The following is a 70,785-nucleotide window of genomic DNA, read 5'->3' on the forward strand; positions in this document are numbered from 1 at the left end:
AGCCAGCAGGCCGGTCCAGATACACTCCTACTCTGGTGGAGCCAGCGGGGGGGGGGAGGGAGGGCTGTCTCTATACCGTTGTACCAGGCAGAGTAACGACATCATAACAATAAAGAACCCAGGACTTGTTGTTCTCTCCAAGCCTGCTGTCACCACCCCGTCCTCTCCTTGTGATTCCTCTGTATGTCACTCCTATATAGAACCCATCCTCCCCACTCTACCTCCAGTACAGCGGCCAGGCAGAGCCTCTCTACCCACACCTGGTCCCAGGAGTCAAATCTGTCTGGGTGATCCGGATACGACTGGTCCTCTCCAACCAGCGTCACCTTCCTGTTGTCCTCAGACAGAGAGAGGTGGACTGTAGGCCGTGTTGGGGTCCAGTGTGAGGTCACAGGCATCTGAGGGAGAACCAGACATGATGAGCTGCTGAACCGCCTCTTCATCCTCATCATCATCATCATCACTAGTACTGTTCTCCTGCGCTCTCTGTACGTATACATAGATATGAACACATACATACATATACATATGTACACATGCATAAATACACACACCTCAACAATAACGTTATGAAAACATCAACAACAATATTATGAATGTAGTAACCACAATATTATGAATGTATTAACAACATGCTATGAATGTATCAACGACAATGTTTTGAACAACATTGTGGTAACCCGGCCCGAACCAGCGGCCCTGAAGCCCAGGGGACCGGTGGTGCAGGGGGTCTACCACCCTTCTCCCCCAGAGGGCGCCGGGGACCGCATTGGCGCATTGGCTCAGAGGAAACACCCGCGAGGGAGGCCGATCAGACGCAGGTGAGCGGTACATAAAGGGAGGCGGAGACGGGCTAATGAGACACGTGTGGGTCCAGTGTAGGACAGAGGACCGGACCCGAGGACCGGACCGAGATACGCTCCCAGGACGGACCGCTGCAGCCGAGTCCCGTTTCCCGAGGAGGGCCGACGGGCCATATGGATGTGAGTGTCCAAGCATGCTATGGGTTTTTTTGGATTACATTTTTTAGTGTAAGGTTATCTTCTCAACCTTATTTTACACAGTGGCACTCATATCTTAAGGGAAAAACATCTGACATGTTAATTTAGTTTGAATGTAAAATATTTCTTTATATTTGAAGAATATTGAATGTACATTTGACAGCCCTAAATCAAACCAAACAGACACTTACACTTGTGTGGAACTGATCTCAGGTCAGGCACCTTCTTCATCTCCATCTTCAGTGTCTCCTCCAGCTGATCCAGGGCTCTCCTCAAGGTCCCAACGTATGATGGAGGACGGACCTCCACCGTCGTCCAGTCCCTGGTGGTGGAGGATCCTTCAGGGATCTGAAGGTCTGGAGGAGGTGGAGGTGGTCTTCAGTTTGGGTGAACTGCTTCACCTCTGAGCTTCTATTGGTCAGATCTTTTATTTCCTGCTCCAGCTCTTTGATGAGGCCTTCAGCTTCTTTCTCTGTGGATTTCAGTTTCTCTTGAACCGTTTGTTGTGATCATCCAGACACTTTTCAACAGAGCGCCTCAGAGCAGTGAGGACCTGCACACCATCGGCTATCTCTCTGTCTGCGTCTGCTTGCTGTGGTCCACCCTGTCTATGATGTCTTTAATCTTTCGTTGTCTCTCCTTGATCATCTGCTGAACTTCAGCCTCTATCTTCCCCAGCTGGGCCATCTTCACTTCATATTCCTCCTTTAAAGGGACAAGAGGGTGGGACTTGTGTTCTGTCTCTGTGCAGAACTGACACACATACACCTGTTCATTCTGGCAGAAGAGTTCCAGGAGTCGGTTGTGTTTCTTACACATCCTGTCTTCCAGACTGTCCAAAGGGTCGACCAGCTGATGTGTCTTCAGACGGGAGACTCTCTGATGTGGCTCCAGGTGGGTCTGGCAGTAAGAGGTATAACACCACCAGGCAGGACTTCACTGCCTTCAGCTGGGTCCCAGTACAGACGTCACAAGGAACTCTCTGGGTTCAACGCAAGGCTGCTCTTTGACTCGTACAGAACTTCTAAACTGATCAACCATCCCTGATATGAAGGTTTAACCCGTAAACAGGTCTTGTGTGGAACAGCTCGTTGCAGACAGGACATTTGTACTGGACTATGTCATCCCAGAACACTGTAATATAGGTTCTGCAGAAGTTGTGTCCACATGGTGTGGTAACTGGGCTGTTGAACACATCCAGACAGATGGAACAGGAGAAGTCCTCCTCAGACCACAATGTCGCAGAGACCATTCCTAGAAAACCATTGTTAAATAAAGGTAAATCATTTATAATGTACAACAATGGTAAAATGGAGGTAGTAGCCAATCAGTAGTTTTGTTTGAGTAACAGCAGTGAACAGTGACAGGTGAGAGTACTCAACATATTCACTAACGATTTCAACCCATACCTGATGATAGTAAAATAGTACCTTTCCTATTGATATGATCAATAAGTTACAGAAATGTATGATGAATCCCGGATCAGAGTGGAGTAAATTACCTTGGTCTTCTCACTGCTGTAATGAAGTGAGCATTACCAAACCGTCCGACTCGGTAACAAGGAAATGATCCTGTGAACCAACCAGTTGGACCAGTTTACCCTCCTCTCAGACTAACCTCCTATTGGCTGCTGTTCCATGACATCACTGTACAGGTGTCCTGCTGCTCGAGGCGGAACAATGTCACTTCAATGAGTCATCTTGTTGGGCTGGATTGGATTGGGTTCATGTTGGAACAAACTTTACAGGCAGGTATTTAGAAAGGGCCAAGGTACACACACACACACACACAATTCAATTCAATTTAATTCAATTCAATTCAATTCAATTTTATTTGTATAGCCCTTAATCACCATTACAGTCTCAAAGGGCTTAACAGGCCAAATATTTGTGACACCCCCCTTTACCCATGCCCCCACACGGGCAAGAAAAAACTCCCTTGAATCAGAGTAGTTAATACTTACCACCACTTGGGTAGGTTTTTGAAAACAGCAACTTCCGGTTGGGGGGAGGGGGGTGGGGTGGTGTTAATGACGGCACTTCCGGTTGGTGTTCTGGGTGTGTACCTCAAATAGTTTAAAAAGGGGTGAGACGCCTGCTGTAGGGCCATAGCATTCAACAGATTGTCGTCAGTGTTCTTTTCGTTCAAACATGGACTGCTCATCAGAAGATACCCAAGGATCAAACAGCGCTAACTGGATGTATAGGGACCCTCGCACCCTGTCGCCCCGGTCTTCGCCCACCAAGGACTACTCTGCATCGAGCATTGTGGATGGTGAAAGCCAGTTGTCTGAGGGTATGTCCGGCTTTAGTACACCTGTGTCTAACTATGTCAATAGGTGTGGTGATGAGGCACTGCTAAATGCTCCGCTCAAAAAGACGAGGCCTGTTCCAGGATTGAGAGACCGGACTGCTGGGGATTCATTCACACACGTTGGCGAATACGGCTTGGAGTACGTAATATCGCGGGTCGATGGATGGATCATTTTGAAAGTTAAAGATTGTGCTACAGAGTGGTGGTTGAACGTTCATGAGTGGAATTTTTTCTTTGAGATTTTATGCCCCATGCTAGACGGTGTCAGGGGCACCTGGCATGTAGGAACCCATGTATTACAATGGACTTTTCAGCATGAATCGAGGCTTCATCGCATGGATGCAAACCATCATACAAAGAGACCCCAGGAGTTCCTTTTTTTCAGACGCGGTGTTGATACAGACGAGCTACCACAGTGCTATGATATGCATTGCATTGGTAGCTCTCCTCTACGCAACAGTGGTTTAAAAGCTGCTGATTATTTTGATAATGTCTTTTTCATACAGTGGGCTGATTTGTCATCACTACGTGGAATTTTTGCAGAGATTGATTCATTGGTTAAGACGAATGAAGAGCCAGGGCGCACATCTGATGAATACAGAATGCGCCTGTTTGAGCCGACTGGTGATGATGAGGGGGTATATGGTGTGTTTGAGTATGTTTAGGGCTATGTTAGCACTAGAAAATGTCTTAGAGGTATAAGAAAGTGGGCTACATGCTAGTATTACTAAGTGTGTTTTTGATAGGTTGTTTATAATATGCGCATTGTGTGTTTTTGTTTTTGTTCATATTCTAATGGTATATTCTGATACGCTATGCAGCACAGGACAATGATGAACATGTACAAAGTGGGGGCGTGGCTATGGAGACTGGTGATTTAAAGGCCGTACAATCCGTACAACCCGTACAACACTGGCTTCAGGAGTATGCCGTCTATCTGGCCGGATTGAAGCTGTCCTTCCTACACATCGGAGAGGACAGTGAGCTGGAGGTGGACACTGCTATGAGAGATGACGGATGGCCTGTATCAATGCAGATCCGTTTAAACCCTGCGGTGCTGGGTGTTCTGCGATTTACCACTGGTATCTGCGTGGTAGCCATCATCAGACATCAGAAGCAAGCGGACTGCTGGGGGTGCCAAGTGATTGCCCAAGTCAACGACGCCATTACTGCATGCATGGATCGACACATCATCACTACGAATCCCATTACGATACCATACGTGATATATTGGAGAGACCCCCATTCCTGCTACTTTTAGAAACTGTTTTAAAGAAGACTATAGGGTTGACTGTGTCCCAGGAAAAATCTATGGTGTGGTCGATTCTTTTCTATGTGATTTATTGGGCAACACCTATGATACCGAAAAACTGGACGAAATAACCAGCGAAGGTGTGTCCGATGCACATCTGTATTTGATATATGAAGCCACACGAATGTGGCGTGATACATTGTCATTCGGTAATACAAGGACTGGTGTCAAGCGTTGTTTATAATGGGGGTGTTGTTTTCTTATGCATATGATGTGGATAGCAAGTATGTATCAGATAGACTAGCCGTTTTGATGTATGCTGCCATAGAAAATGATACGTATGTCCAGCATAATGCTTATATCAAATGTATGTATAAGGGTTGGAATGATTTGGTCATGAAATTCTTGTATGATAAACCTACTGATCAAATGTTAGCTGAAATATTTACCCATTTCCCCGATGGGGACTGTTTTACCGTCGGACATGTCATGTGTATATGTGCTTTTGTATCGGATGTCTTGAAGTTGAATAATCCCTCAAACGCAGAGGGTATTAGAACTGCTCGCATGATGTCTTGTAAAATGGTGCAGAGAAATAAAACTGCCTGTAAACTTTATCTGCGCATTGTATCGCGTGGCCAGACATTTTAAATAAAAGGATGGATAACTCTGATCAGTGTTTCAGTATTCGTTTTTGTTGCAGTCATAAGACATGGATAAACGGCTGCATAAGACTTATTATGACCCCGCTGGACCAGGGGGTTACGGAGGTATCCATAAGCTACAAACAGCCCTCGCGCATAGTGAGGGTGTAGTACCTCCTCTAAAATATATCAAGAAATGGCTGCTGAAACAGGATCCCTACACTCTGCATGTACCTGCACCGATACATTTCCGCAGAAATAGAGTATTGGTTAGTGGGGTAGATAGACAGTTCCAGGCTGATTTAGTGGATATGTCAGAGTACGCACCCGAAAATGATGGTGTGCATTTTCTGTTGACGTGCATCGATGTATTCTCAAAACATGCATGGGTTCGTCCATTACCGTCCAAGAGGGCTATCGACGTCGCTAAAGCTTTTGATGATATTCTCAGCGAAGGGCGTACCCCCGATAAATTGCAGACTGACGCTGGCAAAGAATTTTATAACAAGATCTTTCAGCGTTTGATGGAGCGGTACAATGTCAACCATTTCTCTACATCTAACGAGACCAAGGCCAGCATAGTGGAGCGCTTCAACAGGACTCTGAAAACCCGCATGTGGAGATATTTAACAGCTGCCAACTCCAAACGATATGTGGATAAACTACAGGATATGGTCCATGCTTATAACCATTCATACCATAGATCGATAAAAATGACCCCGGTCAGTGTTGATAAAAATAATGAGAAAACTGTGTTTAATACGCTATACAAAACCACTCAAGAGCCGATGGTGGTGTTTAGATATGATGTTGGTGACACGGTTAGAATTTCAAAAGCCAGAGCTACATTTTGAAAGGGGTATGAGCAGACATTTACAGATGAATATTTTGTAATATCGCAGCGCATAGCGAGGTGTCCTCCAGTCTATAAGCTGCAAGACTATGCAGGTGCCCCTGTCCATGGAACATTTTATGAGAAAGAGCTACAAAAAGTTATAGTGTCTAAAAACAAAGTGTATAAAATAGAAAAGATTATAGATAGAAAAAGGGCGGGGTCTAAGAATCTATTATATGTCAAATGGCTGGGATGGCCGGATGCCTTCAATTCATGGGTAGCTGAAAAGACACTAGTCGACGCGTAAGAGACATACAACCCAGTATATCCAGAGTGTACTATGGATAAGGAGGTGTCTGGGGGTTTCTATGTGACTCTGGCGAGTAATGCATCGGCAGGGATCTACCCACAAAATAAGATATGGAATTTTAGAACTAAATTAGCAAAATCTATACACACCAAGCAGCCCTATGAAGTAGGCCTAATTGAAGCTCAGTACCCATGCAGCTGGCATAGTTTTCCTACCGAGGACGCTACGATGACCGTTCACAATGGTAAAACGGGTCATAGGACATCATGTCTATTAGTTGGTGGGCTTTATGAGAGTATCGGATCGTTATTACTACAAATCAACAAGACTTGGGCCAAATATGATCCTGGCAGTAGCGTTATACTACATCATGAAGGTATTAGAAACCGCATTTATGTAGAAGGAGACGATCACCTATCTATCGTCTTTAGAGGAAAACTGGCTGCTCTGTTGGGTTTCGATGCAGGGGTCAAGCTACCAGCCCATAAAACGTATGCAACATACGCCCCCCATCCCACCGATATACACGGGGGGTGTTACAACATGTTCATATATAGCGACATTGTCGACCATCAGTTGGTCGGAGATAGTTATGTCCCCCTGCTAAGGAGTATTAATATAACCGACACCAGCAGGAGACACTGCATTCACATGTTCGACAAGCCGCATTACGTACACGTAGCCCGAGACCCTCTTGGAGATATTGAAATCGATCTAAAGTCTGACCAGAATACAAATATAAAATTCACATATGGTAAAGTGATACTCAAGCTGCATTTTAGACCTGTAAAACAGTAGAATTCATAGCTCTATCTAGGGATGAGGGGGTATAGACCGCCTTACGACGAGAACAAATATGTTCAGTATTATTTAAACCAAGCAGGGAGTGGGCTACCTGGCTATGAGGGTAGCAGCACACAATATGGAGCCGGCATCGGAGGGATGTTCCGCAGCCTCTTTAGAATGGCTATTCCGTTACTTAGGCGAGGAGTTAGCATAGCAAAGCCTCATCTGAAGACTGCTGCTAAACATATTATAGGCGACGTTATGACCAACATAGCCCATGCTGCATCTACGCCCAAACAGCAGGGGTCAGGCATGAGGGTATATGCCAGAAGAGCAACAAAGTATCCTCCTATAGGGGCTGGGCGTACCCGTGCACCGGCACGACGTCGTAAACAGAATAAAAGATCGGCACCTATCAAAAAGAGAGCCAAACCTAAAAGGATCAGGAAGGTGTCAAACCGTCGTTTTAGAGGGGCGGCTAACGATATATTCATCTAGTATAGCAGGGGCTGAATAACAATGGCGTTGCTACATAACATGTCAGACGAATGCATTAAGAGCGAACTGGATGTCTTCTCCCTGCCGATGACGCAGACTTCGATAGAAAAAAGTACATATATTGAAATACCCCCGCTATCGGCGCTAACAGATGGTGGACCCATAGAGTTCTTTGTATCGGCCAGTAGCGAAGACTATATAGACCTAAACAATACATATTTACACCTGAGGATCAAGATTACTAATCCTGATGGAACAGACTTGGCTCCGGCGGCACCCGTGGGACTGATTAACTATCCAGGATGCACGTTATTCTCCCAAGTAGATATTACTCTGGGTGATAGGCTTATCACCCAGTCGTCAAACACCTATCCGTACAGAGGCATTATAGAATGCTTGCTAAACTATGGAAACGGGACATTAGACACCCAATTTGGATGTGGTCTATTCCAGAAAGACACCCACGGTCATATGGACGATATTCTTCCTGGAGGCCTCAATCTAGGCTTAACGACTAGGAGCGAATATACGGGTCGAAGTCGTATAGTCGAACTAATAGCCCCTATACACGTCGATATGTTTTTTCAGGAGAAACTGTTGATTAACGGAGTTGATCTACGCATGAGATTCATTAGAGCAAAAAATAATTTCTGTCTGATGTCCGATGGTGCTGCGGACTACCGTGTATCTATAGTGTCTGCAAATGTTTTCATTAAAAAGGTAGCGATAGCACCAGGCATCAAGCTGGCCCATGCCCGGGCGTTAAACCAAGCTAATGTCAAATACCCCGTTGATAGGGTGTGTCTAAAGAATGTATCCATCGCTGCAGGCAGCAGAATATGCACACAGGATAATCTATTTCTAGGACAAATACCCAAGATGGTTATTATAGGTTTTGTGAATAACGAAGCATTCACAGGGAGTTACGCTAGGAATCCTTTCAGATTCCAGCATTTCGGCATTGAGTTTTTATCCCTATACTGCGACGGTCAGGCCTATCCTGCTAAACCCTTCCAGCCTGACTTTAGAAACGGACTGTACACCCGAGAATATTTTCAGCTCATTCAGGCTACAGGTCGTCAGCTCAAAGATAGAGAAATAGCAATTAATCATAAGGAATTTGGAGATGGGTATGCATTATTTTGTTTCAACCTTGAGGCGGACGAGGGTTGTGGACAACATGTATCGCTAGTCCGAACAGGCGCTGGCTACAACGGTCAATTTGATATGTTATGCAGTTTATGATTCTGTTATAGAGATATCAAATAGACGGCAGGTGTTGTTGGACTATTACTGAAAAGACGTTGCGATATGAATACTATAGAGCTGACAGCAGTGTGTCAGAAAATGGCCCACAAGGCTTATTTTCTTGGTGCGTTGCCGTGTAATCATCTACCCCGGGAAATTCGTCAGAGGCCTGCAATGCTGGTGATCAACACCGAACCTTCACACATGGCCGGGGCCCATTGGCTAGCTATATATATTACGGCTGAGAGCCAGGGATACTTTTTCGACTCCTACGGCAACCCTCCCTCATACTCTGAGTTTCCTGAGACCATACAGCGTTTTCTCGATCAGCACTGTAGAGATGTAGTTCATTCTACACAACAGGTCCAAGATCCATCAAGTACCGCATGTGGGCAACATTGTGTTTTTTTCTTGTTTAATATGCAAAAAGGTGTATCCTATCAAAAGTTTTTGAAAATGTACGGAGATAATCTACCCCGTAATGATGAAAAGGTTTATGACTTTGTTGGCCATGTACAACCTAGTGTCTGTGATGAACATGATATGTTATGTGTGCAGTCATGTATATGCGGATGTAGCATGTAACATGTGTTGTGTTTGGTATGATAATAAAAAATAAAACAATGATTTGATTACATTTCCAGTCGTACTGTTTTTTCTTTTATTTTTACGGCTATAACATATACATAAAGATACTGTGGCATTCCCCCGGTGCCACGCCCCCTGTTCGGGAGAGTCGAGGCCGGGATATACCGCCGGTGGCCAACAGCCGGCGACAAACCCCGACGTCCCGAGAGCCGCAATCGGGGAAACGAGGAGCACCTGGGCAGGAGGCACCCAGGGGTTAAAAGGAGGCCACCAAACGACAGGTCGGGAGAAGTCGAGTGGAAGAGAGGACGACGCAGAGGACCGAGAGCGGAGAGTGAGCCGCACGGCGGACACGGGAACGACGACTCGAGCAACCCCCCCCGACTTCAATGTACAGCGTGTGTGAATCTAACCAACCGCGTGTAATAAACCGCCGTTTGAGGCTTTGGACCCTCACACCCTGCCTGATCCTTACTTGGAGCCCTCCCACCAAACCGAGTTACCACATATGGTGGGGAATGCAGGCAACTCGGTCCACGTGCGGCCCCCGGTAAGGACCCCTCCCCGCGTACTGGCAGTGGCTCTTCGTTTTTGATTTTTTTTTTTGTTTTTTTTTTCTTTCTTCCGGTGCGGTTCCTCCGTTCGCGGAGGTGAATGCCCGCGGACGTAGATGCAGAACCCCGGGACAGCCGCAGGACCAGCCGGCCCGAGAGAATCGGACCCCAGCCTGGCCCTGCTGACGGAGGCGGTGCTCCGCCTGACCCAGCAGGCCATCCGTGACCCGCCGACCACCGCCCCGACGAGTCGGCTCACAAAGCTAGGACCCGACGACGATGTCGAGGCCTTCCTGGAAACATTTGAGCAGGTGGCAACCCGGGAGGGGTGGCCAGAGGCCCAGTGGGCCTATATAGTGGCCCCGTTCCTAACCGGACCCGCCCAGCAGGCGAGTCAGGACCTCAACCCCGGGGACGCGGGCCGGTATGCCGCGCTCAAGGCGGCCGTGTTGGCCTACTATGGACACAGCCTTGCGGCGAAGGCCCTCAATTTCCACGAGGCGGCGTTCGACGTCCGAGGACCCGTGCGGACCCAGGTGGCCCACCAATGTCGGCTAGCCCGGAGGTGGCTGGTAGAGGGAGCGGGACCCAGCCCCGTGGATCGGGTCGTGGTGGACAACACCGTGCGACAGCTGCCCCCCGACGCCCGGAGGGTGCTGGCCCACCACCACCCTGAGACCGTGGACGACCTCGTGCGCCAGCTGGAAAACTGGCAGGTGGCCCAGCGGCTGGCGGCGGCCCCGAGACCCACCCCCCGGGCCACCCGGAGAGAGGCCCCAACACCGCCGCCGAGGACCCGGCCGTCCACCCCGCCCCGAGAACGAGGGGAGCCCGAGACCCGGCGCTGCTACCACTGCGGACAACGGGGACACCTGGTCCGCGACTGTCCCGACCGACAGGACGTCCCCATGCCCTCCGCGTGCACCGCCCCGAGAGACCGCCCCACCTGTATGCTGGCGACCTGCTGGACACAGAGCCTCAAGGACTCCCCCACCGTCCCCATCAGGGTGATGCACCAGGACACCCATGCCCTGGTGGACACGGGGAGTGCAGTGACCCTGGTGAGGGCCGACCTAGCCGGGGGCAGGCCGGGGACCCCGATGCAGGTCTCCTGCGTACACGGCGACACCCGGACGTACGAAACCTGCCACGTGGTAGTACGCACACCACAGGGGGTCTTCGTCGCCCGGGCTGGGATAGTACCGACCCTCCCGGTGCCGTTCCTGATAGGCCGGGACTGCCCCATCTTCACCCGCTTCTGGAGCCCCAGGAGGGGGAACCAGGGGGGACGAGAGCTGCACCGCCCGGCCGGCCGAAGCGGACGCCCGGCCCGGCGAGGGGCAAGGCGCCCGCCGACGCGAGAGTCCGGGTCGGAATCCGGACCCGCCCCGACGACCGCCGCCGACCACGGACCAGCCCTGGGAGCGACCCGCCGACCGACCGCCGCGCAGACCGAGACCGACGACGAGCCGGGGTCCGGAGGAGAGGGACCGTCGGCGCCGGGGAGCCCGCCCCGATCTACCGGGGACCAGGCGCGACCGGGACCGGGAGACGGAGCGGGGCCCAGCACCGACACCGTTACCGCCTCCGAGAGGGGGAACACCCCCGAGGAGCCCGAGAGCTCCCCCCTAACTGAGCTATCGGACTTCGCCCAGGCGGGGGGGGAGAACTCGGCCCGACCGGGACAGTTCGCTACGGCCCAGCATCGGGACGATGCCTTGCGGCACGCGTGGGGGCAGGTGGTCGCCCACGACGGACAGGTGAGGGACTCAGTGAGCCACCTGACCCACCCCCACTTCTGCACTCAGCGGGGGTTGCTGTACAGGGTCGACGTGCGCGAGGGGGAGGTAGTACAGCAACTGGTGGTACCGCGACCGTACGTGTCGAAGGTTTTGTTCATGGCCCACACCCATTTGCTCGGCGCACATCTGGGCATGGACAAAACGCGAGAGCGGGTGGTGGCGCGGTTCTATTGGCCCGGGGTACGCAGAGATGTAGCGCGTTACTGCCAGGAGTGTCCCGACTGCCAGCGCGTAGCCCCGCGGGCAGTAGAGCGGAGTCCGCTCATACCGATGCCCATTATTGAGACTCCCTTCGAGAGAATAGCGCTGGATATCGTAGGACCCCTCCCCAGGACGAGCCGGGGACACCGATATCTCCTGGTCATATTAGATTATGCGACCCGATACCCCGAGGCCCTCCCACTGCGTGCGGCGACTAGCAAGGCGGTAGCTCGAGAGCTAGTACTACTCTTTAGCCGGGTGGGGCTCCCAAAGGAGATCCTCACCGACCAAGGCTCATGTTTCATGTCCCGCGTAGTCAAGGAGCTACTAAAACTGTTACAGGTCTCCCAGCTCCGGACCTCGGTATACCACCCGCAGACGGACGGGCTAGTCGAGCGGTTTAACCAGACCATCAAACGGATGCTCAAGAAGAGCATCGAGGCGGACGGGAAGAACTGGGACCAGTTGCTCCCCCCCGTCCTCTTCGCCATTCGTGAGGTGCCCCAGGCTTCCACGGGGTTCTCCCCCTTTGAACTCCTTTATGGGAGGAGACCCCGTGGAATACTGGACCTGGCGAAGGAGGCGTGGGAGAGTCATCCCTCTCCACACAGGACCACCATCGAGCATGTGGAGCTCGTCAGGGACCGAATGGCCAAGGTCTGGCCCATAGTCCGAGACCACCTCGCCCGTGCTCAGCAGGCCCAGGCGCGCGTGTATAACAGGGGGGCGCGCGTGCGGAACTTCCAACCCGGCGACCGGGTCTTAGTGCTGGTTCCCACCAGCGAGTGCAAGTTTCTCGCGAAATGGCAGGGCCCGTATGAGGTAGTAGAGGCCGTGGGGCCCGTTAACTACAGGGTGAGGCAACCCGGGAGACGTAAGCCCACCCAGGTTTATCACGTGAATCTGTTAAAGCAGTGGCGGGGTGAGGACGACCCTCCCCTACGGGGCCCCATGGCCTTAATGGCTCGGCCCGCGATCCCTGACGTCCCGATGGGGGCCGACCTCAGCCCCGCACAGAGGCAAGAACTAGAGGAGCTGGTGCTGCAGAATCGGGACGTGTTTTCGGACGTGCCGGGGCGAACCTCGGTGATCTCCCATGAGATCCGGACCGCTCCGGGGGTGACGGTTCGGATCCCGCCCTACCGGGTGCCCGAGTCCCGGCGCAACGCCATCCGCGCCGAGGTGGAGCGGATGCTAAAGCTGGGGGTAATTGAGGAATCCCGGAGCGCCTGGGCTAGCCCCATCGTGCTGGTGCCCAAACCGGACGGGACCCACCGGTTCTGTAATGACTTCCGCCGGTTGAATGAAGTGTCTGACTTTGACTCCTACCCCATGCCTAGAGTGGACGAGCTGATCGAGCGGCTGGGACCGGCCCGGTACCTGTCCACGCTGGATCTAACCAAGGGGTACTGGCAGGTCCCCCTGGCCCCGTCGTCCCGGGAAAAGACGGCCTTCGCGACGCCGGGGGGCCTGTTTCAGTACACCGTCCTGCCCTTTGGTGTCCACGGGGCCCCCGCTACGTTCCAGCGGATGATGGACCAGGTCCTAAGGCCGCACAGCAGTTACGCTGCGGCATATATAGATGATATAATCATCCACAGCGCCAGTTGGGACGAGCACGTCAAGCACGTGCGGGCCGTGCTCAACGGCCTACGAGCGGCCGGGCTTACCGCCAACCCTGCAAAGTGCAGGTTGGGGCGGGAGGAGACGGCCTATTTGGGGTACCGGGTGGGGAGGGGGAATGTGCGACCCCAGGAGGACAAAGTGGCGGCTATCCGGGAGTGGCCGCAACCCCAGACCAAGAAGCAGGTGAGATCGTTCCTGGGGCTGGTGGGGTATTATCAACGTTTTATCCCGGGGTATGCCACCCTAGCCTGCCCCCTGAACGATCTCACCCGGAAGGCCCTCCCGGATAGGGTCCACTGGACTGAGGCAGCGACGAGGGCCTTCGAGGACCTGCGGGGAGCCCTGTGTAAGGAGCCGCTGCTGGTAACCCCTGATTTTAACCTCCCTTTCACCCTACAAACAGATGCGTCCGAGGTGGGACTAGGGGGGGTCCTGTCCCAGGTCCGGAACGGAGAGGAGCATCCGGTGACCTATCTCAGCCGGAAGCTCCTCCCCCACGAGCGGAACTATAGCACGGTGGAAAAGGAGGCGCTGGCCATTAAGTGGGCCGTCACCAAACTGACATATTACCTCCTAGGACACCAGTTCGTCCTGGTGACGGACCACGCCCCCCTGAAATGGATGGCCACCGCCAAGGACACAAATGCTCGGATCACGAGGTGGTTCCTGTCCCTCCAGCCCTTCTCCTTTACCGTGGAGCATAGGCCGGGACGGGAACACACCAACGCCGACGCTCTTTCCCGCCGAGATGCGTGCGGGGGCTGGGCCCCGCGCACGGAGGGGCCTAGGCAAAGGGGGGGAGTGTGTGGCATTCCCCCGGTGCCACGCCCCCTGTTCGGGAGAGTCGAGGCCGGGATATACCGCCGGTGGCCAACAGCCGGCGACAAACCCCGACGTCCCGAGAGCCGCAATCGGGGAAACGAGGAGCACCTGGGCAGGAGGCACCCAGGGGTTAAAAGGAGGCCACCAAACGACAGGTCGGGAGAAGTCGAGTGGAAGAGAGGACGACGCAGAGGACCGAGAGCGGAGAGTGAGCCGCACGGCGGACACGGGAACGACGACTCGAGCAACCCCCCCCGACTTCAATGTACAGCGTACACTTGTGTGAATCTAACCAACCGCGTGTAATAAACCGCCGTTTGAGGCTTTGGACCCTCACACCCTGCCTGATCCTTACTTGGAGCCCTCCCACCAAACCGAGTTACCACAATACATAAGAAAATCAAAATGGTATCCACTCGGCCATAGGCATTCCAGGGGAGGTAATAGATGGCAATGTCTGATTACGTTTCCTCCTTTTACCAGATGAGACAGGCATAGCTGCCGCCGCAGAGTCACCCATAGTTGAGGGTGTATACTTATACATGTCTACAGTTTGTCTGAGCTGTTTATTAGGGATAGCCGATAGCGGTATATTATTACTGGCTAAAATTTTCAGAAATACATTCCATCCCTGTGGTCTGACAGATTCGACAACATGGTATGGGGCGGCAACATTCTTTAACAGATCAAACATATGGGACCCCTTAATAGTTTCGCCTTGTAAAACGAGTTCCCCCTTGTCCGTCCATGAGACATTTTTAGATTTCTTTAAAGTCTAGGATATGTCTGGTGTTGCTCTTGCTTCTGACGGGTATATGTTTCATTATATCCTTATAAATATGATCGCCGATGCCATCATCGTCATCAACACCATGCTGTGCCGCCACAGGTGTATGAACTGGGCCCCCATCCGCAAGTGACAGAGTTAATTCTCCATGCTCACGCTGTCCTTGTTTCACCATGGATAGATAACGCTGCAGGACCGCTCCGTACCTGGCAGCTTTTTCATATAGGTCTGTATCGGGAGTGTTCAACACCATCGCAATGGCCTTATCCAGCTCATTTTCAGCAGTCTGTCTAACAGAATCCCTGGGTTGGGTATGCTTTAAGGCATCGAGTTGATGTTGAGGAACTAGATACATCTTGTGCGTATGATCCATTATAATCAGCCTCCTCTTGAGAACAGGCTTGTAAACAACGGTACGGCCACAGACAGCAGGGGTAGAAGAAATCCACCAGTCTGATTGATTAGTCTTTTCTTTTGTTGGGAAAAATAACCTGCTGAGTACATCACATGTACATTATAAATATAGCTAACTCCTACCCTAGCCTGATGAGCACATCACATGGACACATTATAATATAGTCAACTCTTGCTCTAACCCAACAACACAAACATGATAATATATAGTCAGGTCAAGGCCGGAGCTGAAGGCCCCATCTCCCAGGCAGGCAGATGGTGGACACTCAGACAATGCACCAGTATCATCTCCAGAACGGGAGAGCCACATTAATTTATCACACAGGAGACATTTTGAGAGCTCTTCCCCGTTAGGAGGAACCAAGAGATACCTCTGCCCACACCAGGGGCCTGAGAGCCACATTAAATTATCACACACGAGACATTTCAGGGGGGCACTCCCCGTTTTAATTTATCACACCGGAGACACGAGGAACTCTCCCCAGTTACGAAGCTCTCTCAGGGCCTGGGAGCCAAAACACACAGAACCACACACACCTCAAACGCACACACCTCATCGAGAGGAGGATACAGCATAAAAACTGTACCACACAGGGACTCTTGTTCCCTCTTCTTCTGAAGCAGACCTTCCACGGAGGCGAAGCTCTGGACGAACCATCAGCGCTGATTAGGGACTTAGACATATTCGATTTCTCACGCTTTATGACTCTGTATAACCGTTGCCACTTTACTTAATAAATCCAAGGTCCTCGTGCCGACAGACTTTATTACCTCTCCGTCTCATTTTATCTGATCCAGTAACTAGACAGACCGTTTTTCCCTTCACTTTCTAGATATTAGTACATTTTTATTGGCGAGTATTCTGAGATCCTTCTTTCGCCTACGCAATTTCGTATGCTGACGGGGGGGTCAGCGGTATTTTGCCTTGTAAAATGTTCAAGGCTATTTCACACAGCGAGTTGATAAAGTCGGTGTTGGCTGTCCTGAGGATAGCTTTACGCTGTGCTGGAGGTGCTTTATATAGTTGCTTAAGACGTTCACGATTTCTGCTTATACGTGAGGACATGGTCTTTTGGGGCTAATCACTTTGCTCTCTGAGTGTATACAACATGCCGGTCCGACAATATATCTGTTCTAAGTCTCATGTTGTCTGGGGTCATGGCTTTAAAGTCTACAAGCAGATACCCATAAGGCATGTCTGTAGCATCGTTAAAGGCTTCTAGAAAATATTTTGTCTTACACGGAAACATCTGTTTGGCTATCAGCATAATCTGATATTTGTAACGTGGGTTCTTAAACAAAACCATGTAATTGGTATTTAGACTAATTGTACGGCTGGTTTTACCCTGCATGAATAAATTCTGGACCAGATACATACAACTGAGATTACGATGGTGTACATATTTGGAAAAAACGTACTGAACCTCTAAATTATTGCATGCGTCGTTCATCAAGTCGTCAATAATGAGCAGATTTCTAGTATGGACTGGTAAGACTGTATCATTGCATAAAGATTTGGGGATCCCTTCTATAAAGTGAATGTTCCTTATTTTAAGCAGATCATCATATATGGGCTGCCAGCATGAATAAATATATACTATATTTTCAATCTTTTCTGAGAATAACCGATCCATATTTTCAATGACTGTTTTGACAAAGTAGGTTTTGCCGCTGTTTGACGGTCCCGATACTACCATGCTGAACGGGTGCTGTAGCCTAGGATCAAACGTAGCGTGTGCAACAGCCATCTCTGCGGTCTGTGTGCATCCCCTCTGACGGACGGCTGCCTTGTGACCATAGAACCGTGAAACATGTGACAGTTAACATTCTTTATTAACACATGCATGATTATTAACACAGTCATTCATCATTAATGCATGACGCATATAAAAGTATATACAGATACATTATGATACATATACATTTAACATGTGATTTGAATTTCTTTTATCACATTATGAATACCCCTAAAATACAGAATGATTCAAATAAAAAGATTAAAAGGAGAAGAACACATGGATCAATTTGAAAACAATAAATCAAAACAAAATAGTTAATAACCTGCCGGAAAGTGTGGTATATTTCCGTATGAAATGATTTTCTTAACACAATATGCATACCACCTCAAAAAATACAAAATGAATAATATAAAAAGATATAAAAAAAAAAAATATGTGGAAGAAAAAGAAGAAGAAAAACAGGGATCATATGGACGCTATAAAACAAAATGGTTAATAGCCGTAAGGAAGCGTAGTGTAGTCGGGAAAAACCCTGCGTTTGTTGTAAACCACCCTAAGTCGTTTAACCACAGTAGCGTTTTTAAGCAGAAGCTTATTCTTATTACTTTGAATGGTATCTACCGTGGTGGTGATGTCGCGGGTTTGCGGTCGATTGTTGACAAAATCATCTATTAGACATTTCAGTGTCTGCTGGGTAACCACTTTAGCATTTGCTGCATTTAAAGTCACCCCTTTGCATTTGACTACAGACTTGTGCTGACGTGTGTGGTAGGCATAGCTTTTAGGAACTGTTGAGACATATTCGCTAATGTAATCCTCCTGCTCGGTACCATACCGATCGGCATCATTTATCGTTGGTCAAGTCGCCCAGATAAGGACCTAAAGGGGGTACCCAATCACCCTCCTTAGAAACAAAAATGATGCTGTCTGTGTCACAATAGAGGATACGCTCCTGTAATTTGTCTAGAAGGTCATAGAGCATGAGCCTGGCATGGGCCGTAGTCACAGCCCCCACAATCACGTTAACATCCCGAGCCCTTTCGAGACGGGCATCTTTGTGTTTCCATTGTACAAGGGCCACCTCATCAGAAACAAAACAAAAGTGGCTAATGTGATAGCTGTCGCTGAACATGAGCTGGGTGAACCTTTCAGGTGCAGCAATTAGCTCACAAGTGGGTAGGTCTGGGCGTAGCGAAAAGCGACCCCACAGGCTGTTGAGAATCAACTTGTTGCAATTACGCATGGCTTTGTTAACGCTCATGTTGTCGTGATCCAGCTGTATGCCTTCCTTAACCAGATAGTTTTGCACATACGCCTGCTGTTTCTCCTCAGTATCCACTGTGCTGGGGTATCCTGAAGCCTCCTGTTTACGCTTGAGAAACGTTTTGACATACCCTTTAAACAGAGACTTTGACCACCTGGGGTAGTGCCATACTTCATGCATCTGTATTATCACGTACCCCTTTTTTACAGCCTTTTCTACCTCTAAAGTCACCCATGTACCTGTCAGAGCCCTTTCATCGTCGCCGTGATGACATGCGTCTGTCTGATTGAGCTCAGTGGCACATGTACCACAGAGGGGAAACATCAGCTTCCCATGACATCTGTAAGGGAGCACAGGATGGTAAAGACCTCTGGGGGGCAACACAGTGAATTTGACGATGCCGAAATACCCATCCAAAGGACCAAAATTCCTAAAAATTATCTTGGGGTGTCCTATAGGGTATGGACAGCGGGCCTGTACTGTGGGGTAGAGAGAGGTAAAGTCATAGTAGCGTATTTTCTCACCGGGCTCGGCCTTGTGGTACATTTTGATGGCATTGGTGCGACCCCCATAGAGAGAGTCGCGAGGATCAATCCTGGGTTGTATCTTCAGAGTAGCCAAGAATGCCTGCACTGCAGCATCTGTCTTTTTCAGTCTGTGCCACTCACACTCCCACATGACCACCACTCTTAAACCATGATCTCTTTTGAGGGCCGTGACTTTGAGGTGAAACTGCAACCATAATTCACCATAGGTCTTTTTGACGACAGGATTCTTATGACCAGCGTTGTAGCACCGTTCACACCCATGATAAAAGCATCCTGCAAATTCATAGGCTGTGTTTATAGCCGGTGCATATCCATCTAGGAAGAATGGACCATATTCAGCCTCCCCGTGCTTGAGAGCGTGCTGAATCTCCAGGTTATTGGAGTGGGATAGATATTCAAGCCACTGGATGGATGCACATGAGAACGACTTTTGCTTTTTCCGATAGACCCCCTCGTAGGTCAATGCCAAGACGTTTTTTTTCAAGAACGACTTTTTGAAGGTGGCCATGCACGCCGAAGCCAGAGTGGCATATGCAAAGGGGTCTATAGTTGCACACTCTATGAAATTTTCACTGTAGATCCCACACGCCGTGTGCAGGATCCTCACATCGTTGACACAGTAGTGACGCAGCTGTTTCTGAATGTCAATTTTTTTATGCCTTACAGATCTGTACCATATAGCGAAATCTGTCTTTTGATCGCTAGTCATGGAATCATAACCATAATATGAGATCTCAGGGTAGGCACCGACATAAGACTCGTTGGCCCGTGTGTTAAATTTATGAGGAAAATGACCTTTCGCCATATCTTCAAAATCCAACGCCTCCGGTGCTTTAGCCAACCGCATGGGCAAAAAGCTAAATGAGTCGACCCATCTCTGACTGTAGGCATCATCGCGCATCATAACGACTCTGCTACCCTTCATGACTATAAAGGGTATAATACCCTGCTTGGTCATGCATTCCAGAACAAGATAGCTGTCGAAGCCCGATGCGTTGTGTGCAATGAATGTAAACAACCTATAAGCCCCTGTTCTGTAGCGTCTCACAAACTCTCCCACACAATCTGTACCGTTAGCATACCATTCCTCGCCTACAGAAGTCTTAGCAGCAACAAAGTTTGCTTCGTGTCGACCCTCATGCACGCGCGTTTCGAAATCATAATATATGTAATCATTAGATAAACGGCTATTATCATCATCGTCATCTACAGGTGCAGCCGTCGTATAACGGTTCCCCCGACCTTTGCGTCGACCCTTGCGCTTGCGTTTCTTAAGGCGGTCGTACGGCTGAATAAAACATTCATGTACAGTGTCGCTGAGTATCGGTTCACCGCAGTGATGACACTTTGACACGCTGCATACATGCCCTTTATAGGCCTCCTCCTCCACCTCCTCCTCCTCCACCTCCTCCTCCTCCCCCCTCTTCTTTTTCTTCTTCGGTATGATATACTGTCTACAACACTGATTACAGTATTTGATCTTTTCACATGGTATCATTTTATGTACGGCAGAACGTTGCTTATGTATGGCGTAGCAGACCTGCGAGCGGCATATACGACTACAGTCCGTGCACTTTATAGTACGACCTGCCAGGCTATCGCACACTGTCAGACACACATTGCAATGGACCGGGCATTTGTGGAATAGAATTCCCTCATGGGCCTTGTAGCAATATTCACACACATGTCGCGTACCAAAGAAAGCCGTGCGGTTCACTATACGATGATAATGGTTATCATGTAGGTACAACCATATTGTTTTAGGATGTTGGCCCGTATGCGTCTGGAACATCTCCAGCTTCTTGAATGCATCATTATGATGAAATATCAAGATTTTAACATCTAGATGTCTCTCAAATTTGAAAACATCCGCGAAACCCACAGAGTGATCTGGACCGTACCCCAGCTCCCTATGTAATTTGCGAGCCGCCTCCAAATTAGTCTCGTCGGGCACTGTGCTGCCTCCGGTTACCCCCTCCTGCAGAAAATGTGTCATGCATAGTGAGAAACACAAATTGTCATGTGTGTTACTAGGTGTGTAGAGATTTAATTTCTTCTTGTTTATGATCTCATCATAGGGAATTGTTTTTAACTTCAAACGCCCACCACCCCGTTTGTTATGGACCCCTGTGACCACCAGCTCTAACACATCATCCGTCAGACCTGTGTCGTTGCTCTGTATGACTTGGCTAATATGATCCATAAACAAATCTGCATTGTAATCATCACCTGCCACGAGCACAGCCTGCACATCAGCTGCCAATGAAGGCCCTCTCAAAACAACGTTTAAGACACTACCGTCGGCTGTACTTTGTGAACAGTTTGTTATAACCCCCGACAGCCTCTCCCTGATCAAATCAGGGACCTCTTGTACATTTTCAAGGGATATACTTCTCAGATCAATGGTCTGTCTAACCTCAAAACCGTTAAAGCGGGAAAATAATCTAGTATGCAACTCGACATCATCATCACCCGCCGCCATAGGCGCAGGTGTACCATCATCACCACCATCATCATCATCACCACAGCCAACAACATCAGCACCACCATCGTCACCATCAACGTCAACAACACCGCCACCACCACCGCCACCACCACCACCACCACCACCGCCACCGTCCTGTATATTTGACTCTATAGAGTCACCAGTCCTACCCCCTGCAGCCGCCAGGGGTTCCTGAAAACCCTCACCATCCCCTTCGTCACGTTGCGACACATGCAATACATCTATCGGTGATGTTATGTCTATCTGCTTGGCTATGTCTAGCCTCTCTTGTACACTAGCCAGCCACCCATCGACAGTGTTAAGTACATCTCTGGTGTATGCCGCCGCATACAACACATCCCGTGTGTCTATATCCCCGGGGACATCTAACCCCACACACACCTCCCCGCCATCTGCACATGGATCGTTCGAAACATTTATCATAGCAGCCCTGTCTAGGGCCTCTGTCATTCTATTACCCCCTACATCAGCATCAATTAACACACGTCTAGTTCTAGCTATGTCAGCACGTATTTCCCGCATGTCTAAACCACCTTCAGCACTCATGCCCCCACCCCCCACATGGCCTACAGACGTATCGCCGGGTGTATCATACCTCATAGCCATCTCTTCAAGATCTACATCCATAATGCTACCCCCGCTATCAGATCTACGCCGTCTCTTGAGATTACCGTCTACAGATTTGAATTTCCTTTTTCTGGGGCTAATAGCTTTATGCATTGTGTTCAGCTATAGTTTTTAAGCCAATAGATAAAAAAAAAAGAAGTTATTTAGTCAGATATTAAAAGAAAAAAGTTTTTATTACGTTCAGTTTAAAACAAAAATATCCTCTCCACAGAATAAACGAAAAAGATAACAAACAAAAAAAATAATAAAAAGAACACCCCAAAACCACAAATCAAATACTAACGATTCATCGTAAGCATATCCAGAGCATCATTCATGATAGTCATCCGGGCAGACATGGCCTTGTAGGCCCTGATGTTATCCTGCGCCGTAGTTTCAATTAGCCAAATTTTCCGCGCCATATTAGATATCAGAAGCCCCCTATCCAAGGCCAGAGTGTTAACACGCACTGCTGCCTCGACAACCAAAATCTGCTGCTGTATTGATTCTATAGCCAGACCGTAACGCACTAGCTCGTCCTTGATTTCCCCGATGATCTCGAGTGACTGCGCCGTTTGCTCTTCGATAGTCTGAAATCTGCTGTCAATACTTTTCACAGACAATGCACCCAGTTTACACTGACGACCAATGGTTAAGGAGTTTACATAAACTGCTGTAGTTACCAAGGTTAATTTACCAACACAATCCTTACAACAGTTGGTACATGGACCACCCGCAATGTATTCATCAGCAGCCGCTGAGCCGTCGGGTAGCAGCGTAGCCACTGCTCCGATGGCGGTGGGACGACTCACAGTGCCTGGTGGATTGTGGATAGAGGCCTGGATGAGGATGGGTCGTGATCCAGAGGCGGGGGCTGCAGGCTGATGGTTTACAGGCTCTGCCCTGGCGGTACCCACTACGGTAGTAGCTGGAGGGTCTATCCAATGAGCGGGAGTGAAGTCGAGCTGTTCCAACAGCTGTGAGGGCCACAACGGAACGTCGGTAAGACCCTCGAGATCCTCATCGGTCAGTTCTGGTAGTGGTGCATCCTGAGGGTCTCCAAGGACTGTTTGTAATAGAAAAAAGAAATCGACATAATCAATATCACACCCCATCATGTTCAACCCCCCCCCCCCCTCTATAGCATATACATTTTTCTTTAATTTCCTACCAGGCTGAATGCCTCCATCCGGCTGTACAGTAACGGTCTCTGCAGGCGGCTCAGACACAGGTACAACCGATGTCTCAATCAACGGCTGTTTGGACTCAGACCATCCACCCCCGTGGTGGGCGATTTTAGGGTTTATGACAGCATGGAGAACCACGTTAAAATTCTCTGGAGTTAAAACACTATGTGCGGTGTCCTTGCGCCCCTTTTTATACGGGATCTGCTGTTGCACCACTGTTAGCGGCGAGCAGGGTAGAGGTAGAGCCGGTCCTAGATGGGGTCTTTTGTTATTTTTCTTGGTTAGACGGTTTGATCCAGGGGTCCACTGTTTCACACCATCCACGATAGGTACTATACGTAAACCAATAAAAAACAGAAAATACAAAAGTATACAGGGGTTAGGGTTGGCTGGTCTTTATTATTATTTTTTTTTATTCATTATTAAATGCACAATAAAATAGATGTAATACATGTATGATAATAGCGTGTGTACTAATAACTCACCATAACTGCCGCTGGCCCCCACATTGGTCCGATCACAGAGTATCGATCTTTGATTATTCAACCGAATATCAGCACCTGCTACACGACAGAAACATACGATTTAGCGGTTATTCTATGTGCATATATTATAGCCGATAATAATAATAATGATAGAGAGTGAGAGGGATCTATATATTATACGTTGCTATAAAATCATCTTACGTGCGCGTGGAACCTGATGCCTTTTCACGCTCTCATAGCCGACGTCAGAAATCACTACGGAAAAACTATGTATCAATCAGATATGGGCCGCGCATACACATGGTCATAGTCATGATATAATAATAATAATAATAATAACATATTACACTCATATGAATACTTACAGTCAGTAGGCATAGTTGAGCAGGTTGTAGTAGCTGTTTTTCTGTCTTCTCCTTTCTTCTGCAGCCGCTATGACGAGTCTACTAGCTTAGCCTAGCGCTCAGACGTTTGGAGGATCAGGGTGTTTGGAGGATCAGGGTGTTTGGAGGATCAGGGTTATCTTCATTCTGCACTGGTTCGATATATATCCCCTATAGGTGATCCACAGAATACCCGACACACCTACCCCCAGTGTTATGACCTCCTGACCAATAGACACGCCGTTAGTGCGCATGCCTAGATACCATTGGCCTACGCCTACACATTCACACAATAGACTATCTACTAATGATACGTAGGTTAATACATATATCTTATAATAAACGCAAATAATAGAATATATATAGGTATGTATTAAGAGGTTACATATAATAATATTCAACACTTTATTATATCAAAACACACATACACACACACACACACACACACCCACACACCCACACACACACACATACCCACACACACACACACACACACACACACACACACACACACACACACACACACACACACACACACACACACACACACACCCTTTCACCTAGGATGGCTTATGGAGGATGTGGTTGTCTACCGGATGGTAAACATGTAACCCTCCTGCTATTGGCGACGTTAACCAGAGGGGGCATAGAACAACACCAAACACCATAGCATTGCTTGAAAGCTGTGCCTTAAGTGCCTTAAGTGCCTTAAGGCCTCCACACACCGGCGCCGCAGCGTCGCGTCAAAAAGTCTGCCCCCATTATTCCGGGTGTACTAGCACACACCGGCGCCGACTAGCCGCGCGGCAGCGTTCCGCGCCGCGCCGCCCAACTACTCTTCGAGACAATGTTCTATTCCCGAGCGTCGCCGCCCCTGAAAAAGCGCTTTGTAAAAGCTGGTTTGTACATCGCGGGTCCCGTAGGCACCTCCATATCTACCCCTCACCACTGGATGTCGCCCTCTTTCGTTTGTGATAAACAATTACGAGAATGGACGATGAGAGACTGGTCGTCGAGGTGGAAAAATATGTTGAATTGTATGACCAAAGTTCCCGTCATTACAAAGACAACTCCAAAAAGGTCATTGCCTGGCGAGCCATAGCTCTGGAGATTGGATCTTCAGGTGAGAAATCAACAATGGTGGACTAAGTACCCAAACCATTAACCATAATGGAAAATAGACGAAATCAAGTCACATATAATCACACCATGTAGGTAGAAACCAGATTACTTGTAATATATATATATTTTTTTAAGGCAAGGCAACTTCATTCATATAGCACTTTTAATACATGAAGCAGACTCAAAGTGCTTCACATAGAAACATTCTCATACAATAAAATAGATAAGTAAAAGGAAACACAGGCAAAGCTCAAAAATGCATTGTCATGTATTAACTGTCTCTCTGGTATCAGATCATGTATTAACTGTCTCTCTGGATTTAGGGAAAAATAACATTAAGTGTCTCGAGCACTCAAATAAAATACACTGGCTACTGAATCCAGCACAGCAATAACAACACTGTATTTATCCCGAGGGATAAAAAAAAGTATATATATGCAAAAGAGTATACCAGAGAGGGATAATAACTAGATTATAGGTCATCATATAGGCTGCACCATATGGTTCTGCCATTGCACACTTAGTAGCGAATTGAAATATTGGCGTGCCTCTCAGGATCTGCACGGAGCTCCTGGACCAGATTGTGGCATACCCCCTGTTCTTGTCTCCGTTCATTGATGGGGTGCACCCAAACCCTTCGTCTTCTCCTTGCTCCTTGCAGGAGAAGAAGGGCAGCCCCCCTCTGTCTGGCAACAGTTATTTGTTCTGTTGAAATAAAAAAACTCAATAAAATGTAAAAGAGCTTGCTCAATTTAAATGGATAACTACTGGCTGCATACATGTAAATGTGTGGCTATGTTAAGGATAGATAGATGGATAGATAGATAGATACTGTATTGGTCCCAACGGGGATCAATAAAGCCATCCAGGAGCTCAATACAATAAATACACACAATAACAATTGGCCTTAAAAGGTGACTGCACTATATACTAAAAAGGCTTAATAGAAGGTCCTGCAGTTATTGAGATTGTTGATGCAGTAGATGAATAATTGCAAAATATAAAATAAATAAGAAATGACAGTAAATAAAACAATAAAGTGCCCTACAAACTAAGTTGATCTGATGCTTGAAAACATACTTTCACTGCGCAGATTAGCCTACATTTTTCAATTATTCAGCCAAAAAGATGGAAAATAAATAAACTAGGCTACAATAGGCTACTCACCCATTGCGTTTCGTGTCTTTGCTGCGGTTGATTGACAGGTGACTTCCTGATTTTATACTGCAGCGCGGCCGTCGCGCCGCCTCCTGTTGGTGCTAGGGGCGTGCTTTTGACGCGCGTAAAATACGCGACGCTGCGCTGCGGCACCGGTGTGTGGAGGCCTTTATGGTGAACACCTCACACACACACACACACACACACACACACACACACACACACACACACACACACACACACACAAATATACTTAGGATGGCTTATGGTGGATGTGGATGTCTACCAGATGGTAAACATGTAACTCTCTGGCTATTGGAGACGTTAACCAGAGGGACGAGGAACAACACCAAACACCAAAACAATGCATTGAAAGCTGTGCCTTAAGTGCCTTAAGACAACACACGCAAAGAGAGGAAGAGACATGGCCATAAAACGCTTCACACGACACATAGCAGGCTCGCACTCTAGCTGACCCATAAGGAGAGGAGAACGTAGACCCCTATATTGAAATACACAGCATAGCCAAAAGTCTTTGACATAACAACACCAACCGGAAGTGCCGTCATTAACACCACCCCACCCCCTCCCCCCAACCGGAAGTTGGTATTTTCATAAACCTACCCAAGTAGTGGCGAGTATTAACTACTAATATGGTTCAAATATGTATTATATAACCACTTACATTCACACCTGACCACTCTGTCCCTGGTTCCATTAAATGTTGTGAACTAGACTGGACGGTTGATGACGGGATTCTGATGGGTTGCCAGATTTACCGTGTATGTGTTTCTGTAGTGTAGTGGTTATCACGTTCGCCTCACACGCGAAAGGTCCCCGGTTCGAAACCGGGCGGAAACAGCATTACTATTTCGAGATCAACAAAGTTAATGTTTAAATTCTCCTGCTTTACTATCAAGCAGCTATTCGGGAAAAGTCTATCTGGAACAGAACCTTCAGCAGCGTCTACTTGGCACCACGCCACCTCTTCAACCTATAGCCTCGTCATATTATTAAGTGTTTAAACCTGCGCTGAAAACCTGTTCATGCGGGAGCTTCTGCTGACAAAATTTTCTAGGGTTTTGCTCAGTCTAACAGGTTTCTGTAAGGTAGTGGTTATCACGTTCGCCTAACACGCGAAAGGTCCCCGGTTCGAGACCGGGCGGAAACATGGAGAAAGTATTAGTATTTAGCGCTCGCAGTCGAGAGCATAGACTGTATGAAAGTTAAACTCTATCTCTAGTTGTGAGAAGTTTTTAGGAGTGTCTGGGTGTCAACCTCCTTTCCTGATTTGCCTACCGTTACTGAGTCTTCTACGTGCACCTCTCTAGCATGGACTTCTGGGACTTTACAATTGAGGCCGAGCGTGCTAGCATTGTTCCCCGCTGTAGCAGATAGGATAATATGTTTCAAACATGTATGATATAACCACTTACATTCACACCTGACCACTCTGACCCTGGTTCCATTAAATGTTGTGAACGAGACTGGACGGTTGATGACGGGATTCTGATGGGTTGCCAGATTTACCGTGTATGTGTTTCCGTAGTGTAGTGGTTATCACGTTCGCCTCACACGCGAAAGGTCCCCGGTTCGAAATCGGGCGGAAACAGCATAACAGTTTTGAGGTATACAAAGTTAATGTTTAAATTCTCCTGCTTTACTATCAAGTAGCTATTCGTGAAGAGTCTATCTTGAACAGAACCTTCAGCAGCGTCTACTTGGCACCACGCCACCTCTTGAACCGATAGCCTCGTCATATTATTAAGTATTTAAACCAACGCGGAAAAGCTGTTCATGCGGGAGCTTCTGATGACAACATTTTCTAGTTTTTTTTTTAAATCTCACAGGTTTCCTTAATATAGTGGTTATCACATTCGCCTGACATGCAAAAGGTCCCCGGTTCGAAACCGAGCGGAAACAGAAAATTGTTTTGAGATATACAAAGTTAATGTTTAAATTCTCCTGCTTTACTATCAAGCAGCTATTCGAGCAAAGTCTTTCTGCAACACAACCTTCAGCAGTGTCTACAGGGCACCACGCCACCTGTTCAACCGATAGCCTCGTCATATTATCAAGTATTTAAACCTGCGCGGAAAACCTGTTCATGCGGGTGCTTCTGATGACAATATTTTCTAGTTTTTTTTTCAATCTCACAGGTTTCAGTAGTGTAGTGGTTATCACGTTTGACTATCACGCGAAAGGTCCCAGGTTTGAGACCGGGCAGAAACATGGTCGAAGTATTTGTATTTAGGGCTCGCAGTTGAGAGCATAGACTGAATGAAAGTTAAACTCTAACTCTAGTTGTGAGAAGTTCATAGGAGTGTCTGGGTGTCAACCTCCTTTCCTGTTTTGCCTAACGTTACTGAGTCTTCTACGTGCACCTCTCCAGCATGGACTGCTGGGGTAAACGTCTCATCCTGGATCGTCTAGCGTGCTAGCATTGTTCCCCGCGGTAGCAGATGGGCGAATGGATGTTTAGGATAATATGATTCAAATATGTATGATATAACCACTTACATTCACACCTGACCACTCTGACCCTGGTTCCATTAAATGTTGTGAACTAGACTGGACGGTTGATGACGGGATTCTGATGGGTTGCCAGATTTTCCTTAAATGTGTTTCCGTAGTGTAGTGGTTATCACGTTTGCCTCACACGCGAAAGGTCCCTGGTTCGAAACCGGGTGGAAACAGCATTACTTTTTTGAGATCAACAAAGTTAATGTTTAAATTCTCCAGCTTTACTATCAAGCAGCTATTCAGGAAAAGTCTATCTGGAACAGAACCTTCAGCAGCGTCTACTTGGCACCACGCCACCTCTTCAACCGATAGCCTCGTCATATTATTAAGTGTTTAAACCTGCGCTGAAAACCTGTTCATGCGGGAGCTTCTGCTGACAAAATTTTCTAGGGTTTTGCTCAGTCTAACAGGTTTCCGTAGTGTAGTGGTTATCACGTTCGCCTAACACGCGAAAGGTCCCCGGTTCGAGACCGGGCGGAAACATGGTGAAAGTATTTGTATTTAGCGCTCGCAGTTGAGAGCATAGATTGTATGAAAGTTAAACTCTATCTCTAGTTGTGAGAAGTTCTTAGGAGTGTCTGGGTGTCAACCTCCTTTCCTGATTTGCCTAGCGTTACTGAGTCTTCTACGTGCACCTCTCTAGCATGGACTTCTGGGACTTTACAATTGAGGCCGAGCGTGCTAGCATTGTTCCCCGCTGTAGCAGATAGGATAATATGTTTCAAACATGTATGATATAACCACTTACATTCACACCTGACCACTCTGACCCTGGTTCCATTAAATGTTGTGAACGAGACTGGACGGTTGATGACGGGATTCTGATGGGTTGCCAGATTTACCGTGTATGTGTTTCCGTAGTGTAGTGGTTATCACGTTCGCCTCACACGCGAAAGGTCCCTGGTTTGAAATCGGGCGGAAACAGCATAACGGTTTTGAGGTATACAAAGTTAATGTTTATATTCTCCTGCTTTACTATCAAGTAGCTATTCGTAAAGAGTCTATCTTGAACAGAACCTTCAGCAGCGTCTACTTGGCACCACGCCACCTCTTGAACCGATAGCCTCGTCATATTATTAAGTATTTAAACCAACGCGGAAAAGCTGTTCATGCGGGAGCTTCTGATGACAACATTTTCTAGGGTTTTTTTAAATCTCACAGGTTTCCTTAATATAGTGGTTATCACGTTCGCCTGACATGCAAAAGGTCCCCGGTTCGAAACCGAGCGGAAACAGAAAATTGTTTTGAGATATACAAAGTTAATGTTTAAATTCTCCTGCTTTACTATCAAGCAGCTATTCGAGCAAAGTCTTTCTGCAACACAACCTTCAGCAGTGTCTACTGGGCACCACGCCACCTCTTCAACCGATAGCCTCGTCATATTATTAAGTATTTAAACCTGCGCGGAAAACCTGTTCATGCGGGTGCTTCTGATGACAATATTTTCTAGTTTTTTTTTAAATCTCACAGGTTTCAGTAGTGTAGTGGTTATCACGTTTGACTATCACGCGAAAGGTCCCAGGTTCGAGACCGGGTGGAAACATGGTCAAAGTATTTGTATTTAGGGCTCGCAGTTGAGAGAATAGACTGTATGAAAGTTAAACTCTAACTCTAGTTGTGAGAAGTTCATAGGAGTGTCTGGGTGTCAACCTCCTTTCCTGTTTTGCCTAGCGTTACTGAGTCTTCTACGTGCACCTCTCCAGCATGGACTGCTGGGGTAAACGTCTCATCCTGGATCGTCTAGCGTGCAATGGACGGTTCGTATCCCATTAGCATGTCATGGCGGGCTTTGGCCGCTGTCGTCACGATTTTACAATTGAGGCCTAGCGTGCTAGCATTGTTCTCCGCGGTAGCAGATGGGCGAATGGATGTTTAGGATAATATGGTTCAAATATGTATGATATAACCACTTACATTTACACCTGACCACTCTGACCCTGGTTCCATTTAATGTTGTGAACTAGACTGGACGGTAGATGACGGGATTCTGATGGGTTGCCAGATTCCCCGTGTATGTGTTTCCGAAGTGTAGTGGTTATCACGTTCGCCTCACACGCGAAAGGTCCCCGGTTCGAAACCGGGCGGAAACAGCATTACAATTTTGAGATCAACAAAGTTAATGTTTAAATTCTCCTGCTTTACTATCAAGCAGCTATTCGGGAAAAGTCTATCTGGAACAGAACCTTCAGCAGCATCTACTTGGCACCACGCCACCTCTTCAACCGATAGCCTCGTCATATTATTAAGTGTTTAAACCTGCGCTGAAAACCTGTTCATGCGGGAGCTTCTGCTGACAAAATTTTTCTAGGGTTATCCTCAGTCTAACAGGTTTGCGTAGTGTAGTGGATATCACGTTCGCCTAACACGCGAAAGGTCCCTGGTTCGAGACCGGGCGGAAACATGGTGAAAGTACTTTTATTTAGCGCTCGCAGTTGAGAGCATAGACTGTATGAAAGTTAAACTCTAACTCTAGTTGGGAGAAGTTCTTAGGAGTGTCTGGGTGTCAACCTCCTTTCCTGATTTGCCTAGCGTTACTGAATCTTCTACGTGCACCTCTCTAGCATGGACTTCTGGGACTTTACAATTGAGGCCGAGCGTGCTAGCATTGTTCCCCGCTGTAGCAGATGGGCGAATGGATATTTAGGATAATATGTTTCAAACATGTATGATATAACCACTTACATTCACACCTGACCACTCTGACCCTGGCTCCATTAAATGTTGTGAACGAGACTGGACGGTTGATGACGGGATTCTGATGGGTTGCCAGATTTTTTGTGTATGTGTTTCCGTAGTGTAGTGGTTATCACGTTCGCCTCACACGCGAAAGGTCCCCGGTTCGAAACCGGGCGGAAACAGCATTACAATTTTGAGATCAACAAAGTTAATGTTTAAATTCTCCTGCTTTACTATCAAGCAGCTATTCGGGAAAAAGTCTATCTGGAACAGAACCATCAGCAGCGTCTACTTGGCACCACGCCACCTCTTCAACCGATAGCCTCGTCATATTATTAAGTGTTTAAACCTGCGCTGAAAACCTGTTCATGCGGGAGCTTCTGCTGACAAAATTTTCCAGGGTTTTGATCTGTCTAACAGGTTTCCGTAGTGTAGTGGTTATCACGTTCGCCTAACACGCGAAAGGTCCCTGGTTCGAGACCGGGCGGAAACATGGTTAAAGTATTTGTATTTAGCGCTCGCAGTTGAGAGCATAGACTGTATGAAAGTTAAACTCTATCTCTAGTTGTGAGAAGTTCTGAGGAGTGTCTGGGTGTCAACCTCCTTTCCTGATTTGCCTAGCGTTACTGAGTCTTCTACGTGCACTTCTCTAGCATGGACTTCTGGGACTTTACAATTGAGGCCGAGCGTGCTAGCATTGTTCCCCGCTGTAGCAGATAGGATAATATGTTTCAAACATGTATGATATTACCACTAACATTCACACCTGACCTCTCTGACCCTGGTTCCATTAAATGTTGTGAACGAGACTGGACGGTTGATGACGGGATTCTGATGGGTTGCCAGATTTACTGTGTATGTGTTTCCGTAGTGTAGTGGTTATCACGTTTGCCTCACACGCGAAAGGTCCCCGGTTCGAAATCGGGCGGAAACAGCATTACGGTTTTGAGGTATACAAAGTTAATGTTTATATTCTCCTGCTTTACTATCAAGTAGCTATTCGTGAAGAGTCTATCTTGAACAGAACCTTCAGCAGTGTCTACTTGGCACCACGCCACCTCTTCAACCGATAGCCTCGTCATATTATTAAGTATTTAAACCTGCGCGGAAAACCTGTTCATGCGGGTGCTTCTGATGACAATTTTTTCTAGGGTTTTTTTCAATCTCACAGGTTTCAGTAGTGTAGTGGTTATCACGTTTGACTATCACGCGAAAGGTCCCAGGTTCGAGACCGGGCGGAAACATGGTCAAAGTATTTGTATTTAGGCCTCGCAGTTGAGAGCATAGACTGTATGAAAGTTAAACTCTAACTCTAGTTGTGAGAAGTTCATAGGAGTGTCTGGGTGTCAACCTCCTTTCCTGTTTTGCCTAGCGTTACTGAGTCTTCTACGTGCACCTCTCCAGCATGGACTGCTGGGGTAAACGTCTCATCCTGGATCGTCTAGCGTGCAATGGACGGTTCGTATCCCATTAGCATGTCATGGCGGGCTTTGGCCGCTGTCGTCACGATTTTACAATTGAGGCCTAGCGTGCTAGCATTGTTCTCTGCGGTAGCAGATGGGCGAATGGATGTTTAGGATAATATGGTTCAAATATGTATGATATAACCACTTACATTCACACCTGACCACTCTGAACCTGGCTCCATTAAATGTTGTGAACGAGACTGGACGGTTGATGACGGGATTCTGATGGGTTGCCAGATTTTCCGTGCAGGTGTTTCCGTAGTATAGTGGTTATCACGTTCGCCTCACACGCGAAAGGTCCCCGGTTCGAAACCGGGCGGAAACATGGTTAAAGTATTTGTATTTAGCGCTCGCAGTTGAGAGCATAGACTGTATGAAAGTTAAACTCTATCTCTAGTTGTGAGAAGTTGTGAGGAGTGTCTGGGTGTCAACCTCCTTTCCTGATTTGCCTAGCGTTACTGAGTCTTCTACGTGCACTTCTCTAGCATGGACTTCTGGGACTTTACAATTGAGGCCGAGCGTGCTAGCATTGTTCCCCGCTGAAGCAGATAGGATAATATGTTTCAAACATGTATGATATAACCACTTACGCCCGATTATCCGTGTAGTGTAGTGGTTATCACGTTCGCCTCACACGCGAAAGGTCCCCGGTTCGAAACCGGGCGGAAACAGCAGTATAATTTTGAGATCAACAAAGTTAATGTTTAAATTCTCCTGCTTTACTATCAAGCAGCTATTCGGGAAAAGTCTATCTGGAACAGAACCTTCAGCAGCGTCTACTTGGCACCACGCCACCTCTTCAACCGATAGCCTCGTCATATTATTAAGTGTTTAAACCTGCGCTGAAAACCTGTTCATGCGGGAGCTTCTGCTGAAATTTTTTTTCTAGGGTTTTGCTCAGTCTAACAGGTTTCCGTAGTGTAGTGGTTATCACGTTCGCCTAACAAGCGAAAGGTCCCTGGTTCGAGACCGGGTGGAAACATGGTGAAAGTATTTGTATTTAGCGCTCGCAGTTGAGAGCATAGACTATATGAAAGTTAAACTCTAACTCTAGTTGGGAGAAGTTCTTAGGAGTGTCTGGGTGTCAACCTCCTTTCCTGATTTGCCTAGCGTTGCTGAATCTTCTACGTGCACCTCTCTAGCATGGACTTCTGGGACTTTACAATTGAGGCCGAGCGTGCTAGCATTGTTCCCCGCTGTAGCAGATGGGCGAATGGATGTTTAGGATAATATTTTTCAAACATGTATGATATAACCACTTACATTCACATCTTACCACTCTGACCCTGGTTCCATTAAATGTTGTGAACTAGACTGGACGGTAGATGACGGGATTCTGATGGGTTGCCAGATTATCAATGTTTGTGTTTCTGTAGTGTAGTGGTTATCAAGTTCGCCTCACACGCGAAAGGTCCCCGGTTCGAAACCGGGCGGAAACGGCATTACAATTTTGAGATCAACAAAGTTAATGTTTAAATTCTCCTGCTTTACTATCAAGCAGCTATTCGGGAAAAGTGTATCTGGAACAGAACCTTCAGCAGCGTCTACTTGGCACCACGCCACCTCTTCAACCGATAGCCTCGTCATATTATTGAGTGTTTAAACCTGCGCTGAAAACCTGTTCATGCGGGAGCTTCTGCTGACAAAATTTTTCTAGGGTTTTCCTCAGTCTAACAGGTTTCCGTAGTGTAGTGGTTATCACGTTCGCCTAACACGCGAAAGGTCGCTGGTTCGAGACCGGGCGGAAACATAGTGAAAGTATTTGTATTTAGCGCTCGCAGTTGAGAGCATAGACTGTATGAAAGTTAAACTCTAACTCTAGTTGGGAGAAGTTCTTAGGAGTGTCTGGGTGTCAACCTCCTTTCCTGATTTGCCTATCGTTACTGAATCTTCTACGTGCACCTCTCTAGCATGGACTTCTGGGACTTTACAATTGAGGCCGAGCGTGCTAGCATTGTTCCCCGCTGTAGCAGATGGGCGAATGGATGTTTAGGATAATATGTTTCAAACATGTATGATATAACCACTTACATTCACACCTGACCTCTCTGACCCTGGTTCCATTAAATGTTGTGTACGAGACTGGACGGTTGATGACGGGATTCTGATGGGTTGCCAGATTTACTGTGTACGTAGTGTAGTGGTTATCACGTTCGCCTCACACGCGAAAGGTCCCCGGTTCAAAATCGGGCGGAAACAGCATAACGGTTTTGAGGTATACAAAGTTAATGTTTATATTCTCCTGCTTTACTATCAAGTAGCTATTCGTGAAGAGTCTATCTTGAACAGAATCTTCAGCAGTGTCTACTGGGCACCACGCCACCTCTTCAACCGATAGCCTCGTCATATTATTAAGTATTTAAACCTGCGCGGAAAACCTGTTCATGCGGGTGCTTCTGATGACAATTTTTTCTAGGGTTTTTTTCAATCTCACAGGTTTCAGTAGTGTAGTGGTTATCACGTTTGACTATCACGCGAAAGGTCCCAGGTTCGAGACCGGGCGGAAACATGGTCAAAGTATTTGTATTTAGGGCTCGCAGTTGAGAGCATAGACTGTATGAAAGTTAAACTCTAACTCTAGTTGTGAGAAGTTCATAGGAGTGTCTGGGTGTCAACCTCCTTTCCTGTTTTGCCTAGCGTTACTGAGTCTTCTACGTGCACCTCTCCAGCATGGACTGCTGGGGTAAACGTCTCATCCTGGATCGTCTAGCGTGCAATGGACGGTTCGTATCCCATTAGCATGTCATGGCGGGCTTTGGCCGCTGTCGTCACGATTTTACAATTGAGGCCTAGCGTGCTAGCATTGTTCTCCGCGGTAGCAGATGGGCGAATGGATGTTTAGGATAATATGGTTCAAATATGTATGATATAACCACTTACATTTACACCTGACCACTCTGACCCTGGTTCCATTTAATGTTGTGAACTAGACTGGACGGTAGATGACGGGATTCTGATGGGTTGCCAGATTCACCGTGTATGTGTTTCCGTAGTGTAGTGGTTATCACGTTCGCCTCACACGCGAAAGGTCCCTGGTTCGAAACCTGGCGGAAACAGCATTACAATTTTGAGATCAACAAAGTTAATGTTTAAATTCTCCTGCTTTACTATCAAGTAGCTATTCGGGAAAAGTCTATCTGGAACAGAACCTTCAGCAGCGTCTACTTGGCACCACGCCACCTCTTCAACCGATAGCCTCGTCATATTATTAAGTGTTTAAACCTGCGCTGAAAACCTGTTCATGCGGGAGCTTCTGCTGACAAAATTTTCTAGGGTTTTGCTCAGTGTAACAGGTTTCTGTAGTGTAGTGGTTATCACGTTCGCCTAACACGCGAAAGGTCCCTGGTTCGAGACCGGGCGGAAACATGGTGAAAGTATTTGTATTTAGCGCTCGCAGTTGAGAGCATAGACTGTATGAAAGTTAAACTCTAACTCTAGTTGGGAGAAGTTCTTAGGAGTGTCTGGGTGTCAACCTCCTTTCCTGATTTGCCTAGCGTTACTGAATCTTCTACGTGCACCTCTCTAGCATGGACTTCTGGGACTTTACAATTGAGGCCGAGCGTGCTAGCATTGTTCCCCGCTGTAGCAGATAGGATAATATGTTTCAAACATGTATGATATAACCACTTACATTCACACCTGACCTCTCTGACCCTGGTTCCATTAAATGTTGTGAATGAGACTGGACGGTTGATGACGGGATTCTGATGGGTTGCCAGATTTACTGTGTATGTGATTTCGTAGTGTAGTGGTTATCACGTTCGCCTCACACGCGAAAGGTCCCCGGTTCGAAATCGGGCGGAAACAGCATAACGGTTTTGAGGTATACAAAGTTAATATTTATATTCTCCTGCTTTACTATCAAGTAGCTATTCGTGAAGAGTCTATCTTGAACAGAACCTTCAGCAGTGTCTACTGGGCACCACGCCACCTCTTCAACCGATAGCCTCGTCATATTATTAAGTATTTAAACCTGCGCGGAAAACCTGTTCATGCGGGTGCTTCTGATGACAATTTTTTCTAGGGTTTTTTTCAATCTCACAGGTTTCAGTAGTGTAGTGGTTATCACGTTTTACTATCACGCGAAAGGTCCCAGGTTCGAGAAGTATTTGTATTTAGGGCTCGCAGTTGAGAGCATAGACTGTATGAAAGTTAAACTCTAACTCTAGTTGTGAGAAGTTCATAGGAGTGTCTGGGTGTCAACCTCCTTTCCTGTTTTGCCTAGCGTTACTGAGTCTTCTACGTGCACCTCTCCAGCATGGACTGCTGGGGTAAACGTCTCATCCTGGATCGTCTAGCGTGCAATGGACGGTTCGTATCCCATTAGCATGTCATGGCGGGCTTTGGCCGCTGTCGTCACGATTTTACAATTGAGGCCTAGCGTGCTAGCATTGTTCTCCGCGGTAGTAGATGGGCGAATGGATGTTTAGGATAATATGGTTCAAATATGTATGATATAACCACTTACATTTACACCTGACCACTCTGACCCTGGTTCCATTTAATGTTGTGAACTAGACTGGACGGTAGATGACGGGATTCTGATGGGTTGCCAGATTCAACATGTATGTGTTTCTGTAGTGTAGTGGTTATCACGTTCGCCTCACACGCGAAAGGTCCCCGGTTCGAAACCGGGCGGAAACGGCATTACAATTTTGAGATCAACAAAGTTAATGTTTAAATTCTCCTGCTTTACTATCAAGCAGCTATTCGGGAAAAGTCTATCTGGAACAGAACCTTCAGCAGCGTCTACTTGGCACCACGCCACCTCTTCAACCGATAGCCTCGTCATATTATTAAGTGTTTAAACCTGCGCTGAAAACCTGTTCATGCGGGAGCTTCTGCTGACAAAATTTTTCTAGGGTTTTCCTCAGTCTAACAGGTTTCCGTAGTGTAGTGGTTATCACGTTCGCCTAACACGCTAAAGGTCCCCGGTTCGAGACCGGGCGGAAACATGGTGAAAGTATTTGTATTTAGCGCTCGCAGTTGAGAGCATAGACTGTATGAAAGTTTAACTCTAACTCTAGTTGGGAGAAGTTCTTAGGAGTGTCTGGGTGTCAACCTCCTTTCCTGATTTGCCTAGCGTTACTGAATCTTCTACGTGCACCTCTCTAGCATGGACTTCTGGGACTTTACAATTGAGGCCGAGTGTGCTAGCATTGTTCCCCGCTGTAGCAGATGGGCGAATGGATGTTTAGGATAATATGTTTCAAACATGTATGATATAACCACTTACATTCACACCTGACCTCTCTGACCCTGGTTCCATTAAATGTTGTGAACGAGACTGGACGGTTGATGACGGGATTCTGATGGGTTGCCAGATTTACTGTGTATGTGTTTCCGTAGTGTAGTGGTTATCACGTCCGCCTCACACGCGAAAGGTCCCCGGTTCGAAATCGGGCGGAAACAGCGTAACGGTTTTGAGGTATACGAAGTTAATGTTTATATTCTCCTGCTTTACTATCAAGTAGCTATTCGTGAAGAGTCTATCTTGAACAGAACCTTCAGCAGTGTCTACTGGGCACCACGCCACCTCTTCAACCGATAGCCTCGTCATATTATTAAGTATTTAAACCTGCGCGGAAAATCTGTTCATGCGGGTGCTTCTGATGACAATTTTTTCTAGGGTTTTTTTCAATCTCACAGGTTTCAGTAGTGTAGTGGTTATCACGTTTGACTATCACGCGAAAGGTCCCAGGTTTGAGACCGGGCGGAAACATGGTCAAAGTATTTGTATTTAGTGCTCGCAGTTGAGAGCATAGACTGTATGAAAGTTAAACTCTAACTCTAGTTGTGAGAAGTTCATAGAAGTGTCTGGGTGTCAACCTCCTTTCCTGATTTGCCTAGCGTTACTGAGTCTTCTACGTGCACCTCTCCAGCATGGACTGCTGGGGTAAACGTCTCATCCTGGATCGTCTAGCGTGCAATGGACGGTTCGTATCCCATTAGCATGTCATGGCGGGCTTTGGCCGCTGTCGTCACGATTTTACAATTGAGGCCTAGCGTGCTAGCATTGTTCTCCGCGGTAGTAGATGGGCGAATTGATGTTTAGGATAATATGGTTCAAATATGTATGATATAACCACTTACATTTACACCTGACCACTCTGACCCTGGTTCCATTAAATGTTGTGAACTGGACTGGACGGTAGATGACGGGATTCTGATGGGTTGCCAGATTATCCATGTATGTGTTTCCGTAGTGTAGTGGTTATCACGTTCGCCTCACACGCGAAAGGTCCCCGGTTCGAAACCGGGCGGAAACAGCATTATAATTTTGAGATCAACAAAGTTAATGTTTAAATTCTCCTGCTTTACTATCAAGCAGCTATTCGGGAAAAGTCTATCTGGAACAGAACCTTCAGCAGCGTCTACTTGGCACCACGCCACCTCTTCAACCGATAGCCTCGTCATATTATTAAGTGTTTAAACCTGCGCTGAAAACCTGTTCATGCGGGAGCTTCTGCTGACAAAATTTTTCTAGCGTTTTCCTAAGTCTAACAGGTTTCCGTAGTGTAGTGGTTATCACGTTCGCCTAACACGCGAAAGGTCCCTGGTTCGAGACCGGGCGGAAACATGGTGAAAGTATTTGTATATAGCGCTCGCAGTTGAGAGCATAGACTGTATGAAAGTTAAACTCTAACTCTAGTTGGGAGAAGTTCTTAGGAGTGTCTGGGTGTCAACCTCCTTTCCTGATTTGCCTAGCGTTACTGAATCTTCTACGTGCACCTCTCTAGCATGGACTTCTGGGACTTTACAATTGAGGCCGAGCGTGCTAGCATTGTTCCCCGCTGTAGCAGATGGGCGAATGGATGTTTAGGATAATATGTTTCAAACATGTATGATATAACCACTTACATTCACACCTGACCTCTCTGACCCTGGTTCCATTAAATGTTGTGAACGAGACTGGACGGTTGATGACGGGATTCTGATGGGTTGCCAGATTTACTGTGTATGTGTTTCCGTAGTGTAGTGGTTATCACGTCCGCCTCACACGCGAAAGGTCCCCGGTTCGAAATCGGGCGGAAACAGCGTAACGGTTTTGAGGTATACAAAGTTAATGTTTATATTCTCCTGCTTTACTATCAAGTAGCTATTCGTGATGAGTCTATCTTGAACAGAACCTTCAGCAGTGTCTACTGGGCACCACGCCACCTCTTCAACCGATAGCCTCGTCATATTATTAAGTATTTAAACCTGCGCGGAAAACCTGTTCATGCGGGTGCTTCTGATGACAATTTTTTCCAGGGTTTTTTTCAATCTCACAGGTTTCAGTAGTGTAGTGGTTATCACGTTTGACTATCACGCGAAAGGTCCCAGGTTTGAGACCGGGCGGAAACATGGTCAAAGTATTTGTATTTAGGGCTCGCAGTTGAGAGCATAGACTGTATGAAAGTTAAACTCTAACTCTAGTTGTGAGAAGTTCATAGAAGTGTCTGGGTGTCAACCTCCTTTCCTGTTTTGCCTAGCGTTACTGAGTCTTCTACGTGCACCTCTCCAGCATGGACTGCTGGGGTAAACGTCTCATCCTGGATCATCTAGCGTGCAATGGACGGTTCGTATCCCATTAGCATGTCATGGCGGGCTTTGGCCGCTGTCGTCACGATTTTACAATTGAGGCCTAGCGTGCTAGCATTGTTCTCCGCGGTAGTAGATGGGCGAATTGATGTTTAGGATAATATGGTTCAAATATGTATGATATAACCACTTACATTTACACCTGACCACTCTGACCCTGGTTCCATTAAATGTTGTGAACTGGACTGGACGGTAGATGACGGGATTCTGATGGGTTGCCAGATTATCCATGTATGTGTTTCCGTAGTGTAGTGGTTATCATGTTCGCCTCACACGCGATAGGTCCCCGGTTCGAAACCGGGCGGAAACAGCATTACAATTTTGAGATCAACAAAGTTAATGTTTAAATTCTCCTGCTTTACTATCAAGCAGCTATTCGGGAAAAGTCTATCTGGAACAGAACCTTCAGCAGCGTCTACTTGGCACCACGCCACCTCTTCAACCGATAGCCTCGTCATATTATTAAGTGTTTAAACCTGCGCTGAAGACCTGTTCATGCGGGAGCTTCTGCTGACAACATTTTTCTAGGGTTTTCCTCAGTCTAACAGGTTTCCGTAGTGTAGTGGTTATCACGTTCGCCTAACACGCGAAAGGTCGCTGGTTCGAGACCGGGCGGAAACATGGTGAAAGTATTTGTATTTAGCGTTCGCAGTTGAGAGCATAGACTGTATGAAAGTTAAACTCTAACTCTAGTTGGGAGAAGTTCTTAGGAGTGTCTGGGTGTCAACCTCCTTTCCTGATTTACCTAGCGTTACTGAATCTTCTACGTGCACCTCTCTAGCATGGACTTCTGGGACTTTACAATTGAGGCCGAGCGTGCTAGCATTGTTCCCCGCTGTAGCAGATAGGATAATATGTTTCAAACATGTATGATATAACCACTTACATTCACACCTGACCTCTCTGACCCTGGTTCCATTAAATGTTGTGAATGAGACTGGACGGTTGATGACGGGATTCTGATGGGTTGCCAGATTTACTGTGTATGTGATTCCGTAGTGTAGTGGTTATCACGTTCGCCTCACACGCGAAAGGTCCCCGGTTCGAAATCGGGCGGAAACAGCATAACGGTTTTGAGGTATACAAAGTTAATATTTATATTCTCCTGCTTTACTATCAAGTAGCTATTCGTGAAGAGTCTATCTTGAACAGAACCTTCAGCAGTGTCTACTGGGCACCACGCCACCTCTTCAACCGATAGCCTCGTCATATTATTAAGTATTTAAACCTGCGCGGAAAACCTGTTCATGCGGGTGCTTCTGATGACAATTTTTTCTAGGGTTTTTTTCAATCTCACAGGTTTCAGTAGTGTAGTGGTTATCACGTTTTACTATCACGCGAAAGGTCCCAGGTTCGAGAAGTATTTGTATTTAGGGCTCGCAGTTGAGAGCATAGACTGTATGAAAGTTAAACTCTAACTCTAGTTGTGAGAAGTTCATAGGAGTGTCTGGGTGTCAACCTCCTTTCCTGTTTTGCCTAGCGTTACTGAGTCTTCTACGTGCACCTCTCCAGCATGGACTGCTGGGGTAAACGTCTCATCCTGGATCGTCTAGCGTGCAATGGACGGTTCGTATCCCATTAGCATGTCATGGCGGGCTTTGGCCGCTGTCGTCACGATTTTACAATTGAGGCCTAGCGTGCTAGCATTGTTCTCCGCGGTAGTAGATGGGCGAATGGATGTTTAGGATAATATGGTTCAAATATGTATGATATAACCACTTACATTTACACCTGACCACTCTGACCCTGGTTCCATTTAATGTTGTGAACTAGACTGGACGGTAGATGACGGGATTCTGATGGGTTGCCAGATTCACCATGTATGTGTTTCTGTAGTGTAGTGGTTATCACGTTCGCCTCACACGCGAAAGGTCCCCGGTTCGAAACCGGGCGGAAACGGCATTACAATTTTGAGATCAACAAAGTTAATGTTTAAATTCTCCTGCTTTACTATCAAGCAGCTATTCGGGAAAAGTCTATCTGGAACAGAACCTTCAGCAGCGTCTACTTGGCACCACGCCACCTCTTCAACCGATAGCCTCGTCATATTATTAAGTGTTTAAACCTGCGCTGAAAACCTGTTCATGCGGGAGCTTCTGCTGACAAAATTTTTCTAGGGTTTTCCTCAGTCTAACAGGTTTCCGTAGTGTAGTGGTTATCACGTTCGCCTAACACGCTAAAGGTCCCCGGTTCGAGACCGGGCGGAAACATGGTGAAAGTATTTGTATTTAGCGCTCGCAGTTGAGAGCATAGACTGTATGAAAGTTAAACTCTAACTCTAGTTGGGAGAAGTTCTTAGGAGTGTCTGGGTGTCAACCTCCTTTCCTGATTTGCCTAGCGTTACTGAATCTTCTACGTGCACCTCTCTAGCATGGACTTCTGGGACTTTACAATTGAGGCCGAGCGTGCTAGCATTGTTCCCCGCTGTAGCAGATGGGCGAATGGATGTTTAGGATAATATGTTTCAAACATGTATGATATAACCACTTACATTCACACCTGACCACTCTGACCCTGGCTCCATTAAATGTTGTGAACGAGACTGGACGGTTGATGACGGGATTCTGATGGGTTGCCTGATTTTCCGTGTATGTGTTTCTGTAGTGTAGTGGTTATCACGTTTGCCTCACACGCGAAAGGTCCCCGGTTCGAAACCGGGCGGAAATAGCATTACAATTTTGAGATCAACAAAGTTAATGTTTAAATTCTCCTGCTTTACTATCAAGCAGCTATTCGGGAAAAGTCTATCTGGAACAGAACCTTCAGCAGCGTCTACTTGGCACCACGCCACCTCTTCAACCGATAGCCTCGTCATATTATTAAGTGTTTAAACCTGCGCTGAAAACCTGTTCATGCGGGAGCTTCTGCTGACAAAATTTTCTAGGGTTTTGATCAGTCTAACAGGTTTCCGTAGTGTAGTGGTTATCACGTTCGCCTAACACGCGAAAGGTCCCTGGTTCGAGACCGGGCGGAAACATGGTGAAAGTATTTGTATTTAGCGCTCGCAGTTGAGAGCATAGACTGTATGAAATTTAAACTCTAACTCTAGTTGGGAGAAGTTCTTAGGAGTGTCTGGGTGTCAACCTCCTTTCCTGATTTGCCTAGCGTTACTGAATCTTCTACGTGCACCTCTCTAGCATGGACTTCTGGGACTTTACAATTGAGGCCGAGCGTGCTAGCATTGTTCCCCGCTGTAGCAGATGGGCGAATGGATGTTTAGGATAATATTTTTCAAACATGTATGATATAACCACTTACATTCACATCTTACCACTCTGACCCTGGTTCCATTAAATGTTGTGAACTAGACTGGACGGTAGATGACGGGATTCTGATGGGTTGCCAGATTATCCATGTATGTGTTTCCGTAGTGTAGTGGTTATCAAGTTCGCCTCATACGCGAAAGGTCCCCGGTTCAAAACCGGGCGGAAACGGCATTACAATTTTGAGATCAACAAAGTTAATGTTTAAATTCTCCTGCTTTACTATCAAGCAGCTATTCGGGAAAAGTCTATCTGGAACAGAACCTTCAGCAGCGTCTACTTGGCACCACGCCACCTCTTCAACCGATAGCCTCGTCATATTATTAAGTGTTTAAACCTGCGCTGAAAACCTGTTCATGCGGGAGCTTCTGCTGACAAAATTTTTCTAGGGTTTTCCTCAGTCTAACAGGTTTCCGTAGTGTAGTGGTTATCACGTTCGCCTAACACGCGAAAGGTCGCTGGTTCGAGACCGGGCGGAAACATGGTGAAAGTATTTGTATTTAGCGTTCGCAGTTGAGAGCATAGACTGTATGAAAGTTAAACTCTAACTCTAGTTGGGAGAAGTTCTTAGGAGTGTCTGGGTGTCAACCTCCTTTCCTGATTTGCCTAGCGTTACTGAATCTTCTACGTGCACCTCTCTAGCATGGACTTCTGGGACTTTACAATTGAGGCCGAGCGTGCTAGCATTGTTCCCCGCTGTAGCAGATAGGATAATATGTTTCAAACATGTATGATATAACCACTTACATTCACACCTGACCTCTCTGACCCTGGTTCCATTAAATGTTGTGAACGAGACTGGACGGTTGATGACGGGATTCTGATGGGTTGCCAGATTTACTGTGTATGTGTTTCCGTAGTGTAGTGGTTATCACGTTCGCCTCACACGCGAAAGGTCCCCGGTTCGAAATCGGGCGGAAACAGCATAACGGTTTTGAGGTATACAAAGTTAATGTTTATATTCTCCTGCTTTACTATCAAGTAGCTATTCGTGAAGAGTCTATCTTGAACAGAACCTTCAGCAGTGTCTACTGGGCACCACGCCACCTCTTCAACCGATAGCCTCGTCATATTATTAAGTATTTAAACCTGCGCGGAAAACCTGTTCATGCGGGTGCTTCTGATGACAATTTTTTCTAGGGTTTTTTTCAATCTCACAGGTTTCAGTAGTGTAGTGGTTATCACGTTTTACTATCACGCGAAAGGTCCCAGGTTTGAGACCGGGCGGAAACATGGTCAAAGTATTTGTATTTAGGGCTCGCAGTTGAGAGCATAGACTGTATGAAAGTTAAACTCTAACTCTAGTTGTGAGAAGTTCATAGGAGTGTCTGGGTGTCAACCTCCTTTCCTGTTTTGCCTAGCGTTACTGAGTCATCTACGTGCACCTCTCCAGCATGGACTGCTGGGGTAAACGTCTCATCCTGGATCGTCTAGCGTGCAATGGACGGTTCGTATCCCATTAGCATGTCATGGCGGGCTTTGGCCGCTGTCGTCACGATTTTACAATTGAGGCCTAGCGTGCTAGCATTGTTCTCCGCGGTAGTAGATGGGCGAATTGATGTTTAGGATAATATGGTTCAAATATGTATGATATAACCACTTACATTTACACCTGACCACTCTGACCCTGGTTCCATTAAATGTTGTGAACTGGACTGGACGGTAGATGACGGGATTCTGATGGGTTGCCAGATTATCCATGTATGTGTTTCCGTAGTGTAGTGGTTATCACGTTCGCCTCACACGCGAAAGGTCCCCGGTTCGAAACCGGGCGGAAACAGCATTACAATTTTGAGATCAACAAAGTTAATGTTTAAATTCTCCTGCTTTACTATCAAGCAGCTATTCGGGAAAAGTCTATCTGGAACAGAACCTTCAGCAGCGTCTACTTGGCACCACGCCACCTCTTCAACCGATATCCTCGTCATATTATTAAGTGTTTAAACCTGCGCTGAAAACCTGTTCATGCGGGAGCTTCTGCTGACAAAATTTTCTAGGATTTTGCTCAGATTAACAGGTTTCCGTAGTGTAGTGGTTATCACGTTCGCCTAACACGCGAAAGGTTCCTGGTTCGAGACCGGGCGGAAACATGGTGAAAGTATTTGTATTTAGCGCTCGCAGTTGAGAGCATAGACTGTATGAAAGTTAAACTCTAACTCTAGTTGGGAGAAGTTCTTAGGAGTGTCTGGGTGTCAACCTCCTTTCCTGATTTGCCTAGCGTTACTGAATCTTCTACGTGCACCTCTCTAGCATGGACTTCTGGGACTTTACAATTGAGGCCGAGCGTGCTAGCATTGTTCCCCGCTGTAGCAGATGGGCGAATGGATGTTAAGGATAATATTTTTCAAACATGTATGATATAACCACTTACATTCACATCTTACCACTCTGACCCTGGTTCCATTAAATGTTGTGAACGAGACTGGACGGTTGATGACGGGATTCTGATGGGTTGCCAGATTTACTGTGTATGTGTTTCCGTAGTGTAGTGGTTATCACGTTCGCCTCACACGCGAAAGGTCCCCGGTTTGAAATCGGGCGGAAACAGCATAACGGTTTTGAGGTATACAAAGTTAAAGTTTATATTCTCCTGCTTCACTATCAAGTAGCTATTCGTGAAGAGTCTATCTTGAACAGAACCTTCAGCAGTGTCTACTGGGCACCACGCCACCTCTTCAACCGATAGCCTCGTCATATTATTAAGTATTTAAACCTGCGCGGAAAACCTGTTCATGCGGGTGCTTCTGATGACAATTTTTTCTGTTTTTTTTTTCAATCTCACAGGTTTCAGTAGTGTAGTGGTTATCACGTTTGACTATCACGCGAAAGGTCCCAGGTTCGAGACCGGGCGGAAACATGGTCAAAGTATTTGTATTTAGGGCTCGCAGTTGAGAGCATAGACTGTATGAAAGTTAAACTCTAACTCTAGTTGTGAGAAGTTCATAGGAGTGTCTGGGTGTCAACCTCCTTCCCTGTTTTGCCTAGCGTTACTGAGTCTTCTACGTGCACCTCTCCAGCATGGACTGCTGGGGTAAACGTCTCATCCTGGATCGTCTAGCGTGCAATGGACGGTTCGTATCCCATTAGCATGTCATGGCGGGCTTTGGCCGCTGTCGTCACGATTTTACAATTGAGGCCTAGCGTGCTAGCATTGTTCTCCGCGGTAGCAGATGGGCGAATGGATGTTTAGGATAATATGGTTCAAATATGTATGATATAACCACTCACATTCACACCTGACCACTCTGACCCTAGTTCCATTAAATGTTGTGAACTAGACTGGACGGTAGATGACGGGATTCTGATGGGTTGCCAGGTTTTCCGTGCATGTGTTTCCGTAGTGTAGTGGTTATGACGTTTGCCTCACATGCGAAAGGTCCCCGGTTCGAAACCGGGCGGAAACAGCATTACAATTTTGAGATCAACAAAGTTAATGTTTAAATTCTCCTGCTTTACTATCAAGCAGCTATTCGGGAAAAGTCTTTCTGGAACACAACCTTCAGCAGTGTCTACTGGGCACCACGCCACCTCTTCAACCGATAGCCTCGTCATATTATTAAGTATTTAAACCTGCGCGGAAAACCTGTTCATGCGGGTGCTTCTGATGACAATATTTTCTAGGTTTTTTTTCAATCTAACATTTTTCAGTAGTGTAGTGGTTATCACGTTTGACTGTCTCGCGAAAGGTCCCAGGTTCGAGACCGGGCGGAAACATGGTGAAAGTATTTGTATTTAGCGCTCGCAGTTGAGAGCATAGACTGTATGAAAGTTAAACTCTAACTCTAGTTGGGAGAAGTTCTTAGGAGTTTCTGGGTGTCAACCTCCTTTCCTGATTTGCCTAGCGTTACTGAATCTTCTACGTGCACCTCTCTAGCATGGACTTCTGGGACTTTACAATTGAGGCCGAGCGTGCTAGCATTGTTCCCCGCTGTAGCAGATGGGCGAATGGATGTTTAGGATAATATGTTTCAAACATGTATGATATAACCACTTAGATTCACACCTGACCACTCTGACCCTGGTTCCATTAAAGGTTGTGAATGAGACTGGACGGTTGATGACGGGATTCTGATGGGTTGCCAGATTATACGTATATGTGTTTCCGTAGTGTAGTGGGTATCACGTTCGCCTCACACGCGAAAGGTCCCCGGTTCGAAACCGGGCGGAAACAGCATTACAATTTTGAGATCAACAAAGTTAATGTTTAAATTCTCCTGCTTTACTATCAAGCAGCTATTCGGGAAAAGTCTATCTGGAACAGAACCTTCAGCAGCGTGTACTTGGCACCACGCCACCCATTCAACCGATAGCCTCGTCATATTATTAAGTGTTTAAACCTGCGCTGAAAACCTGTTCATGCGGGAGCTTCTGCTGACAAAATTTTCTAGGGTTTTGCTCAGTCTAACAGGTTTTCGTAGTGTAGTGGTTATCACGTTCGCCTTACACGCGAAAGGTCCCCGGTTCGAGACCGGGCGGAAACATGGTCAAAGTATTTGTATTTAGCGCTCGCAGTTGAGAGCATAGACTGTATGAAAGTTAAACTCTATCTCTAGTTGTGAGAATTTCTTAGGAGTGTCTGGGTGTCAACCTCCTTTCCTGATTTGCCTAGCGTTACTGAGTCTTCTACGTGCACCTCTCTAGCATGGACTTCTGGGACTTTACAATTGAGGCCGAGCGTGCTAGCATTGTTCCCTGCTGTAGCAGATAGGATAATATGTTTCAAACATGTATGATATAACCACTTACATTCACACCTGACCACTCTGACCCTGGTTCCATTAAATGTTGTGAACGAGACTGGACGGTTGATGACGGGATTCTGATGGGTTGCCAGATTTACCATATATGTGTTTCCGTAGTGTAGTGGTTATCACGTTCGCCTCACACGCGAAAGGTCCCCGGTTCGAAATCGGGCGGAAACAGCATAACGGTTTTGAGGTATACAAAGTTAATGTTTATATTCTCCTGCTTTACTATCAAGTAGCTATTCGTGAAGAGTCTATCTTGAACAGAACCTTCAGCATCGTCTACTTGGCACCACGCCACCTCTTGAACCGATAGCCTCTTCATATTATTAAGTATTTAAACCAATGCGGAAAAGCTGTTCATGCGGGAGCTTCTGATGACAATATTTCCTAGGGTTTTTTTTCAATCTCACAGGTTTCCGTAGTGTATTTGTTATCACGTTCGTCTTACACGCAAAAGGTCCCCGGTTCAAGACCGGGCGGAAACAGCATGACTTACAAATGTAATGTTTAAATTCTCCTGCTTTACTATCAAGCAGCTATTCGAGAAAAGTCTTTCTGGAACACAACCTTCAGCAGTGTCTACTGGGCACCACGCCACCTCTTCAACCGATAGCCTCGTCATATTATTAAGTATTTAAACCTGCGCGGAAAACCTGTTCATGCGGGTGCTTCTGATGACAATATTTTCTAGTTTTTTTTTCAATATAACAGGTTTCAGTAGTGTAGTGGTTATCATGTTTGACTGTCTCGCGAAAGGTCCCAGGTTCGAGACCGGGCGGAAACATGGTGAAAGTATTTGTATTTAGCGCTCGCAGTTGAGAGCATAGACTGTATGAAAGTTAAACTCTAACTCTAGTTGGGAGAAGTTCTTAGGAGTGTCTGGGTGTCAACCTCCTTTCCTGATTTGCCTAGCGTTACTGAATCTTCTACGTGCACCTCTCTAGCATGGACTTCTGGGACTTTACAATTGAGGCCGAGTGTGCTAGCATTGTTCCCCGCTGTAGCAGATGGGCGAATGGATGTTTAGGATAATATGTTTCAAACATGTATGATATAACCACTTACATTCACACCTGACCACTCTGACCCTGGTTCCATTAAATGTTGTGAACGAGACTGGACGGTTGATGACGGGATTCTGATGGGTTGCCAGATTCGCCTTGTATGTATTTCCGTAGTGTAGTGGTTATCACGTTCGCCTCACACGCGAAAGGTCCCTGGTTCGAAACCGGGTGGAAATAGCATAACAGTTTTGAGGTATACAAAGTTAATGTTTAAATTCTCCTGTTTTACTATCACGTAGCTATTCGTGAAGAGTCTATCTTGAACAGAACCTTCAGCAGCGTCTACTTGGCACCACGCCACCTCTTGAACCGATAGCCTCTTCATATTATTAAGTATTTAAACCAATGCGGAAAAGCTGTTCATGCGGGAGCTTCTGATGACAATATTTTCTAGGTTTTTTTTCAATCTCATAGGTTTCCGTAGTGTAGTTGTTATCACGTTCGTCTTACACGCGAAAGGTCCCCGGTTCAAGACCGGGCGGAAACAGCATGACTTACAAATTTAATGTTTAAATTCTCCTGCTTTACTATCAAGCATCTATTCGGGAAAAGTCTGTCTGGAACAGGACCTTCAGCAGTGACGACTGGGCACCACGCCACCTCTTCAACCGATAGCCTCGTCATATTATTAAGTGTTTAAACCTGCGCTGAAAACCTGTTCCTGCGGGAGCTTATGATGACAACATTTTGATGACAACATTTTCTAAGGTTTTGCCCAATCTAACAGGTTTCCGTAATAGTGGTTATCACGTCCGCCTGACATGCAAAAGGTCACCGGTTCGAAACCGAGCGGAAACAGTTTCATTGTTTTGAGGTATACAAAGTTAATGTTTAGATTCTCCTGCTTTACTATCAAGCAGCTATTCGAGAAAAGTCTTTCTGGAACACAACCTTCAGCAGTGTCTACTGGGCACCACGCCACCTCTTCAACCGATAGCCTTGTCATATTATTAAGTGTTTAAACCTGCACTGAAAACCTGTTCATGCGGGAGCTTCTGATGACAATATTTTCTAGTTTTTTTTTCAAACTCACAGGTTTCAGTAGTGTAGTGGTTATCACATTTGACTAACACGCGAAAGTTCCCAGGTTCGAGTTCGGGCGGAAACATGGTCAAAGTATTTGTATTTAGGGCTCGCAGTTGAGAGCATAGACTGCATGAAAGTTAAACTCGAACTCTAGTTGTGAGAAGTTCTTAGAAGTGTCTGTCTCTCAACCTCCTTTTCTGTTTTGCCTAGTGTTAGTGTAGTAGCCCATAGAGAAAAAAAGTTTTCCCAAATGGACTGTCATTTGGACAAAGCCCCTCAGAAGTGTGGCCTGCAAGACCTAATGGTTCAGAATGTGGTGGAAAAACAGTTTTTGAGATAGGAAGGTCCTACCGCCCTGAAATTCGAATACCATATTCTAGGGCCTAAATGGGACCCCCGCACCGAAACTTGGCCCGGTCGGACCCCCGAGGGCAGGAAGGGGGGGCCCTTCCTGCCCGAAACTTGGCCCAGTCGACCCCGAGTGCAGGAAGGTGGGGCCTGGACTTTCATAATCTTCGCTCGGTGAATGTAAAGGATATTTGGTCGGATGTTATGACGAAGAATCATAATGTGAATGGGAATATTTTATAAATGTCTTGATATCATCTTTCGTCTCAACACTTCTGCTGCAGCCGCTTAAAGTTTCACTCCGTGGACCTTAAAATATGAATCAATCCATTAGAAGTATGAAAATATCTTCCCGGTGGAGTAACGGGACAAACAAGGTGTCCTTTGACATCTACGTTTCGAGGCAATTGCAACAGTGCCACACATGATCATATTTGAATATGTTTTGGGGTAGTAATTAGCTATCGATTTTGGAGGCCTTTATCAATAATAACCAGCTACAGATTTGCTTCCCGATGGAGATTTTTGACAAATTACATGTTATTTAGCATCTACACGTTAAGCTGAGTCCAATGAGATCAAGCTCGCCCTCTTGCTACACCGAGATCATGTCCTAGACCTAGGTGTACCATGTAAAATACATGTTACCATTTGCTTGAGTGTCATGCTTGGTGTCATTGGACTCAGCTCAACGTGTAGATGCTAAATAACATCATTTCTCACAAATTTCTATCGGGAAGCAAATTAATAGCTGCTCATTATTGATTAAGGCCTCCAATTTCGACAGCTAATTACTACCATTAAACATGTTCGAATATGCTCATGTGTGGCACCGTTGATGTTGAAGGACACCTTGAAGGACACCTTGTTCGCCCTCTTACGCCACCGGGAAGATATTTACATGCTTCTGATTGACCAATGAATTGATTCAGCTATTCCCCCAGAAGTCTGGGGTCAAAAGGTCAAAAGGAGACGGCACCACGCCGCTTATGAGACAAAAGTTAATGTGTATTTCTCTCATAACTTTTTGTCATTATTAAAGAGAGGCCTGATTCTCAGATATGCAGGTTGGATGGCTATGGTGTAGGTCTGGGAAGAACTTCAGGCCAAAATCTTGCAAGCGAGCCGCTGGGTGCAGGTGCAACGAGATGGAGCACTTGCTCATTTCCTGTAGGGCTGGAGCCACAAGTTGAAGCTTATGCATCATTTGAGACCCCCTTTGATAAAAGGGGGTCACCCCGCTATTTTACAGGGTTGGAACTAGGCCCTCTCGGATGCCATTTGTTTCACTACGACTTCTTTCAGCTGCACACCCCTCTTCCCCAACGAGATTACGGCTAATAAAACGCTTGAGGTGGCGTTTTGGAAAGAAAAAACTTAATTTTTTTTAGGACATGGCATGAAGGTAATTATGAGCCTTCACTCGAAAAAAATAATACTGCACGTTACTTAATTCAATCAGTGCAGCATTTTTACACTTAAAAATATTGAGTTGATATGAAAGCTCTCAAATCAGTTCCACAAAACATGAGTAATGAGTAAATCCAAGTAATATTTTTAAGTACATCTGAATGAATTGACTTGGCTCAATTACCACATAAATTGAGTAAATGTAACTGAAATTATGTGTTAACCATATGGTAAACCATATGGAGTAGAAATCACTAATCAAATTCAGTAAATATAATTGAAAAACATTTGTAGGAGATAACTGCAAATTTGCTTATGATTTACTGATTTACTGTTGTTTTACCAACAGACTTTTTAATTTTATTAATATGATATATTATATATTTGAGGATATTTACTATAAACCAAAATGGAGAAGAGCTCACAAAACATGAAAGCTTTATTTTAAAACATTTTTCCAATTTTTTAACATTTCCAACAGATTTATTTAACATTAACAGCCAACTGCACTGTTGATGGGAGGGTTGAACTGCTTTAAAACTCTAAAAAAATGAAGCCTTATGCCTCACTGGAATGATTAAAAAAGAAAAGAAAAGAAAAGACATAAATGCAAAACGGAAATGTCACAGACTGGACACACTGGAAAAAGCCTTCTGTTGAACCAATTAAAAAAAACAAGGGTAATGGTTCACATCTATATTACATAACTTGAGCCAATGACAAATATATAGCTTACCTCAAACAATATTTCCTATGTTCGTAAAAACAAAATAATACAACTTGGCACCAAGTATAATTCTATTCTTTGAATGAAGTTAATACATTTAAATCGTATGTTAAATCCTAAACAAAAACATATTGATTCACTCCAACAATTGTTTCTCATTTAAGAAATACCTATCAGAAATAATTTGTTTTATCCAATCAAAAAGATTACAATTTAATCAAACAATTGTTTCTCATTTAAACATGAACATATTTTTGTATACATCATCATTTTTTCCCGCTCGGCGCTCGCAGCTTCATGGTCATGTTCCAGCATCAGCAGTGTCAAAGACACCTCGATACTCCGCTTGGTGAAGCCGGGGATCGAACAAACAACCTTCAGGTTACCAGCCAACCCGCTCTACCACCTGAGCTACTGCCGCCACACAATATTTATATTAACAATGTAAATCGCACAGTTAGGCCTACTCCAGACCTCCCTCCAGACACAGACAGACTGTCCTAGCTCACAGAACCAGTGAGTCATCGTCACTCTGGTCAAGGCTCTCTACTGCAGGTTCAGCTGTAGGTGCTACCTTGAATGAATAAGCAGCTGATGTTCCAAAAAGCTTCAAAACATGATCAGGCAGCTGGTGCTCAAAGCAAGCATCACCTGACAGCTTTAATCCACTCTGCTTTAATCCATATCGGATGTATAGGATGGAGTTTAAGGTCTGCAAGGACATCCGGTTCCTGAGTTTGCTTTTTACCACCAGGACTGAGCTGAGTCTGAAAAAATATTTCTAAATTGAGCTCCTAATCAAATATAACAGTGTTTTAGGAAGAAAACAAAAAAAAAATATTTGGATTGAATGACAAAATTATTAATCAGTTGAATACACAACCTTAAAATTTTACATTTGTCAAAATTGATATTTCTTAATTGAGCTCCTAATTAAAAATATCTATATTTCACAGTATTTGGAAATAAAAAAAAGTTATTTTAAAAATAAAACAAAAAATGTTTATTTGAATTGAATTACAAAATAATAATCAGATGAAGTACGGCTTAAAACCGTTTTTCCAGTGCACAGACTGATCTCAGACTGTTCACAGAACACAGACTGGAATGGAATTCCAACTATATCAGCACAATGTTTTTCAGTCTTTGCACCTTTGTTGACAGGTTTCCAGCATCGACTTCAACAAGCATCTTTTGAAAAACTTCAAAAGTGTACTTTAGAGTGTTGGGGTACTATAGGTCCAAGGCATAAGTTAGCCCAAGCAAGTAGCAGCAGGCTCTGCTGAGATCCCCAAGGTGGTTGAGTACGATGGAACCCTCAATGATGATCCCTACATCCCTGACTTGTCCATTTTCATTGCGCACAACGTACAGAGCCATCATCTCTGCTGCCAGCTCTTCTTCCACACTGATGGCTGAATCATCAGAAGTCTGTGGACATTGTAAAGCAAAGTGGTTAGAGCAGGCAGAATATCACCAGAATAAAATAAATTACCATACAACATAAATAGGATATACAATATGTTTAGGTTTTCTATTATTTTGACTAGCATACAACAAATTGGAATGATATCAACAGACTGCAAATAACAACTAGAACATTTCCTCTGAGAAATTTTGATAGGGCCACGGGAGCTACGGCCGGTTTTGCCATCTTTGTCAACATGGGAATCAAACCCACAACCTTAAGATCAAGACAGAGCTGATCACACAGACATAATCATCCGTCTACAAGCACTGATATGAGAAGCTGTAGGCTAATCATATTAAGTTACCTGTGTGTGTGTGTGTGTGTGTGTAACTGTAATCACATAAAGTTACCTGTGTGCTGGTGTTCGTTGTGTCTGTGCGTGTCTTTAATCACATAAGTGTGTGTGCGGGGGAGTGTGGGAAAGGACTGCGCGCATGTGTAATGTATGTGTATGGGATAATGTGTAGTTTGGAGGTTGTTATGGAGAATTACTCCCAACAGGATAAAATGGAACTGTCATAAACTGTATGGAGAACAGTGAAAGCCATTTCTTTTCATTGCACTCACCTCAAATTCCTTGATTAAGGCACCCACATCTTCTCCCAAGTGATCAATTAGACACCTGATGACAACTTCTCTAGTTTTCTCAATGGGAATTCCACTCTGTTAAGAAAAAAAAAAACGAAACCGTTGGCAAAAATACACTAGTCACTTTCTATTAAAATGTATCATGAGAATGATAATAAAGACAGCATGAGGTATGTGATCTTGTGTTGAATGTTTGAGTACAGAGATAGTTAAAAAAACTGTGGTGACAACACAGGTGGGGGAAAGAATTACCGGTATATAAACAGGGGAGCAAACTAAAATACCTGGGGCCGTATTCACAAAGGATCTTAGGGCTAAAAGTAGGTCCTAACTGGCGAATTTAGGAGTAACTCCTAAAAATAATGGGCGTGTCACTCTTAAATTTAGGACTCCTAACTTTTTTCACTAAGAGCAATTCACAAAGTATTTTAGGACTAAAAGTAGCACCTAAGTCTAGGAGAGCTTAAAAGTCCTCAAGAGGACTCCTAACTCAGTAAGACCTATTCACAAAGAATCTTAAAATGCCTGCGAGACGAAATGTTAGGGTATTCAATTTATTGTGGAGTTAATGCGCGATACAATAACATCCCCGACTAACAGGAATAATCCGATTAGTCCCGAAATAAAATGTTATAAAAATTATAAATTATAAAAAAATATATATAACTTATAAAAAATAAAAATAATTGCGCCATCAAAAGACGAGGACGTGTTCGTCAATAGGGAGAAAGTGCATTCCATCAACACGCAGGTTGTTTTTGATGCAAATTTTAACATAGCCTACTGGATGTTGTTGCAAAGTGGCCTGGATCTTTAGCTACCCATGATTCGCGCATTTTAATGGTGAGCGGTCTGAGGCAGCTTTTTGAGATGTAGCCTACCAGTTGGGTGTCACTTGCTGGCTGACAGTGACTATCCATGCAAGACGTGGCTCTAGAAACCCTACCTCAATCCACAACCGGGAGCACAGTTAAAGTGTAAGATGTAAGTGATTACGCAGATTACGTATAGTCCTATGCGTAAAACACATCGTATTGGCTCTTTGCGAGCACACAAACATACACGAAATGTTGTGGAGAGAGGAATTGGGCAGATGAAACGTCGGTTTCATGTCCTCCACGGCGAAATACGCCTCACCCCAGAGAGGGCAAGCACAGTAATCACTGTATGTGCCATTCTACACAACCTCTGCAAGAGGAGGAACATTCCACAGCCAGACGATGATGATGATGATGATGATGATGATGATGATGATGATGGCGATCAACATTACAAGGAATTTGGCCGTGTGGAACCGAGTGGACAGGCATTTAGGGATCACTTTGAAAACACATTTTAGGTAAACACCTTGGCACAAATCAGTCAACACTTGGGTAGTTCGTAACATTTATTTTCTTTTAGATTTTACGTATATTTATTGTTTGCTTTCTCTCTCTCTTGAACGTGCAGGCTACAACGTCATTATCGTGGTCTGCACAAAATTGTCATCATGCGTGTATTCTGCTAACTGCACTATAACTACTTGATAGGAATTAATTTCTAGCCTAGGCTATTTCCTTGTTTTTTGGTGATTCAGTGGGCTCGTCTGAACAACCAATCACCGAACTGACCGCTTCTAAACTCGTGCACGAGAATTGACGTAATCCATAGCAACGGCGCGTCACTCTTAGTTCACTCTTTGTGATTTATCCTTAGTAAGAGTAGGTCTCAGCGGCTTTGTGAATAACTTTTAAGAAAAAACTCCTACGTAAAATGTTTTAGTGCGAGTTAGGAGCACTCCTAGCGGTAAGATAAAATGCTTTGTGAATACGGCCCCTGGAGTACAATATTCATCTCTGCACGATGCCTCTGTCCAGCAGCACCTTTCTTGGCTTGGTAGATACCAAGCAGTTTAGGGGTGTAGTGGTCCAACATGGACATGAATTTGGCCTCAAGATTTACAGTGGCAATTCGATGGAACTCAGCGTTGACCTGAAAAAAGCAGAAAAACACAAACAGGGACAGAGCACAGTTTACATACTTAGATTTAAACAAGCTGCCCAAGTAAGGTGCATTTGTGGTAAACTGTGTTGTTTTTTTTCTAACCTGTGGCGCATCAAACAGGGCAGGCCACCTTTCTTTGATCTCGGTGATGCTCAGTTGAAGACTGACGACATCCGGTCTTCTATGAGCAAAAGTGTTGGACATCAATGCACTGACAGTCGCCCTTTCTTCTTTAATTCAGACAGGATTTTGAGTCGTTGTTGCTCTTGTTGTTCACTGTTTTCTCCTGATGGATAATGTGGGCGATACATCACTTCCCCTTTGCGTGCGTTTTTTACATTTTGGGCTGGTTTCCTCTCACCAGGACGCTTGTTTTTAAGAGAATTGCATGTAAATTCAGGAAATCCAAGATTTCTTAACTTGGACCTATAATTCCCCATTTTGTACTTTAGGGAGTACATCCATCCAATCCACCCGTTGCGACTTCCAGGTTCCGTTAGACATGGGTGTTTTTGGACCAAGGCTTCTGCAATCTGTCCAACCTGAAGGCCTGTGGGATAGGCTGTGTAACTGTACATGTAATCTGCCAGCTTCTCCATTATTTCAGACTTGACCCGGGTGTTGTTGAGGACAGTGCCATCTTTCAAAAACTGTTCATTCGCATTCCTGAGTACTGCCTCTGCTGCAACTGAAAAAGGTGGAATCTCAACTTCACTTGGCCACATTGCTCTACCAGTGTCTTGTGATGACAGTGATGATGTATCTGACTGGTAGTCTGCAGAACCAGAGGATGACTGTGAAGACAACATTCTTGAAGTGGAACTGGAAATGTCACTCGCATCGTCTGCAACTTCCACATTTTCAGTCTCTGGTGTGGTCAATGTGAGCACTACGGATGGAATAATGACCACTTTTATTGTCCCCTTATGTTTAACCTCGTTTGGTGAATGAATGGTGAAGAAATCCCCAAAGTCTTCATCCAAGTAATGAAGGGTGAATTCTTCATGGATCTGAAAAGTGTCTTTCACAGTCTCATGCAATTGCTCCACTGTATTTGGGACCCCAGATGACAGTGTGAGCTTCTCACTATGATGATCAATGATCACTTTCACAACAACCGGGTCCATCTGTACAAAAACAAATACAGTTTAGTCTTTTAACTGACCTAAGACTGGACAATAATGTGTCGTTTCAAACTGACCATGCGTTTCCCTCCAACCCAGTATGGTGCCAGGGGGTATGTATCACTAAGTTGCTGTATGTTCAACAGTGTCACCTTCCCAGAGTGCTCCAAAACAAACCCCCTAAAATGTTCATAATACCAGCTGTTGAGCAACTTAACAATGAAATTTAGATCACTGTCTACAATCACAATTTGTGAAATCTCCACAAAATTGGGCAGACCACCAGTAGACCCATGAGGGAGAATCATCCCAACTGCATATCTGGTTCCATGATATGACAGTATACTTGTTTAAAAGACTCCTGAATGTCCTCATGCAGCAATGCCAATGGAATATTGGTTACTTTACTCACACACAATGAAGGTTTCACAGCATCAGCATGCTACCATCATCTGGTGCTTTGTGGTGAGAGAAAGTAGAATGTTTCTGAAACAGTTTGCGTGTCTGACAACGCGTTTGAAAAAACTATGCTTCGCCTCGAAGCGCATGGTCCAGACACAAACCAAAGGTCCAAAGCATTTTATCAGGTCTGGATAATGTTCCAAAAAATGGAACTTAGGAGTTAACTTAAAGTCAGGAAAGTCTTCCAAAAGTCTGTGGCGATGTTCAGAAATCAATTTATCGAGATAACTAATACTGTCCTCTGTATGAATAGGGGATACCATGAGTTCAGTAATGTATTTTAAAGTCAAGAGGACTTGCCATGCAGGTTCATCGAGTGGCACCTTTGCACCAATTATAAATTGTAATAATCTTAGTAATGTCCAATTCTCATGTGCGTTTCCGCCGATAGATCTGCGAGAAGAAAGATTAAGTGGGACAGGTTGAGGGCGGTCAGTTTTGTCAGTCCAATTATACGGAAACTCTTTAATTAAACTGTTCAGTTGTGACAGAGTGAAATACTTCTTCTTTACAAACAGTTTAAAACACAGTGCCAACTCCAATGGTATTAGACCTTCCAAAAGGTCATTGAGCACATCCGGAGGGTAGCCTGTCACGAAATGGAAATACTTCAATTTTTCTGTTCAGGGACAAACCTTCTTTACACCGTAACAATGTACTAGGTCTGGGTTTTCCTTTACAGACTGAACATGAGAAGCATAGTTCTCCTTAGTTCTTTGAGGAAAAAATCCAGAATGGACCTCTTTTTGTTGGTAGTCTGAGTGGTCCCCGATACAAAATCTACAGACGTAATGCCCAGTAAAACTTTCCACCAGGCCACTCAAAGAATGAGCTCCAAGGTTATCTGCCGAAACACAAAAAACTGTTCCCCTGATATTCTTACCAATGGCTGGGAAAAAAAATGCCTTCTTCCTCTAACGTAGCCAGGTCAGTCAAGACAGGCTCCAGGACAGTTTCATAGCCATATTTCTTTACATCAACAGCTTTGCAAAGAAGGGCCAAATTAATTGTTGTTAATTCGGACCTCAATTCTGATGGCACGTCTGCAAGTACCCAATATACGGCAGTCATTCCTTCCTTGACGGTTTGGGATATTCTGAGAAAGCGGGCGGGAATGGCCATACTGACGACGGGCACGGCACAGCCGATTGAACTGACCTTCAACCTGACCGTAAGTCGGGTTGAGTGAAATTCTTAGCTCTCCATCTCTATGAAATTAATTTAATTTAAAATGTTGACCATCTTTAAAGGATGAAAGGTGTGACCCACTGCCTGAATGTCTTGTCAGTATATTATTTACAATATCTTTATTGTTTAGCAGTTGCTGTAAAGATTCTAAGATGGGCACGTATTGAAAGGTAGCACTGTCGAGTGGATCTAATACATATTCAACTGGCTGAATAAAACGGAAGTTTTCTTTAAAGTATTTACCCCTCTGGTACTTAGAATGAAAAGGACCATCAGGACCAAAGGCTTTAGTTAGAGGATTACAGAGTTGTACTTATTCTACTAACTCACTAATAACACTTTCGTCAACAGTGCAGTTATTCTTTGCCAGAATGTTTCTCACTAAATTTGGAATGTATTGAGATGACGATGCACATATAAACTGGAGCTGTTCCACCAAGTCATCTAAACATTTACCTGTGACATTATAAATGCTTTCTAACTTTAACAAGAGAGCACCAATTATTTCCTCATATGCACCGGTTTGTTCTTCGCAATCCAAATCTGCAGTAGGATCGAACTCAACATCATCAATTGATTCCAGTGAGGAAGTATGGCTTCCATTCTGTTGAACACTGGTAGAAAGTTTTACAATCACATCAGCCTTGAAGTCATCACACGAGTGAGATTGGTGCTTTCGACTTCTGTGAGTAGCATAAGTGCCATATGTTTGTTTTAAACTCACAGCCATCAAACACACACACTATTGTTTCTAGCCTTTTAAGATGAGAATTGATGTGATGAAAATAATCTTTAGTATTTGGAAATTTGGAGTCACAGATTTTACATTTGAAGGCTATCACATTTAGTTGACTTTCAGTTTCCTCTGATTTGTGAGCTCTGGTCAAGTGTGAACGCAGGCTACTCCAAGATTTAAAGGAACATGAACAGTTCAAATGAATACAGGGCAGCAAATGTCCACAGCCAAAATGTCCATGTCTCAGTCTATAGCAGAGGTCTTCAACAGGGGGTCCGCGACCCCTAGGGGGTCCGCGGAGGTACTGCAGGGGGGTCGCAAAAGTTTTGGTAGATAGACATTTGTTTTATATTCCCCCCCCCCGCAATTTCTTCCACAAATTGAAATGCCTTTAAATACACATTAACATGATTCCAACACACTGTGTATTGTGTATTTAACACTAGGAACGCCGGGCCATTTTTACTTACTACTAGCGCCACAGAGGGGTCAAATGACCCCTAAGTCATTTGAATGAGAGGCTGTGCATTGGCACATAATGATCAATAGGTGGCGCCAATGAGCTACGACCGCGCGAGCGCCACATGTGTGTGTGGGTCGCAAGCCTAGTCCTCACGATTTTGGTCATTTAATTCTCATTTAATTCTTGCCGTCGGCTTTCAAGTTTTGGTGACATTTTTATGTATTTGATTTTAATGAAAGCCCAGCAGGAGAGAGCTTTTCTCTGCCTGCTCCTTCAATTAAGAAGAAGGAGGACAGCAAAGCAACGTCAGTTTCTCGTCTGGTCTTTATATCTAGGCCTACCCCTTTCTCTGCCGCAAACAATACGTATTTGGATGAGAGTGCGCAGCCAAGACTGTTGGTAGAGAGAGAGTGCTGTTATGTAAGCGGATAATGTACAGAACGCCGGTCATTATCTGAAAAATAAGCCCCGACAGGGCGAACCGGACCCTGACGCGAAGCGGAGGTGTCTTGCTTCGCCCTGAAGGGTATTACTTTCGATAATGACCGGCGACGTTCTATTATCCCGCTTATTACACGGCTATTTGCAAAAAACGAAAATGTATCTTCACACGGTGTGCCTTTTTTTATTTTTTTATTTTTACCATTCGTAGTGAAAGCAGAGAAATATTCCGCCAAAGACCTTGACGTCACTCGCCAGGGTTGATAAATTACCGGACTGCAGAGTGATAAGAAAGACGTGAATGAGGCAAAAAATTGACTTTCCTTGAAAGCGGTCGATGTGCATAAAAGTAGCCTATAGGCCGACGCCGACCAATTGCGAACTACTGAAGCTGCTTATGCCATCTCTAGGTTAAAAAATAGCCGCACCCACCCCAAACCGAGAGAGAATTGTATTCCGATTGAGGCGTATATATGATCCTTTCTATTCCGATGAGCTGTTCTTCCACTTCTAATTGTCTCAGTATTTAATGCAAGATAGCAGGTATGTACATTCCTTATTTCTCTGCTGATCAACACTAGGAATGGTAACTAATACATTGTAAAAAGACACACTGTGTTAAAGGCACCCAGTGCAACTTTCGAGGCTTAAAAAGAAACATTCAATTTCTAGTCTTTTTTACACGTAGTAAGTTTCAATAACTCCATACCATTACATACCGACATTTAAGCAGCAAAGATGAGACGTCGTTGTGTGGTGAGAACTGATACAAAATCGATAACAACAACAATGCCGCCATTTTCTTTATTTTTTGTAACCTACAATAAATAAAGCAGGCTTCCAGTCAATGGAAAAATGGCTTCTCCCCACCGGCGATTGTTGTTGTTTACGATTTTATATCAGTTCTCACCACACAACGACGTCTCATCTTTGCTCCTTGAATGTCGATATGTAATGGTATGGAGTTATTGAAACTTACTACGCGTAAAAAAGACTAGAAATTGAATGTTTATTTTTCATTGAATGTTTACATAAAGTTGCACTGGGTGCCTTTAAGTTATTTTTTCGTTTTGGCAAGTAGCCGTGTAATTCGCTCCATGCACAATATGGCGACCGTTGGCGTTCTGATCTGAGTAAACGCGCGAGCACTTACGGTCTAATCATCTGCAGCCCTTTGCACCAATAGAACGTAAGTTCCAACTTAGGCTACGATGGACGTAAATTGCCCCTACGTTCGACTTTACACTCTACTAAAAAAATAGCAGTTGCACCAAGCAGATAGTTTCAACGTAACGCTAAGTTCTAACTTATATTTTACACCTCCCCACTAGTTGGTGTAAGTTCCATCTTATGCGTAAAGACCGCTAAATACGTTAAAAGATGGCTATTCGTTTCAGGGGCACTCCATGGTATAATTTTCTAAATGCCCTGTCCATAACGACAATACAATTCCTTCTATTTTCTTAATCCTACAACATTTGGCTAAAATGATTGTAATACCTCATAAGATAGGTAATGCACTTGATCTAGATGCAATTTGATGTATCTCACTACCTACGTTAACTAACGTTAGCTGCACAAGCTAAGCTATCTAGTGTGTATATAAAAGACAGCCTGGCGGCAGTGCATTTCTTTTAAGAAATTGTAAGTTTTTAATTTTACATTTATGTGTTACAAAGGGAATTCTCCTCTCTCCCTCTGCATAGCAAAGTTTATTCTTCTTATAAATCTCATACCACTTTCAAAATTATGATTGGCATCGCACCTCATGGTGCAGCCAACAGCTAACCGCAGCATGAAGGAGCTAGCGTGGCTGGATAACCAAACAAAACTCTACAGACGCTTGCCTCACGGATGTAATACCAAATGAAAAGATGCGGTCCGAACCACAAACTCACAACCAACTGATATTTCATGCTTATGTCTGGCTTCTGTGACTAAGAAGGCTTATTGTCAAATATGCATTTGTACAGAATTACTTACGGTCAGGTTGAAGGTCAGTTCAATCGGCTGTGCCGTGCCCGTCGTCAGTATGGCCATTCCCGCCCGCTTTCTCAGAATATCCCAAACCGTCAAGGAAGGAATGACGTCAGATCCGCTCTGTTTACTTGATTTTTTAAGTTGTTAGTTTCGTCACCAATATAATTGAGTTGACTTCTTTAATAATTGCACTTATTAAAACTAATTGATATTTGTAGTGTATTCTCAATTTTTTTTTTGGAAATGTACACATATTATTACAAATGATTTAAACCATTTAGGGCCCTATCTTGCATCCGGCGCAAGTGACTTAGTCACTGGCGCATGTGTCGTTGCTAGTTTACAACTGGCGCAGAGCGCTCTTTTGCCACCTGCGCCACTCGCCGGTAAATTAGGGAATGATCTTGCGCCCCAAGGGGCGGCTCGGCGGAAGGAGGAGGCGTGTTCTGGCGCAAACGGTATTTTGAAGTTTCTGGAAACCATTGCGCTAATGACCAGGAAATACCTGGTTTAAAGTCAGTGGCGCGTTGTTCAGACGCTATTTTAAGGGCGCATGCCTACATGCGCATGCGATGCATACGGATTGCTTGTGCACCTCGCGCATACACTTTGCTTCTCTCATCTACACGGACAGCAGTTCCCATTTTTGCAAACCATACATAATTACAAGGACAATAAAATATTACCACACAAGGAAAATCATTGAGGTGTCCATAAAGATAAAATAAATAGGCATAAATCTAGCGTACACATTTACCCAAATTATTCACGCGAATAGTAGCAGGCGTAATGACGGATCAAATTAACCTGGTTGACCAATAGTGGCAAGAGACACATGTATATAAGGAATGGACACCTGTCAAAGTGGGTTGTCCGTCAAGAATCAGGAACCACAATTCTGAAGACTGCGAAATCACCTTCTGTAAGTCCATTTAAAACCTTACTCTGCAACTTACCAGTTAAGTTGAGGTTACTCATAATTTTTCTATTGCACAGTGGAATGGAATACGTCTTGGGACAGAGGATCAGACGGCAAAGGGAGAGGGTCTACCGGCCCAGACACACCTATCTCTCCCTGAGTGAGGAGGAATGCAGGCGTAAGCTACGCCTGACCCGTCAGGCTGTCACCGACATCTGTCATCTCCTGGCAGATGAGCTGGGGACTGATGCACGCTGTCCCTATGCCCTCCCCGTTGCAGTGAAAATTACAGCGGCAATGCATTTCTATGCATCTGGGTCGTTCCAGCATCCCCTTAGTTGTATTGAACGCATTTCACAATCGGCAGTAAGTTCGGCTATACATGCAGTTACGTCAGGTCTAGTCCAACATGCTGGGGAATACATCAAATTCCCCGTTACACCTGACAGCCAGGAAAGAACTAAGCAGGAGTTTTGGACCAAGTATGGGTTCCCTGGCGTCCTTGGTGCTATAGACTGCACCCATGTGCAGCTACGTGCCCCATCACTAAACGCACTCACATACATAAACCGGAAGGGAACTCATTCAATTAACATCCAAGTAATTTCCGATGCTAATTGTCGAATAAATCATGTCTTTGCCAATTACCCTGGCTCAAGCCATGAATCCTTCATATTGGCAAACTCGACCATTCCTGCCATATTCGAGGGGAATCCTCCCTTGGATGGGTGGCTGTTGGGGGACAACGGCTATCCGTTGAAGACATGGCTCATGACCCCATTTCTTATGCCAGCAACAGTGCGCGAAATGGCATTCAACAGGAAAGACACACAAACACGCAGTGTAATTGAACGTACTTTCGGGATTCTGAAAATGCGCTTCAGGTGTTTGGATAGGTCAGGTGGTACTTTACAGTATGGTCCTCAAAAAGTCGGAGCATTCTTTGTGGCATGTTGTGTTTTACACAACATTGCCATGAATCATGGATGTGTCGATGACATTAATGAGGATAGATTAGAGGACTTAATGAGACGTGATGCTGAACTGCATGTGCCGATGCCATTACGTCCAAATGCCCCAGCAGCAGCACGGGAGAGGAGAGCTCATCTGTCAGAGGAGCTGCATCGTATATAGTGAGGTAAGCAAACTAATGACATCTCCGCTCTATTGTTTAGCATTGTACAAATATTACCATGCATTCATAACCTTGTGAGTCAGAGAAAGTGAGCCCAAAACATTGGAAAGTATAGTATGTCCTTGAGACATTTTTTATTCGGCTTGTCCAAATGTTAGGCGTAAATGAAAAAAAAAATACAAAACGAAAAATGAAAAGTTGCAAAGATTTGAAGGAAAAAATATTTATTTTCTCCCTCCTCTGTAAGGCCTTTTACGCGGCCTGCCTCGGCGGGATCCAACAAATGAGGGTCCGGGAGTGGCGACGCTGGATGTGCTCCTGGTGGAGAAGGTGGACGGAGATGGAATGGGGGGAGGAAGGGGCACAACAGGGGGAGGAAGGGGCACAACAGGGGGAGGAAGGGGCACAACAGGGGGGGGGGAAAGGGGCACAACAGTGGGAGGAAGGGGCACAACAGGGGGAGGAAGGGGCACAACAGGGGGAGGAAGGGGCACAACAGGGGGAGGAAGGGGCACAACAGTGGGAGGAAGGGGCACAACAGGGGGAGGAAGGGACACAACAGGGGGAGGAAGGGGCACAACAGGGGGAGGAAGGGGCACAACAGGGGGAGGAAGGGACACAACAGGGGGAGGAGGTGGGTCGTTTGGGGGCCATGCACGTTCCATTGCTGTCGCAATCCGGTCCAAACTTGAGGCGATGCGCCCGAGAGGGCCGCAGCAACATCGCCACCCGGTCCAGACGGGTGTTGGTGTTTCGCCGCATCCCGGCCAGCTCCCGCTCCAGCATGTCGAACCCGGTTTGCTGGAGCTGCAGGAACGGGTGGTCCTGCGGTCTCATGCTGCTGCTGCTGCCACGGGGTCTTGCTTGAGGGCGCCGCGCGGCTCCCTCAGCTGCCCCGTGCGCGCTGGTCCCGAGGCCAGTGTCTTCTTCCTGAGAAGCTACGTGACATTGTTTTGATTTATTTTATGGCTGTGTTACATTTATTAAATGTCAAAAATGATTAACTTTATTTATGTACCTTGGGGTTGGACAGCTGGTGCATCGGGTTGGGTGCCGACCTCTAAGCCCCCAAAACCCTCAACACTGTCAGCGGTCAGTGTTGACGCAGCGATATCCTCTGCTGGCGTGAGGTCCTGGTAACTGCCAGATCCTCCTCCAGTCTTTTGACATGCTTTCAGGTCGTTGTATCGCTTACGGCAATGGTGAGATGTCCTATTTTGTCCAGCTGCTGAAACAATTACGGCGATTTCCTCCCAAGCCGCTTTCACGGAAGCAATTTTGGGTGGGTTTCTCTCATCCAAGAATATATAATATAAAGCCAACTCGCGTTCTTTGACTGCTCTGACAAGCACATCGGTATCTTCTGTGGTGAACCTTTCATTGCGTGCGCCTGGCAAACCCGTCATCATAATAGCAATCCGCCATGGAACATGCGCCGATCGTTCTTAAATGGGATGCGAGAAAACGCTCTGATTGGTTTCATTGCACGTTACGCCCAAACCACACCTACGGGTAATTAGGCTGCTTCAGACCAACCCTTTTGACACTTGCGCCGCGGCGGAAGTGTCATTTATCCGCCTGTAAAATAGCGATAGCGCCGTAGAACCGCCCACAAAGCTACTTGCGCTTTGCGCTTTCCCACTTGCGTTTCAGACCGTTACAATAGGGCCCTTAATCTGTGAGTCAAGTATTCATTTATTTTGGTGAAGTAAACTTATGTTTATATGGATATTTTACAGAAATATTCATGCTGGAAGTATACTCATGAATTTTGATGTAGTCAACTCAAATACTCTTAATGATGATATTCAACATTTTATTAAATATTATTGTCACATTTACTGGCTCCCTGAATCATTTTTTAGAGTGTTTGATTGATATCCAGAAATTTTTTGCGGAGACACAATCCTATTCCCCACTTTTATTGGAGTGTATGGCGATATCTACTTCTGGGCCACATGAAATGACGGACCCCCGTCCACAGCCAGCTTAAACAGCTGCAATACCAGGCTTGGCCTCTGAGCACTGGTGGATTGCGTAAGTATGCGTCGCTCCTGGGGAAGTAGGGTCTATCTGCAGCCGGAGCCACTTGCCAAACACGCCGATTGCTCTGCCAGACACGCCCATTGCTCTGCCAAACACACCCATTGCCAAACACGCCCATTGCTCGTTCAATGGTGGCCATTAAGGATGATTCGTTCACGACCATGGTCGCGACCGATTCGTTCACAACGAACGAATCCCGAACGTGAACGACAAGAACTGGTTCCCCAAAACAAGAGAACTGGTTCTTTGATTCCTTTTTTTTAACATAAAACAAAAATATGGTCACGTAAATAAAATATACAAACGAACAGAGCTTCGTCTCCCCGCGACCTTATATTGATTGAGTCTACAACGTTCTCAAAGATTCAGCCAATGAGAGGTAGCAATGGTGTTGCTATGGCACCTGGGTAAACAAATGACAAGGTTAACTAATGATCGCTGTAGGCTTCAATATCATGCAAGCACTTCATACGTTTTATTTTTATTTTGTTGTACAACACGCATGCTTTAATAAAGTATTGTTTTACCTACCATTACGAGTCTTTTTTGGTCTAATATTAATAAGCAGTGCTTAGAGCTACTTGGAAGACGTCATTTAATTCTTACTGCACCGCTTTATGTATTAAGGATATTTATGAAAAAAGGCTTATATATGCTTAATATTTACACTTAACCCTGGGTAATTTTGCCAGAAGATTAGAAAGTCAAAGTAGTAGGCTACATGCATGCATGTTGAACATTTATTTAATCATTTTATTGACCAACAATATCCCGTCACACTTGATATGGGCCGAGTTGTTCGGCGCCAACTTAAAGGAGAAAGAGGGGGGGGGGGGGGGGGCGGGGGGTCTTGAAGTCTATAACCCAAGCAACCATGTAAATCCTTTCACTGTCAAACATATTTTGCTCGAATATGCACGCTTTCTCTGTCTGACGTATCTTGGGTCATGCCATTCGACGTGGGGCCACTCATATATCCCCCTACATTTCCGAAAATAGACTTGACCTGTTTGGCAGAGCAACGGGCCGTTTCTGGCAAGTTGGCTCCGGCTGCAGATAGACATACTTGGCATAGGGCGCTCATATGACGTTAAGCATTTCCTGGCGCATAATGTGACGCTTCAGAACCTACAACCCTGCTTCCCCCCGTTGACACGACAACACATAACCAGCGTTTTCAGAAATCACTTTGGCCGGAGTTTTTAGAAATTATCGTTTTCTGTGACAAAAACTGCGTTTTCGTGTAAATGAGAGGCCAAACCGCGTGGAAATATCTGCGTTTTCCCCATTCGTGTAAACAGGGCTTCAGAATCTCAATTTTGTTCAATGATGGGCTTTCATCAGGGGGCGGGGCGGGCCGATTGATCATGTCAATCCAAATGGGACGCGGACGCAGGTTAAGGGCACGCCCACCCACAAGAAAAAATGCAACTCAGGTCAAACTGCCTTCAGCACAAGACGGAGGAAAGCACGACTCGTACGGCTAAGAACAGGAATGCAGCTACAATAAAGACTGGGAAACAATCTTTCCCTCGGTGAAACGAGTGCAAGGCGAGTCTGGTAAAGTTTTGTGTGAAGTTTGCTTGAGTCATTTTTCCATTTCACGGTGAATACGACGTGAAACGACACAGACAATGCGGTGACAATTGCTGTGCCTACTCTTTGTCTCTGTCTCTCTGTCTCTGTTGCTCTTTCCTCTCTTGCTCTCTGTGTGTGTGTGTTATTGTCAAAGTTCCAATAAATCTCAAATCGGAAAACATTTATTGGTTGCTTTTTTTATTAACAATACAGTACTTTTAATTTCCATGCTCAAGTACATATAATATCAGAAAATTACCTTTGATACTTAAGTGCATTTAATATCAGATAGTGGAAGACTTTTACTCAAGTCGTAATCTATGGGGGCCTTTTACTTTTACCAGGGCCCTTTCTGGAAGACTCATGGCTTTCAGGTTCTTCTTCCACCCCCTTCTATTGTTGTGTGTGTGTGCACTCACACACGTGTGTGTCATAGAGTGTGTGTCTGCCACCAAGTATAAGACATACGCATACATCTATAAAAAGACACAAGAGGATGAAGATTTTGGCAAACATATTTTCTTTTTTTTGTTTTTTTACTTAGATCTTTATTGACAGTTTTTCACGTAACATGACCACATTATATCAACATCAACAAATGGAATGGCAATAGAAATAATATAAAAATGTAATAAAACAGAAAGAAAAAACAAAAAACAAGAAAACGTGGACGGAGTGATGTGCCCTCCACATATCATGCCAATCTTCATCTGAAATTTGTACATTGAGTTATTTTTTCCCATTTCGTCTTGATATATTTAGTTGAATGTTTTGTCGTTAGTATTCAAACCTCTTACATTGCCGAAATTATTCTTATGTTACTTTCCTGATATGCTTTTATTATGATTTGGATGACACCGTTTCACCTCCTTGGGAGAATCTGACCCGATTTCCCTTTTGAAATAGTCCCTCATTTGAAGGTATCTATAGTATTCATGAGCTTCATATTTTCTTCTTATATTTTCAAAACCCTCCAGCCTCCCGTCTTTTACCAAAACACACCAAGTTGTTATTTCCCTTTGTTTACCCAGTGCTTGAATCCTGGATCATACCAATGCAGGTTTTAAATTTATATCATGTGCTACCCATTTTAATAATTAATGTCATTCTGAATCTTATATACTTTCAAAAATTTAAAACTATAGACCTAGCGTGTG

The 70,785-nt window shown here is 45.5% G+C and overlaps 1 protein-coding gene and 23 non-coding genes across 24 annotated transcripts; all 24 read left to right on the forward strand.

Annotated features, from left to right (window-relative positions):
- The first annotated feature begins 27,467 nt into the window (after window positions 1-27,467).
- Window positions 27,468-27,540, forward strand: trnav-cac (transfer RNA valine (anticodon CAC)). The gene has a single exon. It is a non-coding gene; the product is annotated as a tRNA-Val (tRNA).
- A 678-nt stretch (window positions 27,541-28,218) lies between these two features.
- Window positions 28,219-28,291, forward strand: trnav-cac (transfer RNA valine (anticodon CAC)). Its single transcript has one exon. It is a non-coding gene; the product is annotated as a tRNA-Val (tRNA).
- Window positions 28,292-29,302: 1,011 nt separating this feature from the next.
- trnav-cac (transfer RNA valine (anticodon CAC)) lies at window positions 29,303-29,375 on the forward strand. The gene has a single exon. It is a non-coding gene; the product is annotated as a tRNA-Val (tRNA).
- Window positions 29,376-29,612: 237 nt separating this feature from the next.
- On the forward strand, window positions 29,613-29,685 carry trnav-aac (transfer RNA valine (anticodon AAC)). Its single transcript has one exon. It is a non-coding gene; the product is annotated as a tRNA-Val (tRNA).
- Window positions 29,686-31,219: 1,534 nt separating this feature from the next.
- Window positions 31,220-31,292, forward strand: trnav-cac (transfer RNA valine (anticodon CAC)). The gene has a single exon. It is a non-coding gene; the product is annotated as a tRNA-Val (tRNA).
- A 695-nt stretch (window positions 31,293-31,987) lies between these two features.
- Window positions 31,988-32,060, forward strand: trnav-cac (transfer RNA valine (anticodon CAC)). The gene has a single exon. It is a non-coding gene; the product is annotated as a tRNA-Val (tRNA).
- A 238-nt stretch (window positions 32,061-32,298) lies between these two features.
- Window positions 32,299-32,371, forward strand: trnav-aac (transfer RNA valine (anticodon AAC)). The gene has a single exon. It is a non-coding gene; the product is annotated as a tRNA-Val (tRNA).
- Window positions 32,372-33,596: 1,225 nt separating this feature from the next.
- trnav-cac (transfer RNA valine (anticodon CAC)) lies at window positions 33,597-33,669 on the forward strand. Its single transcript has one exon. It is a non-coding gene; the product is annotated as a tRNA-Val (tRNA).
- A 584-nt stretch (window positions 33,670-34,253) lies between these two features.
- On the forward strand, window positions 34,254-34,326 carry trnav-aac (transfer RNA valine (anticodon AAC)). Its single transcript has one exon. It is a non-coding gene; the product is annotated as a tRNA-Val (tRNA).
- A 2,001-nt stretch (window positions 34,327-36,327) lies between these two features.
- Window positions 36,328-36,400, forward strand: trnav-cac (transfer RNA valine (anticodon CAC)). Its single transcript has one exon. It is a non-coding gene; the product is annotated as a tRNA-Val (tRNA).
- Window positions 36,401-36,637: 237 nt separating this feature from the next.
- trnav-aac (transfer RNA valine (anticodon AAC)) lies at window positions 36,638-36,710 on the forward strand. The gene has a single exon. It is a non-coding gene; the product is annotated as a tRNA-Val (tRNA).
- Window positions 36,711-37,915: 1,205 nt separating this feature from the next.
- trnav-cac (transfer RNA valine (anticodon CAC)) lies at window positions 37,916-37,988 on the forward strand. The gene has a single exon. It is a non-coding gene; the product is annotated as a tRNA-Val (tRNA).
- Window positions 37,989-39,540: 1,552 nt separating this feature from the next.
- trnav-cac (transfer RNA valine (anticodon CAC)) lies at window positions 39,541-39,613 on the forward strand. Its single transcript has one exon. It is a non-coding gene; the product is annotated as a tRNA-Val (tRNA).
- A 238-nt stretch (window positions 39,614-39,851) lies between these two features.
- Window positions 39,852-39,924, forward strand: trnav-aac (transfer RNA valine (anticodon AAC)). The gene has a single exon. It is a non-coding gene; the product is annotated as a tRNA-Val (tRNA).
- Window positions 39,925-42,754: 2,830 nt separating this feature from the next.
- Window positions 42,755-42,827, forward strand: trnav-cac (transfer RNA valine (anticodon CAC)). Its single transcript has one exon. It is a non-coding gene; the product is annotated as a tRNA-Val (tRNA).
- Window positions 42,828-43,832: 1,005 nt separating this feature from the next.
- On the forward strand, window positions 43,833-43,905 carry trnav-aac (transfer RNA valine (anticodon AAC)). Its single transcript has one exon. It is a non-coding gene; the product is annotated as a tRNA-Val (tRNA).
- A 1,136-nt stretch (window positions 43,906-45,041) lies between these two features.
- On the forward strand, window positions 45,042-45,114 carry trnav-cac (transfer RNA valine (anticodon CAC)). Its single transcript has one exon. It is a non-coding gene; the product is annotated as a tRNA-Val (tRNA).
- A 784-nt stretch (window positions 45,115-45,898) lies between these two features.
- trnav-cac (transfer RNA valine (anticodon CAC)) lies at window positions 45,899-45,971 on the forward strand. The gene has a single exon. It is a non-coding gene; the product is annotated as a tRNA-Val (tRNA).
- A 237-nt stretch (window positions 45,972-46,208) lies between these two features.
- trnav-aac (transfer RNA valine (anticodon AAC)) lies at window positions 46,209-46,281 on the forward strand. Its single transcript has one exon. It is a non-coding gene; the product is annotated as a tRNA-Val (tRNA).
- Window positions 46,282-48,289: 2,008 nt separating this feature from the next.
- trnav-cac (transfer RNA valine (anticodon CAC)) lies at window positions 48,290-48,362 on the forward strand. The gene has a single exon. It is a non-coding gene; the product is annotated as a tRNA-Val (tRNA).
- A 237-nt stretch (window positions 48,363-48,599) lies between these two features.
- On the forward strand, window positions 48,600-48,672 carry trnav-uac (transfer RNA valine (anticodon UAC)). Its single transcript has one exon. It is a non-coding gene; the product is annotated as a tRNA-Val (tRNA).
- Window positions 48,673-49,040: 368 nt separating this feature from the next.
- trnav-cac (transfer RNA valine (anticodon CAC)) lies at window positions 49,041-49,113 on the forward strand. Its single transcript has one exon. It is a non-coding gene; the product is annotated as a tRNA-Val (tRNA).
- Window positions 49,114-50,107: 994 nt separating this feature from the next.
- Window positions 50,108-50,180, forward strand: trnav-cac (transfer RNA valine (anticodon CAC)). Its single transcript has one exon. It is a non-coding gene; the product is annotated as a tRNA-Val (tRNA).
- A 14,763-nt stretch (window positions 50,181-64,943) lies between these two features.
- Window positions 64,944-66,315, forward strand: LOC130378440 (putative nuclease HARBI1). Its single transcript, XM_056585207.1, has 2 exons — window positions 64,944-66,007; window positions 66,252-66,315. Exon 1 carries the CDS (start codon window positions 64,951-64,953, stop codon window positions 66,001-66,003), a length of 1,053 nt encoding a protein of 350 aa, XP_056441182.1. The 5' UTR covers window positions 64,944-64,950; the 3' UTR covers window positions 66,004-66,007; window positions 66,252-66,315.
- The last annotated feature ends 4,470 nt before the right edge of the window (window positions 66,316-70,785 follow it).

Source organism: Gadus chalcogrammus, unplaced genomic scaffold (assembly GCF_026213295.1).
Source record: "Gadus chalcogrammus isolate NIFS_2021 unplaced genomic scaffold, NIFS_Gcha_1.0 GACHA078, whole genome shotgun sequence".
Classification (NCBI taxonomy): domain Eukaryota; kingdom Metazoa; phylum Chordata; class Actinopteri; order Gadiformes; family Gadidae; genus Gadus; species Gadus chalcogrammus.

Coding starts and splice junctions, on each gene's coding strand:
- LOC130378440 (XM_056585207.1), top strand. CDS start 64,951: ATGGAATACGTCTTGGGACAGAGGATCAGACGGCAAAGGGAGAGGGTC.